Source organism: Ruditapes philippinarum, unplaced genomic scaffold, assembly GCF_026571515.1.
Source record: "Ruditapes philippinarum isolate M1 unplaced genomic scaffold, ASM2657151v2 ctg2316_1_1_1_1, whole genome shotgun sequence".
NCBI classification, from domain to species: domain Eukaryota; kingdom Metazoa; phylum Mollusca; class Bivalvia; order Venerida; family Veneridae; genus Ruditapes; species Ruditapes philippinarum.
The window spans coordinates 26,740-98,828 of NW_026857430.1; the positions used below are offsets into that span (position 1 = coordinate 26,740).

The 72,089-nt window shown below is 31.7% G+C and overlaps 2 protein-coding genes and 1 long non-coding RNA gene across 3 annotated transcripts; all 3 read right to left on the reverse strand.

The window, feature by feature from the left end:
- Nucleotides 1-11,114: 11,114 nt before the first annotated feature.
- On the reverse strand, nt 11,115-12,125 carry LOC132749732 (uncharacterized). Its single transcript, XM_060739629.1, has 3 exons — nt 11,960-12,125; nt 11,530-11,679; nt 11,115-11,291 (listed from the first exon to the last, which is right to left on the reverse strand). The coding sequence occupies exons 1-3, from the start codon at nt 12,089-12,091 to the stop codon at nt 11,115-11,117; spliced, it is 459 nt and encodes a 152-aa protein (XP_060595612.1). The 5' UTR covers nt 12,092-12,125.
- A 2,789-nt stretch (nt 12,126-14,914) lies between these two features.
- LOC132749731 (uncharacterized) lies at nt 14,915-17,566 on the reverse strand. Its single transcript, XR_009628460.1, has 3 exons — nt 17,443-17,566; nt 16,718-16,849; nt 14,915-15,106 (listed from the first exon to the last, which is right to left on the reverse strand). It is a non-coding gene; the product is annotated as an uncharacterized LOC132749731 (long non-coding RNA).
- Nucleotides 17,567-33,215: 15,649 nt separating this feature from the next.
- Nucleotides 33,216-59,080, reverse strand: LOC132749733 (uncharacterized). Its single transcript, XM_060739630.1, has 13 exons — nt 58,862-59,080; nt 52,840-53,166; nt 51,875-52,156; nt 50,012-50,347; nt 48,799-49,086; nt 47,072-47,274; nt 44,139-44,253; nt 43,731-43,865; nt 42,974-43,105; nt 42,487-42,676; nt 41,363-41,385; nt 34,985-35,124; nt 33,216-34,611 (listed from the first exon to the last, which is right to left on the reverse strand). The coding sequence occupies exons 1-13, from the start codon at nt 58,926-58,928 to the stop codon at nt 34,441-34,443; spliced, it is 2,409 nt and encodes an 802-aa protein (XP_060595613.1). The 5' UTR covers nt 58,929-59,080; the 3' UTR covers nt 33,216-34,440.
- Nucleotides 59,081-72,089: the final 13,009 nt, after the last annotated feature.

Genomic DNA, 72,089 nt, shown 5'->3' on the forward strand with positions numbered 1-72,089 from the left:
CCATCTTAACAGATCGGAAATAGATCAGTTAGTAAAGGATGTTTATTAAGTGGTATATTGTAATGGTTGAGATTTAACAAATAAGTATATACATGTCAGATTTTTTTGTTTTTGTTTTACGTCACACCAATACAGTTTAGGTCAAATAGCGACGTTCTAACTTTACTGGTTGTAGAAAACCTCATATATCTTTCTGTGCATTATTTTTAAACTTTTAAACTCGGACGGGCCTCAATGACTATGCTACCGTAACGGATGCCTCTATACGTGTCAGATAATACATGATTGAAAGATATATGCCGTGAATGTTTTGAAACACTTCTCATGTGCTTTTTCCTATAAGATACTTCCTGGTTATCTTTGGTGAACGTTAGGATGTGTAGAAACAGTAATGCAACCATTTGTATTACTAAGCGTGTATTGTTTGTAAATGATAACATTTGTATAGACTAGAAATATTCCAGTGATTCGTAAATCAGTTGATAAACGTCATTCTTTAAACAATCTAATTTTTAGATTATAGTTATTTTTTACATATTTTTTTTCTTTAAAGGTCATGACACTAACTGTTAGCATTGCCTTAAAAAGTTAGTAAACGGGATATGTTTCTCCTGCAGGTATGTCAGATACCAAATTGTGTAATTGGAAATCAGTAAATTTAATTTTGATATTCAATTTGTTTTAAAGATTTAATATACTTGCTGTAAGGTAGCGTGGGCAAAGGCTTTCTTTTTCCAGTATCGTTAAACAGGCAAAACCAAACCGAGCCTGCCACAATTTTAGTTTGCCGTTTTGGAAGTTCGTTTGGTTTTCATAATTTCACTATTTTAATTGTAAAGCTAAACAAACTTCATATGCACTTTACTTATGCAATATTCTATTCATCATATATTTCTTTGTTTGGTGCTCTACTGGGTACCTAAATTTTTAAACACATATTTAATTCACTTTACTTAAAATATATTAATCTTTTGTTTTGCATTTTGTGAGTTAAGATTATACAAAAATACAGGATCTCAGAACATTTTCGAAGTTGTTATGCATATCATTATTTGTTTCATGTAGGATAACGCGTTGTTGATTTATACATGTTAACAAATATTAATACTCACACGACGGCTTGATTCCTACCACTATAAAGAAAATAACACCTGTAAATCCCAAACGAAGAGATTCCATTTTGATTTGCTTAAATATAACAGGTTCTTCTTTCTCTAAATCAACGTACACATACTTTTTAAATATGACAGATATTTAATCAACGTTCACATACAGAATATAATCTCGATCTCAAGCATATTTGAACAGAACCTAAGAATATAAATGGTAATTATGAACATTTAAAGTATCTAGATATATCGGAAGTAGGTTAGGAAGAAAAGGATGTTAATTCAGTGTTATCTTGAAACATCAATGAATACGACAAATTAGTATATAAACCATTATAAGGCACTTGAAAATAGTCGTATTTAATTAGATGTGTACAGATATGCCCCGATGAACATTTCATGAGTAAATAATTTATATTACCAATATATTATTTGTACAGTTTAATGATTTTTTTCTGGTATAAATTTGTGCATTTATTTAGATAGAATAGTTAAGGGGGAGAGTTGTATTTAAAAAGCTTAAGTCGCACACTGATTTTTTTTCTCACAAGTATTGTCAAATGAGACCTAGGTTTTTTCTCGGTTATCTAATGAAAAATAAAAAAAAGTTACGAGCTGGCTATTTTAAATTATTTCACGTGTCTGATTATGTGGAGGAAGCCGGTTGTCTATTATTCTACGTGTTTGTTCATGTGGGGGGAGATGGTTGTCGATTATCTCATGTTCTTGATCAGGGGGGAGCTGGTCGTCTGTTGTGTTTGATCAGAAGGTGGGCCCTTGTTGTCGATTATCTGTTCATGAGAAGGAAGTTTGTTGTCGATTATTTCACTTGTCTTATTATGTGGTAGGAGCTGGTTATTCCCGATTATCTCACGTGTCAGGTCATCACACATGAAGTCGAATACTTCTTAATATAATCCATTGAGTTACGATTATGTATTATGTATTATTCATTTAAAGGAAAGACACAACTTTAGATTTTACTCTTTTAGCATCCATAACATTGTTTTTCCTTATGCAGACTGGTAAAAGGGAGATAACTACGACAACAGTTTTGCCCAAACTGTTAATTTGCCACTTAAATTTAATCAACGATTACACCACTTTTTGCGCACTTTTTACGTTATATATATTTGACTTTAAAGAAGTATTTGAATATATTCAATTACATGCATGGACAAATTGTAATTTATTGCAATCGATTACGACCACACGACTACAATTACCCCATGTCTGCTGGTCATGTAATGGCAGCTGGCTGTCGATTATCCAACGTGTCTGATCAGGTAGAAACATGTTATCAGCAATTATATCACAGTTTTGCTTACGGAGGAACTTGTTTTCGATAACTCATTTACATGATCAAGTAGAAACATACTGTTATTGGTCTTCTCACATGTCTAATAAGGTTTCCTTACATGTCTGATCATGTGGGAAAGGGTTGTTATTAGTTTTCTCACATGTCTGATTAGGTGAAAGATGGTTGTAATTAGTTTTCTTACAGGTCTAATTAGGTCTAATAAGATCAGGTGGAATATGGTTGTAACTGGTTATCTCTCAAGTCTGTTCAGGTGGGAAATTGTTGTTATTAGTTTTCTGATCAGATCAGGTGGAAGATGGTGGAAATTGGTTTTCTCTCAAGTCTGATCAGGTGAAAGATGGTTGTAATTAGTTTTCTCACATGTCTGATCAGGCGGAAGATGGTTGTAATTAGTAATCTCACATGTCTGATAAGGTGGAAGATGGTTGTAATTAGTTTTCTCAAATGTCTGATCAGGTTGAAAATGGTTGTATTTAGTTTTCTTACATGTCTGGTCAGGTGAAATCTGGTTGTTTTCTCAAATGTCTGATCAGGTGGAAGATGGTTGTAATTAGTTTTCTTACAGGTCTATTTAGATCAGATGGAAGATGGTTGTAACTTTGGAAATTTGCGTAAAACAAACTGTTCGACAGAAAAAGAAAAGAGATCTAAATGGAATGCAAAAAGTTGTAAAACAGACCTTAACAATCAGAGCAATTTAACTCACGGTGCATATCCATATCGGTACCCTCTTTGCGAAATCTGCTGAAACGGTACCCTCTCTGAACATGCACAGGTCATTCTCTGCTAAAAACAAACCAGCGATGGATAACAATCCAGTAAAATTTCATTGTAATAAGGAAAGGAGGTATGTCACGTAGAAAAGATGTATACCACGGAACACTAGGATGTTTTATTTATGTACTGATTTGTCATGTGCCCGATTTTCATGTACTGCAACTTCACAATAAGCTACAAAAAATCGACATGTCTTGCTTCGCCCATCACCTCGACATATTTTTCGGGCTGAAATGAACCTGTGGCTTGATTATATATGCATCATACATATTTAATATGTTCATATACATATCATCTTCGGACAAATGGCAGTATATTGTAAAAAATAAATGTAAAATTCATAAAAACACCCTACTTTCGGTTTTGCAGCGGCACGGGCTACCTCTCTTCATTTGAATTTTTATATCACGGGTACCCTCTCATTATTGAACACATAGGTACCCTCAAAGCACGACATATGCTTTTATTTGCGTTAATCGTTAAGTGTGTATGTTATACTTTTTACTTTTATGTAAATATTACATACTTAACGATTAACGCAAATAAAAGCATATGTCGTGCTTTGAGGGTACATATGTGTTCAATAATGAGAGGGTACCCGTGATATAAAAAATCAAATGAAGAGAGGTAGCCCGTGCCGCTGCAAAACCGAAAGTAGGGTGTTTTTATGATTTTTACATTTATTTTTTACAATATACTGCCATTTGTCCGAAGATGATATGTATATGAACATATTAAATATGTATGATGCATATATAATCAAGCCACAGGTTCATTTCAGCCCGAAAAATATATCGAGGTGATGGGCGAAGCAAGACATGCCGATTTTTTGTAGCTTATTGTGAAGTTGCAGTAAATGAAAATCGGGCACATGAAAAATCAGTACATAAATAAAACATCCTAGTGTTCCGTGGTATACATCTTTTCTACGTGACATACCCCCTTTCCTTATTACAATGAAATTTTACTGGATTGGTATCCATCGCTGGTTTGTTTTTAGCAGAGAATGACCTGTGCATGTTCAGAGAGGGTACCGTTTCAGCAGATTTCGCAAAGAGGGTACCGATATGGATATGCACCGTGTAACTAGAAAGTTTAAGAACTATCCTGTACATTTTATTCTAGAACTATCTTTTACATTTAAATTAATAATGGCAAGAACAATACTTCACATTTTATTTTAGAATGGCCAATGAATTTCCTAGATTTCAGTTTGTTATTTTAAAATGACCAATAAAAACTCTTCTTATATTCAGTTCTTCTCTGTAAATTTTACAGGAAGTCTTAAACTGAAAAGGCCGGAAAAATAAGTCACACTGTAAAGTTATCATCCGTTAGAATTATGTCAAGTTAAATATGTATGCTAGTAGAACAGATAGATTTTTTTTAAATACTCAAATATTAACACGGAAGTGAAGGCGTGGCCGAGTCGTTAACGTGTCTTACTAGTAATATTAAGACCGCGTTGATTCTAGGAACGGATTCGATAGTGTTTCAATAAGCTTATGGCTTAACACAATCGAGTTAAAATACATAATTAGGATAGCAAATTGTATAATGGTATATAACAGAAATAAATTATGACAAATATCTAGCGATCAAATGTACACAAATGTGTTGTGAGCCTTCTTGGCAGATTATTTAAGATTGTTGACTACTTTAAATCACATTTGAATCCGTGTGTGAATAAAAAAAGACTTTGATTCACGTATTAATTTTTATCGTGGAAATGAACATCTTTTGCCACTTAAACCAAGACTTACTTTAAGACATCTGAAAAAAGATATTCTAGCTTTTCATTCAAAATTTGTTTCGGTGCCAGCGGACAAGGCGGCTAATAATATTTTAATTGTATGACGAATCCACTACATTAACGTTTTGCATAATGAACTAAATAGTACTAATGCGTATTCTAAAACCTCTGCCTCCGAAAAAGACATTGTAAACAATCATATTACAAATATTTCCAATCTTAAAGTACAAATTAATGAAAAAGAACTCAAACTTCCTATTATGTATTGGATTCCTAAATTACATAAAAAACCTTACAAAGCTAGATTCATTGCTAATTCTACATCTTGCACTACAAGTAAACTTTGTATTTTATTGACGTCTTGTTTGACTGCCATTAAAACACATGTAATTAGATATTATGATAAAGTCTATGAAAACACAGGCAAACATCTCTTTTGGTCAATTAAAAATTGTGGTGAAATCTTTGATAAATTCAAAATTAAGAACTTTCAAGCTTCAACTGTCAGTACATACGATTTTTCTACACTTTATACAACTTTGCCACATAAATTAATCAATGATAAACTAATTTCCCTAATTCAGAAAACTTTTGCACGGGAAAAAGTTACCTTTCTTGCATGTAATTCTAACAAAGCTTTTTTTACTAACGGTATTGTTCAACATTATACTATGGGGACCTGTGACGAAGTTTGTAGAGCACTCTCTTTTCTTTTAGACAACATTTATGCCAGGTTTGGTAATACCCTATTTAAACAGATCATAGGAATTCCTATGGTACTAATTGTGCACCCCTGGTCGCCGATTTGTTTTTGTACTGCTATGAAAGAGACTTTATGTTGAGTCTCTCTAAAGATAAACAACAAGATGTTATAGTCGCATTTAATAATACTTCCAGATACCTTGATGATATTTTTAATTTAGATAATCCTTATTTTGATCAAATGGTGTCTGACATTTATCCGCATGAACTACAACTTAATAAAACGAACTCTTCAAATTTTAGTACATCATTTTTGGATCTTCATATTACTATCAACAACAATTCTATTTACACGAAAATCTATGATAAAAGAGATGACTTTGACTTTTGTATAGTTAATTATCCACATTTAGATGGAGACGTACCCCATGCAACAACTTACGGGGTTTATGTTTCTCAGTTAATTAGATTCGCTAGAGCTTGTAGCAACGTAAAGGATTTCAACGAGCGGACTATTTTTATTACCGGCAAGCTTCTAAAATAGGGCTACCGCTATCATAAATTACGGAAATATTTTACTAAATTTTACAATCGTAACTTTGATTTAATTTCTAAATTCAATAGTGATTTAAAAACTCTTCTGCGACAAAGGATTAGCCAGCCTGTTTTTATGGAGATGTGATTTGCGTTCATTGAACGCCGCCTTTCCTTGTTGATCTTGTTTATCATATTTTACAAACTTCGTAAGATTTTGGGTCATGGTAATTTTTCTGCTGTTTTTACTAAAATCATTAAACGTTTTATTAAAAGAGGTTATGACCCTACTATTTTAAGACATACTGCATGTTTAGTGTTCAACCCTTTTACAGTTGGACACTACGCTTTCCTCTTTTGATTGCATCTGACGGACCAAGTGGGAGACTCTATGATGGATAGTTCGTAAAGCCCTTTGGGACTGAATTGTCTTAATGTTCGTCTTCTGCCTTGCTTCGCCGGGCCCTTGTAGGTGATTTTCTTGTTGCTCTGTCTTCCTTTAGGACATTGAGTACTTTTGTTATGGTCATTGGGTTTACTTTTATATGTTTCTACATGATCATTTTAGTGTTTTACTTATTTAACCTTTTGTAACCATGACAACTGTTAGAATTTCACTTGGCGGGGATACATTTCATTTACACTGTCTCGTTAATAGGACATGGTGGGGCTAAGAGCGAGGTTTGGTGCACCATTAACCGGTTTAACTCCACAGCAGTCATTATTATGCTGCTGACCGTTCCAAGGCGGCGCCCCACTGTGTTCCTTAGATGTATGTCTATGTTGTTTCATACTGTTTTGGTGACACTTTTGCTTGTGTCCCTTGTTGTTTTCTCGTCTACGGTAAGTATCTTCCCCATTGCCTCTAGTTTTTATTTCTCTGATTACCCCCCCCCCCTTCCCCCGGTCTCCTGTCCCCTACCCCTTTGTGGGCCTATTATTATTTTCTTTGAATTCCTAATCAGTTACAAATTTATCATTTAATGATTAACATGTCCGTGGTCTGTCTTTGCCCTGTCCTGTTTTTGTTTGGTTCTAGTTGCTGGGTCATATGGGGGTTGCGTTCATTGGACGCCGCCTTTCCTTGTTGATCTTGTTTATCATATTTTTTGAAATAACACATGTTTTTTAACTCTCGAGTAAACTTACTGGATATCAAATGATCTACTTATGTGCCCTCTTATGCACAAAAGAAACACCTAAAATATATCCTCCGCTAGTATACTGAAAAGTCACCATAAGTCCCATGCCGTTGTGACTTAAAACCGAACAAATCTTATTAAATCAAGCACGAAAGAAAGACAAAAGTTGTTTATCAATCAGTAACATTTTTACATTGAATTTTACACAAAATCAGCTATTAAACTATAATATGACCTTTCATACAAAAGAAAATCATATTGTTGAACAAATAACACACCCAATTTATTACAAAAATATACTCTAAATGTGTTTATTTTTGTATTTTTAAGTTGAATGAAAGAAACCTTATTCTCCTAAATTATTTGTTTACTTCATAATCTATTACGGGGAAAAATGGCAGGTAAATAACTGATCCATACATATATGTGAAGTTCCGTCTATAAAATCAGATTGGTAATGAAATCATGAAATAATAACTTTGAAAATGCTACTAACTATTATTTACCTAAATATATTACAGGGATTTAATTCAATATGTACTTGTTGTATGGAGAGATAACTTACGACACATAAATATGCCCGACAATGTGTTCTTTTTTTACTTTTTCTTTTGCTATCAATCACATGGACACCTAGTAATATTTGAGAGAGGGAGGTGGAAGACTTTGATATTCTTTGGAAATTTGGTAACATATTTTAATGTCTTTTTGTTGATCTCTATTATTTGCCTCAAAGCATTCTTTTTATTCCACTGAAGAAGGTAGTTAGAATTGTCTTGATCACTAGCCACTGACTTGCGAAAGTTTTTTTTACAAAAATGGTTAAAATCTCAACAACAACAATAAAACAACATCAATCACAAAAAGGAATAAATAAATAATATGAAAAGTAAAAAGTAAATGAATCAAAATCTTAAAAAAGTACCAGAGTCCATTTTCGTAAATAATTTTGTCGTGTGTCGTTATATCGGTGAACCAAACTTTGTTAAGGTTGGTCAAAATCTTAAATAAACACAAAAATGATTAAGATATTACATAACATAAATAATTCAGTGTCGGAATAATCTCTCTAACCAGAACAACTTCTATATACGTGTTGAAATCAAATATTTACAAAACAAAGAAATTGTAACCCTAAAGCACTTGGTTAAAACATGCCAGCTCTATCGTATCACTGAAGTGATTTCTATTCACTAAAATGGTATATGAAGCCATTCATAAATATATAAATATTGTCATTAAATGGAGTCATTTTAATCATTTTCATCAGTTGCATAAATGTTCATGGCACGATATTCTTTTGTGACGGAATTTGGCTTTCGTTGTTAATGTTCGTTTTACAATAATATTAGCCGCTTTTAATTGACATGCTTTAGTTTTGTCTCCATAGCTGCCTGCAATCGCTGCTACACCGTTTTTATTGAAATCTATTGAGACGATTTCGAGACGTTTCGGCCCCAAGACGTATCGGCCCCAAACTACCCAAGACGTTTCGGCCCCGGACGTTTCGGCCCTTTACCAAATTGGCCTCAGAATATGTACTGTATTTTAAACCGATATATTAATAGCATTTAAATGATGAAATGAATCAATTAATATATATATTTAATCATTTTGTATAAAAACTAGATTATAATAGTAGTAGGGGAAAAGTAATCAATACAAACAGAACAGAACATAAACTTTATTTGAAAAAATATAATACACAAACAAACAATTATTTACAACATATATAGATAATATTTTATTAATACAAACAGAACAGAACATAAACTTTATTTACAACATATATAGATAATATTTTATTAATAGAAACAGAACAGAACATAAACTTTATTTAAAAAAAATATAATACACAAACAAACAGTTATTTACAACATATATAGATAATATTTTATTAATACAAACAGAACAGAACATAAACTTTATTTACAACATATATAGATAATATTTTATTAATACAAACAGAACAGAACATAAACTTTATTTAAAAAAAATATAATACACAAACAAACAATTATTTACAACATATATAGATAATATTTTATTAATACAAACAGAACAGAACATAAACTTTATTTACAACATATATAGATTATATTTTATTAATACAAACAGAACAGAACATAAACTTTATTTGAAAAAATATAATACACAAACAAACAATTATTTACAACATATATAGATAATATTTTATTAATACAAACAGAACAGAACATAAACTTTATTTGAAAAAATATAATACACAAACAATCAATTAAGAAACAGTTAAACAATTTTACTTGAACCGAAACAAATGTGAACAGACACTTTTTATAAATAACATTTTTGCAATTTTACAATTAAACAACTTTACTTAGTCTTAGTCTTAGTCTGTAGTATAGTGTCTATAGCTTTCCTTTTCAGTACATGAGCACAGTACATGAGCATACTTATATCATTTACATGTACACTTAAGCAACCTCTGTGAGGAAATCCGAGGTTATCAACTCCCGAGTGTCATAGGCGTCCCAAAGCTTCTCTAGTTTTTCATGCAGCCTTCGATACTTGGGACGTCTGTACCTCGTAAGTAAGTGTTCATTGACTTGTTGTGCTTGAATGGATACCAGTTCACTTTCCGCGTACAAATGGGAATTAGTACATACATCTGGACATTCCCTCTACCGGCCTTTCCATTATTTCTACGGTGGTAGCCTGTAACAATTCAAAATAATTGTATAATCACGTATATGGTAATATAACAATTAATTTAATCCTTTATGTTATAGTTGATTTATTGAATTGTTTTTTATGTTTATCGTTTTTGCTTATCAAAAGATATTCACATGTTTTATAGCCGTAAATTAAGACCCGCTGCATATGTTGATTTAAGTGAACAGTGTCTTTTTGTTGTCTGTTTTTGTTGTAGTTGTTTTTTCTTTTTCTTTCAATGTGTAACGATCGTTATAATTTTACAGCATATTCATATTTACGTATTTAATTAAATCTGATGTGTTCAGCTGGCAGGAACGGTAACGCCAGTAATCTCGTAATATACCAATGTATGGCCTGTCTTCCCTCGTACGTCTGCTTCAGCCCAATGTTTCCTATTTTCCTCATGACTGCCTGCGACCAATGAAAGATGCACCCTTTTATGGAAACGTTTGGGAAAAAGTCCTTGACGGCCTGCCACATTGCTGTAAAGTTAAAATTAGTATAAATGCACAGGAAATGAATACATTGGACAGATTATTACATTCGTTTTTAATAGATGAACATGTACGTTTCTATTTGCCGGAACTCGGTTTCGTTCCACATGCCTAAGAAGAACTAGGGTATGTCGTGTCAGATAGAAATAGTACAATACAGTACCAATTCAAATATCAATAAGGGTTTATATAATAAAGTGTTGTGTTTTTTTTTCAAGGATTACGATTCCTCATATTAATTTACAAATCATATTAATTTACGGAATGAATTTATGTATTCACAAGTATTCGCTTCCCTACCTGTTTCAAAGTCCATTACAAAGCCTTGAACATCGCATTCACCACCAAGAACATCTAAAACCTTCTCTAAAACAGCTTTGTAATCCTCAGTACGTCTACGGGTCATGAGGGCAAACATAAATGGAACTTGTTTCATGCAGTCACCACTTTTCAAAAAACCATGGATCGAAAATAACTGAGAAAAGGGCTCATTCACTATCTTAAAAGTACCATCCAAGAACCAGCGCCGACATGATTTCATGAGTTGAAGCTGTCTGTCAGTGGCAAAGAGAAGATGGCGAGCGCCGTTTACATGTAGGTCCCCGATGAGGAAATCTGGATTTTCGCTCTGGTGCGGTTAACAACTCTAGCAAATGATGTTGTGTTGACCAAATTGAAATCTTGACCACTGAAAGTTCTTGGTAACTCCAGGTCAACTACCTTTGTGGCGGAAGTGAATATGTTCTCTTTGCCAGCTTGTTTCACCTATGTAGAAAGATCGTGTTAAAAATGTTTCAAGACAATTAAACTAAAGAAAAATAATGTAAAGTAAAGATATTAATATTCAAGAAGGCTGTTTGTAATGTGTTCGTTTCAAAATATTTCCCTTTGACATTTATTTTTGATTATATATTTGGTTTATATCTATAATATAAAAAAATAAATATCTTTCCATTTGCGCATTACTATAATATAAATATTTTGGCATACACTTGGTACTTACATTTTTCCGTAATTTAACTTTCTTCGTTAGGCTGCTGTCAGCTGGGTGACAATGTTCAAATTTCCCCGCTATAAATAGTTCGTCCCTCTGGGAGACTGTGGCTTTACAAGTCATATTCTTGTTCCTTCGAGATTCTTGATCTTTCCTACTCTGTTTACAAAAAGATAATGAAATAATTACGGAAACAAAAGGCATGATTATATCGAGGTACAGTTATAGTGATTGAGTATTTTGTATGTAACTTAAAATATTACTTTGCTTACATTTTGCTAATTTTGTCGCAAGTTATAACACAATTAGCGCTAACATGCTTAAATATTATATGTTCAGACAAAATTGAACTAATTTGTATGTTACATGTTTATGTCGAACGGGTCTCAATTTTGAACAGAATATTATTGTTGTTTAACATTTCATAATAGAAACTTACTTTAACACAAAAGGAAAATCCATCGGAGGACACCAATTTCTTACAACCTCGGTTACTACCAGACTCGACAACCTCGTATGTTACTTCACCGCTGTCCTCAATTATAATGTCGGTTATTCGTGCACCCTCCATATCACTACAAATAAAATTTCATCTTAAATTGACATTCGAGACATTCATATTTTGCCTGTTTCCAGTATTTTGTATGATTATCAAAATATTTATAATTATCCAAATGCTAGCACGCTGATGTACCTTTATCTAATAAAATAAATGTTACGTTTTGAATAATTTTATTTTTCACAAAAGTTCCTTAATAATTATAAATTCATGTTTATAAAAGTTGATTATATTTATACACACCTTTCTGGGATGTAAGTTGCATCAGCATGATATCCTCGTGAGATCTCAATATCCATTTGGTTTGGGGCCAAAACGTCCTGTTTCCATTGAGACATACTTTGTCGCATGGTAACAAGAGGTCGCCTAGCTACCAGGTCAGGATAGTCGGCTAGATCTAGGTCAGCATTCACCAGATTGTCGTCCCTTTCGTTCTGTAAAATTTTAATGTAATCATACACACATACCCTTGATTTTGCTTCGTTCTTCCCAAATAACAAGAGATTTGCATGCGAAATGCGAAAATTTGCATGAACCTAAATATATTACAATAAACAATATACATTACAGTTATAAATTTTAAAAAAGTAAAATTAAGTTAAAAATTAAAATAAGGAGAATCTTACAGGGTTAAAGAAAATTGCAGGCTTACTCGGGTCCGTTGATGAAAGACAATAAAGAATGAAACAATTCTAAAGTCCACTATCACAGACTGAAATTATGACCCTATTGTGCAAAAAATACCGTATGAGATTTTTTAACTTTGCTTTGCACAATAAGAGAGAAACACTATATGCCTTGTATTAGGTTCAATACATCAAATATCAGAAAATAAATATAACAAAGTTTTTCAATGATTACATTTTTGTTAGTTGCATCATTTCCAGTCGCATTATTAGCATGGGATTTCCCTCTGTCTTTCTTTGGAATGACGCATGCGTATACTGGCGGTTCTGCTGCGTTTCCAGACTCTGACAAGCTGTTGTTTATGGGCACTTAAAAGTAAAAAAATGACATGACAAAACGGAGTTTCTTTTAATATCGTTTTTATATTTCTTGACGCCAATTTTAACATGTTGGTCATATAACTGGAAAAAGTGATCCCTCGGAAGCATTTAAACAGCAAAATTGCATGAAAATTTCAGACTCTGGTTGATTGAGTCTGTACATGAGGGATATTGAAAGAAGCACAACATCTTTCATGTCCCCTAGCACCGGCTTGAGCGGTACTCAATTTTCACCACTTAAAAGTGCCAGAATCAATGATTAAGAAGAACAAGTAAAATATAACAAATAAAAGTTAAGTACGAGACATATCACTCGAAATTCAAATAAATATAGTTTAAACTGATATACTTGTAACAGAATTGTTCGTGTTTAATTATAGCGACATACTAAATGTGCATGTATTTCACAAAATGTTGAGCCTTTTAATAACAAACCTGATTAAAAAATAGGTTGATAAGAAAAAGTCTTAATTGTGGTCTTATAAGCCTATTCTGACAAAGTTCTTGAATTTAATCGGTTACAAAACGTAACAAAAGTCATTCTCAACATTGAAAAACACTCAATTTTAAAGAAAACGATATAAGATAAAATAATGAAAAGAAAGGTGTTGAATAATAGCATCAGTTTTTGTATCCTAGTTTGGATACTTTTCTGTTGAAAATGTGTCAAGAGGAGTTAAATCGTTTACACATACATGAACAGTGCGTTTACTGGAGTGCAGGTACGTATAAGTTACCCGCCCTCCAGACCATGCTCATTGATTGGCTCAATATTTCTGGGGTTAACATAATGTGACGACAGAGAAAGGGATTAAGATAGAAATATCATAATATTATTCAATTCAGATGCTCGTTCTTTGGTTCCTTATTTCAGGGGTTTCATATTGTGATAGCAGGAAATGTGTTTTATACTGACCTATGGTGCTAAAGAGGAAGAGGCTTTGTCCCCTTGTACTAATCACATAGCCTCGTATTTCGATGCTATTTATTTTACTTGTAACAAAGTTCAACCCAATATTAATTTGTTTGTTGCCAAAACAAAAAATGACAAAATTGTAACTGTTATAGCCGACCTACTATATATTTTGCAGAAACGGGACAGACAATCAATCTATGAAAATCATAGGGATATTGGCATAACAAAGCTTATATGATATCCTGTATTTACATCATGCAGAGGAATTAGTTAAGGATTGAAAGTTTAGTTGTCATTAAAATTTCTCTATGCACATATTAAACACCTGCAAACGCAAAAATGTTCAAGTTCGCTTACCGTTTCCAGAAGGATGTAATTCTCTGAAAATATAGCATGGTAAGGACATATTATTTGCATATAACTTCCGTGGTAGGAAAACAAAGAACACATCCCGTATACACTGCATTGTGAGAAATTGCCAAGGTTTCTCACTCAAATTCATCAAAACACTTGCGTATTTGAATTCAGCTGGCTTAAAGAACGTCGGTAGTTATACGCAGGTGACTTATCGTGCCCTCATGCACGGAGAGTTTCCTGAGGCCCCACACCAGTAAAGCTAGAAAATCGCCTTAGGCCCTTCGTTGTGTTGGCGACAAAAATGCTTATTAAGATTTAAGCCTTATCGACTACATAGAACATAAAAATAAAATGATAAATAATTATATTCATGTCCTTCTCATTATTTGGTCTTATATGCTTTTGACTTATCATGATATTGCCCACTTACATAAGTGCACACAAGGGATAAAGTAGACAAATAAGGACTCAAGTGTGCATGTTAAGACAAAGTGATACAATGGACAATGCTGAATCGAGATTCTATGTACATGTATACGATATACATACGCTTTCCTTTCTTCAGCTTCAATTTGATGAATGTTCGTCCTGTCTGTGCATTCTGTCGTCTCCCATGGATGACTACAGCCACAATAACCGCAAACAGAATTACAAAACTTATACAACCTATAATCGGTACCACGATACAGGCAATGTTTGACTCGGCCGATGGGTTTATTGCCTCGGATATTACAATTTCTGATGGATCTGAGGGAGAAAAGAAAAGCAATCAAGCGTTATTGAAACTGATCATTATAGAATTCCTCATTAGAGTCTTTCTTTTGTGTCTATAATTTATATATATGTTCATCAGGACACAATTTACTTTCCAAATCTATGACGAAATATGACTTTTCAGAGCAATCTCAGTCCTGTTTTGTAGATAAAAATCGAAAAAGATTAACGTATATATTTACTGCGTAACCTATCAGTCGGCCAGACATAGTAGTAGATGTAGTTCAAACATAATCAAATATGCTCAAAGAAATCTTGATTGCCAATAACAAATGTACTGTCCAGATACAAGAATATTCTAAAACAATTGATGAGAACTAGATCGCATTCTTGGCCTTATAATTAGAAACAAATATTTGAAATGATGTGTTACAATGTTTTGATCCTAATTCATCGTTTCCTTATACATTACATATACATTGAATTTTGAATAAAAATGAAATATTGCTTGTCTCTAATTTGTTTCTTGATTTTTTGTTGACGAATTATTCCGCAGATGTAAACATTTTCCGAGGATGATTTGATAGTGTTGTTTTTAGTGAACATTTATATACTTGTACTTTTGAGATAAAGTAACAATGATCACACAATTGCGTAATTTTTTAGCACTAAATTACACTTGATAATGCTATGTGGTTTGAACGATCCAAGAAAACATTAATTAATTTTCTTAGTTGATAGATATGGAATATTGCATGAGTTTATAATTATGGTAACTTCATTTTGCGAGTTTGGATTTCTACAGATTCATATAATGTAGATATGAAATGATTTTCATGTCAATAATTTGGTTATGGCCAAAATATAAGAGTATATAGTATATTTGATAAAACTTATTTTTGAAATTGAACACCTCTCAACTAAGTATACAGGGATTCTGGAACTTAATAACCTAGTTTCCTTTTTTGTTATATATGAGTAATTATAAGAACGTATGTTTAGCTGAAAACAACGTATTGTGATAATGTTTTGCAAAACATATGGCAGGATTATTTCTTAAATGACTTATATTATTATCACATTTAGATAGACTAACAAACCTAAACTTCGAAGACCAATCAAGAAGTGGTATTAAAAAGTCAGTTTCAAGAAACTTTCATATTTTTGTATCAGGAAAAGTAAAAGGCTGTTGCATGGAATGTTTGAAACAACAAGGAAAATATGCTTTTTAACCTATGATTTGATGTCTTAACAGTTAAATGTTACAGTGTTGTGATTTTAATGTTAATAGATTCAATACAAACAGAAACGTGTGCCATAACACAAGGGTTTAAAGACACTCGAGAAATCGTTTGGAATATTTGTTTGTTTTAAATGTTCTAATTTGTAATGTATCTAGATATGGTAACACTATGTTGTTAAACTACACATGTCCAGGTGATAAAACTCATTTTCAAAATATTATAACTTATTGATAATTGTTGTTTTATAGTATTGAACACCCAGAGACGTGATTCCCTTGAGGGTTTCCATATTTTCTACCAATAACAATGTATCAGAAAGCGCACTGCTTTAAGTTTATTTCATTTCTAGATCACTTTTACATCAACAATTACATCAAAGAATGTGGTGAACAAATAATACCTTTCACAATAAGCGTTATATTTTTTGTTACAATTCCACCAATTCCGTTATGTGCCTTGCAACTATACGTCTGGAAATGGTCAGTCGAAACGTTTGTTAAACGAAGCTCAATTCTGTTTGCTCCAAATTTCTCTAAAGAAGTGAATAAACTTTATTTGAAATGTTGATCGATCTATTGCGTTAATTATGTTTTTATTACATGATCATAGTGGCACTGTGGACAAATGGTAAAAATCGCTGAATTCAAACGATTTCTTTTGTACCGCTATGTATTAACATTCCATCTTTTGTACTATGAATCATTTAATTTTGGAAACTATACAACACAATTTTGGTGGTTCAAGTTGGTTGTCTGCTCTAAAATAATGCACTACGACGCACATGTGGTTTTCCCAGTAAAGCTGAACAATAGTGACATCATATGACATTTACGTACAGCACAAGCGTTATTTTTAATGCAACAAAACTAACATACAAGCATAATACCAACATATACGTAGAATCAAACATTATTTTCTTGACAATATAAGAGTCAGAAGTGACCTACATATTAAGGTGTTGAAATGGCTTTCAAATGTGATTTAAATAGTAAGTAAAATGACAGGTGTATGATATCAAACTAATTTTTTAATTAATTAAATTATTTGAAGTCAGGTTCTTAACATAGATCGGTCTTGTGTACATGGCAATATCGACATTAGAACAATAAATTTTTTGCATGAAACCTTCAATAATGCCGGTTTGGTTGTGCCACGAGAGATTTGAAAGGGGATTGCTGTCCACACTACAGACCAAATCAACATCTTCACCAAGGCAAACGAGTTTTTGTTCTCTATCTGATTAAGTAACGGGATAGTCTGAAATAAGGAAAAATACCATACAAAACAACATAAGAATGATAATTTGTTTAATTATTAGGTCAAAATACGCATGGGTTTCAAAGAAATATAGTTTTATTGAAACTTTCAACTTAGCATTTAAAGAAATTCCGTTCGAATATGCTATACAATATTAAAATATGACTTAGACATAAAATTCATAGCGTAAATATTTGCTAACTAACTTTCTAATATATTTTAAGTTAAGAACATAGATACTCAAAAGCAAAAGGAGTAATTAAGCAAACAACATACAGCTTATATTAAGTTTGTATCTATAGCTTAAATCAAGATGAGGAAAATCATCATTTTTCACTTCACATATAATCTCCCTCAAATTATCATCTTTAGTGAAATTGAAGCTCCAGATCTGAAAAGAAATATTAAAAATTGTTTAAGTTAAGTAATATTTTGCTAGACAATTAATTTTGAAACAGATATTTTGCCACAAAGCATACAATATTATTCTAACAAAATGAGAACTTGTTTTTCATTGCTGCACAGTATAGACAATTCAGATCAACAAACATGGGAAAACATGAGCAAGAAACTAAGTCTGTTGAGATTTGTCACAATTATTATATTTGTAAGCAGATTAGCATGAGCCGAGTGCCTACGCATTTATTTTCAGAAACGATTTTTCTTAATTCTATTTAGTTTTCACTCAAACTGTTTTTTCTTATATTAATCCCGTATTCATAAAAGTCAAATTTATTCATTAAAATATTAATTCTTAGAACCAAAAGATCAGGTGTATTTAATAAATGAAGCAAAGCAACACGTTTTATGTTTGAACTACATTTACCGCTGTATATGTCCATCCATATGTTTCATTGTTTCGCTCATTCTGTTTATTGACCAACTTACGTTGAACATTTTTAATTCCTCTCAAGACAATGTTACTTCTTGGATTTGATTCTGCGACGGAGATCTTCAATGTTATCATGGTGTCGCCATTTTCTTTATTTTGTTTGGAAATTTCCTCGACACTAATATTTTCTGGTGGAACTGTATAGGTAAAGATTTATATGATCAATGGAAATATTTTATGCATTTTTGGCATTATAATAATAGAAAACATTTGTACCAACCATCAAAATATCAAGCCAGATGGTAAATTGAACAAAAACACGTTATTTCTACATTTCTAAAAAAATCTATTTAAAAATCGAAATTATGCCAACACGATGACGATTTATTTTTCTGCAACATGTGTTCTTTTTTCTATATAAATTCAGTAAAACACAAACACCTACGCATGATTTTCCAAGAGTTAATTAAGGATGTATTTAATGTCATGATCATTTCTATCAGCATTAATGTTTACAGATGCTCAGTTTTCTAATAAGACGGTTGAATTTTAGGCATAATGTAACTTTCGTTAGAGAATGTTCTGAAATAATTGCTTGATCAAAATCTTGCTTCAATTATGTCTTTTGTAACAGAGCATGGGCTTAAAACAACTACATAGCCAGTTCTTATTTAATTTCTAGCTACAACTACAACCCAGGTCTTTAAACCACGAAGTTTTGTTTTTGATAAATTTTTAAGCTCATCTGAGCACAACGTACACATGGTGAGCTTTTGCGATCCCGCTACGTCAATCGTCATTCGTCGTGATTCATGCGGCGTCAACAATTACTTTAAACAACATCTTTGAAACTAATGACTGCACACTAGCAAAACTGTATAGGAATGATCCTGCGGACTCCTTAAAAAGTTGTTCAAACGGTTTCGGTCTGTTTCATAAATAGGGCACATGGCCAGAAAATAACTTTCAGAAATGCAAATTTAAAATCCCTTCTTGTCTAAAAGTACAAGGCCTAGAACCTTGATATTTGGTACATGAATAATATATTATCTATAGTCCTTAACCAAAGTTGTTAAAATGTTGCCTCTAGTGACACTCTTTGCCCTACGACTGGGAAAATCATAAACTTTCCTTCTAAAACTGAAATAAAATGACAAAGGCAAGAGTTTAGATATTTGCCATGAATCGTCCAATGGAGGACCTCTACCAATGTTTGTTCAATATATAGCCCTGGGGTCCAAATATTTGCTGTCCCAGGGTTCATTGTTTTTCATTATGTACATAATTTATGGTAAAACTATAAAATCTCATTTTCTGAAATATCATACGATAGAGCTTATATATTTAGCGTGAAACATTGTTTGGTATACCTCTATCGAAGTTGTTTAGATTATGCCTCTAGTATCAAAATTGGCCCTGGCCCTAGGGTCACGGGTATTGCTTATGTATGTAGTAAAAACGTTTTAAAAAAATGCACCTTTGAAATGACAAAGGCTAGACCTAAATTATTTGTCATGAAACATTATAAAGTTGACGTCTACCGAGTTTGTTCAAAATATAATTGCACTTGGGTCAAAATTGGATTTGCCCCGAGGGCAAAACATTTTTCTTATATACTTTAAGTAAAATCTTAAATAAAAACTCTTTTCCTCTGAAATGAAAAGGTAAGAGCTAAGATGTTTGGCATGGGAAATTGTGTAGTGGATCTCCAAAAGGTTAAAACAATTATAGCGCTTGGGTTAAAATTGGCCCTGCCACGAGACTTTTATTTTTATTATGTACTTGTAGTAAAATCTTACAGAAATATTATCTTCTGAAGCTTCAAAGACTAGAACTTTAGATGTTTTGCATAAAACATTGTGAACCTATACTATGATTGTTCAAATTATGACCCGAAAATCAAATAATTCCCACCCTGGGTTTAATGAAACGGAACAAACTAGAGCTTAGATATCTGAGACGAAACATTGTTTGCTTGACCTGTATCAAGACTATTTACATTATAGTTTTAGGGCCAAAATTGCATGTCATATTTTGATTATTTTCTATAAAGCTCAGTTTATATCAAATGAAAAAAACTTAATTTAACATATAATTCACATAAAAATAAACAAAATGTTTATATCAGGAAATATACCTCACATAATCAGCGTAGCAGAATAAGACGAAAGAGACGAAAGAGACTAGAATTGATATTTTAAATTTAAGAAAGATCTTCATCCGTTTTAGGTGATGATTTTAACAAACAATATAAATAATAACTCACACAACACATTGATTTTTGTCTTTCCGCAAATACTGCCATCAACAGTGCTACAACACAATATTTTTTCCTGTTTATTAAGCCGTTTAAATAGCATTGTTGTCGACGTGTTGTAAGTGTACAAATTTCCAGCTATTGTTTTTACTTGTGTCGTTATGTTAGTAACATTTTGGCTATCTATAAAAAGTTCCGGCCTTGACTGTAGTGTGCTGTTCTTAGCAATACATTGAACCTTACCATGTTTTCCTTCCAGAACATCACTTACATTAACGTCAATGTTTTCTGGTGAAACTAAAAAGCAAAATACTTTTATATTGTTATCTAGTTAACAAAATCTATTATTATTCCATTCTGTTTTATTCTATCTTATACACTTCAATAGCATTGGTCTTTTTCTACTTACAATTTGTACAAACGTTGAAAAACTGATGTCCAAGACGAATGCTTTGTGAAATAAAATGATAGGAATAAAACAAAAAATACTGAAATTAAGAATTTTAAGTTACTTGATGTATTTTTCCACCATTCGTAAGTATATTTTCGTTCTGTTACAAATAAAGGCATAATGGCTTTGATCCACCTTTACCGAAACATTCTACCGTTTCTAATGTTTTTAAAATGCCAATTTTAGTAAAGCATCTCTTCGGTTTGCAACAATCTGCGGATTCATCGGTGGGAAATGACGGTACTGATGGTGAACGAAATGGAAAATTATTAAATGCATACCAAAAATGTTCATTTGCATGAGATACTGTAGTTTATGAAATTGTTAACTATGTATTAAGAGTATTTGAAGAAAACGTGTTACTAAAACTGTTTACATTGCTTTAAAAGCAAATACTTCATCAATGAAAATACTCACTCAGATAAATTTAACGATACAGGACAGAACAAAAAATAGCAACATTTGTACAGTTCTCTCATGAAAATGTCTTGAATGACTAATTGGCAACATTGTAAAATTAAAATACGTGGAATAAGGTAAATACGAAAGAAGTTCAATATATATATATTTTTATCTAAGTATGTATAATTCCTTCATCTTTTGTAAATCATTCAAACAAACAATTTTTAATAAATGATATAAATGATATAAGTCCTGGAACTGAATTTGGTTATTTTAACAGATAAATACAATTAATTTTGTGCAACCATATTAGAGTAATACGTGCATTTTTATGCATATTTTGCCTTAACAATTGCACAGACATTGAACAAATGAGGTAATACTTCATGATGGAATTAAGCTTGATTTTGGTGATTTTATAACAAAAAACATTTGACCATTTCCAATTTTATTTATTAAACCAAATGTTAACCTGTGATCATGACCTGGAACGATTCCTTAGATTTTAACTTTATAGCATGATTTTGTTGCACTCATCATTACGTTTCATAACAATTTTCGATTAAAGGGAATAATATGTGCTTATTGCATGTATTGTGTACATTTTCAAATGTCATTTATATAGATAAGTAAGAATTTTCTGTGAATACTCCTTTTTATAGTCGTATCATATATGTCAAATACATAGTTTTAAATGTCTAAACAATCATGTGACTGTAACTGCGTGTAAATAAACTAAGAAGATTATGTTTAATTGAAATATGTTTTTGCTTTTGATTGTTTTAAGAATTTGATAATTATAGAGTAGTCGGTATATGTTTAGGAATTTGGCATTTTCCGACAATAAAAAAGAATTGTATCATAGTTTAGAGGACCTTTCTGTTGAAATGTGTTAAATCGTATACATTATACATGCACAGTGCGTTAACTGGAGTGCAAGTATTAGTTACCCGCACTCAAAAGCATGCATATTGATTGGTTCATTTTTGCTGTGGTTTACTCATTGTGACGACATAGAAAGAGAAAGCGATAGAAATATCATATTCAGATGCTCTTTGATTGGTTCCTTTTTTCTGGGGTTTCATATTGTGACAAAAGGCACGTGCTTTACTGGTTGATACAAAAGAGAAAGAACATCAAAACACTCGTCAATCTGATTAATACTCGGGGGCTACGCCTCGTACAAATCAGATAGCATCGTGTTTCGATGCTCTTTCTATTACTAAATGTACATTAGATTTGCAAATAAATGATTTGATTTGAGATACAGGTACTTAGAATATATACTATTTACCAATTTTCAGATGTATGGAATTCGTCAATATGTTCCCGCAATTTACTCTGTGTTCGTCTCTGTCACTATAGTCTGTTTCTAAAATATATAGGCTATTCATCTTTTCCTCTGCAAACTCTGTAATATTGTATTTTTCACCTTTTATTTGTTCAAAGGTGAATGCTTGTTTCTTTTCTTTACCAGGAGAAACAGTCAATTTAAATGTAACTGAATCTTCTTCTGTAATGTTATTTGTCATTAAAAGTTCGCCACATTTCTCTTGACAACCTAAACAAATCATAAATTTTATTCATCATTCTAAATGATTGTCAGTTTGTTTTTGTCAGTAAAAATACATGTTTTTGTTAATCAGATATTATGTGCCTATAATTTCAACAAAAAATATTTTGTACAAAAGAATACCATAAAATATTAAATTTAAATACTGTACAGTAATAGCTATTACAAAAAGTTATTAAAAACACTGTAACCAATTCGTCCAGCTAATATTGATTATATTTTAGTTTGATTCCTGAAATTAGTAAGTAATGATATCATATGAGCCAATAATTGATAAAGAGACAGAATTCCTAACTATAAGCTAAGTCGATGCTTCATCTAGATATTATATTATAGAGAAATACATACTATGGTTATAAAGAGGCATGCATTTATGTTTAAACATATTTCAAATTTATAAACTAGTCAACTTCCTGCTATAACAAGAAAAGTACAAGTTAAACTATACAGGCTCCAAAGAAAGGTACCGGGATCTGAACATTCATAACAAACTAATCTGACACGACTGATATGACTTGTTGAAAAAGGATTGGGTCGGAGGCCCTTCTCCTCATGAACTTACAAAATGCATCGAATGCGGTCATAAGTATTTAGATTTGTGATTTGCTTGAAATCAATTTGATTTTATTCATTTCTTAAAATCTACGTAAGAATATTATTACACTTAAAGGTGTATGCTTGGGCAGCATATAGCAAAAGAAGCGGTCTAATAGAATAAATTTCTACTTAACATGATCTTAGAATATGAAAAGTTACTAATTTTGCATGATTTTCAGCTCTCCACCCATCTATACTAAAAATGTATAAATATATTTATATTGCACACCACCACCAATTGTTTCAGAAGAAAATAAAAGAATCTACTCAAAATCAAAATTTGTTTTATTTTCTGTGTGATATTAAATGTATCAACAAACACAGCGTAGGTGCTTAATGTCACTAATTTAACAAAGCAACTGGAATATGTAAAGAGTAAAAAGGAATTATTAACGACGATTGTAAAATGTATTCAGATTACAAACATGAGTTGATTATTTATTAAATGGAGCACAATATGAAAACAAATATGAGATAATTATCGGTTGATGAGTACAAAACTAAATGTCATTTAACGAGTTTACAGCTGTAAATCCTAAAGTGGTAAATAACATGAATCTTCCATTGATTTTTGGACTCTTAAGTTAGCTATTTTGGACTTAAGGGGCGCCTTATAAATTTTCTACATTATAAAATATTTAAATGTGTTGATGAATGATGAGCAAGTCGGCACTTTGATATTATTTTAGGAAATCAGTACTAAGTGGTAATAAGCACACCTTTTGACATCAATAGAATTAGTAAATTAGTAAAAGTATTTTAGAATCTAAAATATGTTTCATATCGTTTAAAATTGTCCAGAAAAAGAAAAGACAATTCAAAAACTCACCATTATTGTTTACAGTAACTTTTAGGTTTGACCGGTCAGTATCACCTGATTTTCCACAGGTTACTAGATAATCCCCAATGTCTGTTGCGTTTACTGCTGATATAGATAAGACGAAACTGTCATCCTCTATTGATTCAAAGTATTTGCTCTCGTTATGTATTTTCTTGTGATCATAAATCATTACTGCTTCATTGTTCATTTCCCGGACCCATTTGCGTGTTTCGTGTACCTTGTTTGGTTTATAAATTAAGCGTGCGGACTTGCATTCCATCACCGTGTCATTTTCAAATTTTAAAGTCCCGCAATTGTTCGAATCTAAATCAGAATGAATTAAAAATACAGTATAGCCTTTGCAGTGCCTTTTGTGGAGCTGTAACATTTATACAGCAACAAAATTTGTTCTTCCCAAAGTAAAGATTTTATTCACTTGAATGTGCAGAATAACACCTTTTAGCAGCGACAAAAGTATTTGTATTCAAACGCGTTTTCCTCTTAAAGTTTGATGAATTTCTATTGTTTTAGATTAACTTTAAATAATCATCTATACAATAAGAAAAACTTTTGTAAACGTGCTTTATATATTAGATTTTAGCACTAGTTTGTATTTAAAAACTATCAATGCTATCAGAAAATGAGTATTTTTTTAAATGAATCCATGTTAAATGGGTTTGACATTAAAGATGATTTTGATTTGTTTCATTGTTGTTGTTGTTGTTTTTAATCGATCTTATTTTTTTACATGGCGATCTACCACTATAATGTAGATTAATTTAAGAAAAAAAGTATGACATGTCTTTATCTTTCTCTCAAATAAAGGATGTTGATAAACTGATTTTCTTTAGAAACTCTGTGTTATTTTATTAATGCTATTTCATAAAAGAAATGACTATAATTGAAAAAAATACCACACATTTTGTATTTCATAAGGCTCCCGGGCAGTACACTGCTTATTCAAGAACCTTGTCAGTAATTTGCAGATTGTGATTAGTCAAATAATAAAGAAGTTGGTTAGCAACGCGTCCATACCAATGGCAGTTCATATCCGAAATTTACTACGTCGAAACAGAATCGGACAATACAATTTAGTGTTGAAAATATTATCAGAGAAGTAGTGTATTATCACTTGTTATAAATAAGTCACACCTGACTTTTGGGTCATCATCCTTTCTTCAATAATCGTGCAAAAGAATCTTAGCAAGACTTGATTCATAGCTTTTTGTTTACTTACACAAACTTCTTATTATTGAATGTTACACATTTTTTCAACGAATCACATTTTTATGCTTCAGAGATTAGCTATATTAGTCTTTTTTTTCGTGTTTCCTTTACAGTTTTTTAATAGATATGTCTTTTTGACAGAGGATATGTTTATCAAGATTAAGTCATTAATAAAATCCTTGTTATAGAGATTCAGCTTCCTTAAAGGATATACAAAAATTGCTTGGTAAACTTATTTTTATAGGAGCTTGTGTTAGGTTCCGGTTGTGTTTCTGTTGAAAGACTACTCATTAGGGTCACGGGATTGTTATAATAGTGATAATGACATAGTCATTTCTATCCCTTTTGGGATTAATACAGATTTATTCTGGTTGGACATAATTTACCGCTGTAAATGGTATCTTCTGATTATTGGGAATGTTCAAAGACACATCATGTTTTTAGTTCTGATAATCCAACGCTCAAATGTTGTGCTGTGAAATTTAACACGTTCTTTGCGTTTTAAAGTAAGGTTTGGCTACTTATTGACAATGTCCATACTCATTTTAACTCAATTTTTATCCATTTAAACGTACAACGCGTTCTCTGAGCTGCAATACAGTGGCGTTACCATGGTTTATTAAGACCTGCTAAAATTTAATTTGAATACTAGATGAAACAATATTCTAGTTTTTAATATAAATTGTTTGGGGTAATCTCTCAATATTATACAATAATCTTGAAACAAACTTTTTCTTATTCTACTACTCACAAAATAACGTTCTTAAATTTTTTTTTTCATTTTTTTAATTAATTATATATCTGATTTGCTTTTAATTTTGTATTATTTCTAACATATTATGTGTATATTTTATAAGTACATAATGTGTGGAAAGAAATTTACATAAGTCACATCTGACTTGATTTTAAATCCACGAAATCTATCATTGCCATTGTATATGCTTACTGTTTATATACTTCTCAACTTTCGCTAAGCATCATATATTTGAGTGTGAATATTTTGGGGATAATTTTATTAACGCCATGCGAAAGGTTTTTCATGTTAATATATTGTTTTATCAATTCAGCTGAAGGACGAATTTAACCACATAAATGAGTTTTAAACGATTCTGTTCTAAAGAAGAGAATGACCCCCCTCTTTGAAGATTTCATAACATGCAGCGTGATTTTCAAATTTGTTAAATTGCTTTTTTGTTACTGTTTTACTAATTAAGACTAATACCGTGTGATCCGTGACTACCAGCAGCGCCTTCTCATGCTCCCTTTAGGTTTCATTAGGACTGATGGTTCTAACGGGCAAAGCTTTCTATTCTTGGACCAACATGACTCAAAGCTCCTGGATGGTTCTGGGTTGCAGCTGACGAGGTGAAATTCTAACCCTGCAGCTCATTCCACGTGTCTTCTGTGGGATTTAAGTCAGGTGAGCGAGCTGGCAAGTCCATGTCCTCAATAGACTTCCCCTCTAGGAAGTCCTGGACCACCCAGGACTTATGTGAGCGAGCATTATAGTACATTAATCTAAAAGTGAACTGATTGCCTACTGCTTCGGCACACAACCTAACCTGGTTGCCCAAGATATCGTCTATGTATCACTGACCTGTCAATGTGGCTTTTTGAGCACAACGAGGTCGCTCGTTCATCCAAGCTTATGCCTCACCACATCATAACTGACCCACCTCCATAGCGGTTATGTTCAGCAATATTTGCAGCCTGAAACCGTTCTCCTCGTCTTCTCCTGGACTCATCAGTGAACAGAACGTGTCTCCGGTGTTGCATGGTCCACCGTGCATGATTTATGGTCCATTCAAAACGGACCTGGCGATGTCGACGCGTCAAGGGGATACGGATGCAAGGTCTTCTCGACCGCGAATTACCTTCATGCAGCCTTCACTGTACCGTCTACGTTAAAAGAAGGGAAGTTGCTCTTGAAAACCTTGAACAACGTGCTGAATGACCAAAAACCGATCCAGAGCTTGTGTTGTGGCCGTTTTCCGACCTCTAGCATGCCTCCTGGCGGGTGTATCATTTACCCTGTTTCTCTCCTAGGCTCCTGTGATGACAGTGGTGTACCATAAGTGCACCATCCTTACAGCCCTCTATAGCTCTATTTCTTTTAATATGTAAGAAAAATAAGCCGTAAAACACAAGACATGGGATTGTACACCACATCAAGACATGTAAATATTGGAGTGCGTGCTTTCCATGCTACCTAGACGAGTTGTAACGGATTAGTAAACACGGATTCATGTCAGATGATCTCAAAACTTTGCTGAATAAAATTTTTCTAAAATCGGAATGAAATCTGTTGTATACTTGTGATAATATAAAACAAATACTCATGGTGCTTAGCAAAAATTGAGTAGTATATTTATGTTGTATATATTGAAATTGATATTGTTTAAACTAAACTAAGACCTGCTGAAACGGTACCGGACGACATGAAATAAGAAATAGTTTACTATTAAAAAGATAAAATCACACAAGCAAAACTTAAAGGTTGATAACATGATTAATATCAGAGTATATTTAAATTACATTTGAATGAACAGCATTTACATAGCCGTTAAACGTTTGACATAACCTTATTCAAGTAAGTCCTGCACTTCAATAAAAAGAGTGGAAATTACTGTTTTGCTTTCCCGCAAAAGCTTGACTTTTTCGTGATTTCTTTACAATTTTAAGCTATTTGAATTGTGGAACAATAATGACTCATGGCGGTCGTGATTAAAAACTTAATGAAAACAATAATCTTCTGGCGATGCTATCGAATACAAAGTTAAAATTAAAAGGAAAAATAGTATCTCCATAGCTTTTTATTTTAATTATCTTGATTCTTCATAGTTTTAACTAAAGGGGCTTAGAACGTGACTAATTTGGCTTATGTGTGAGATTTTCTAAGCGTATGAAGAGTACAGGTTTGGCCAAACTTATTTAAAATTTTAATCATCATTTTATAAATATGTGAACCAAGTTTGCTGTCAGTCTAAAAAAATCTTTAAGTTTCATTAATTTCTTTTAAATTAATGATTGTTGTAGATCTAATATGCAAACGGAGAAAAACATTAAGTTGTGTATCCGCACATGCAGTTGAAATGTCACATCGTTAAACTTTATAAAAACAATTATTTTTGTTATCCAGAACACAGGAAATGCGGGATGATTTTCTTTCTATATTGCCTTTGCAAACATTTTTTTCCCGTTATATTACCCCTGTGGAACTATAATACGAGTATATAGGCCCTATATTCATAATAGAGTAATCAATAAATAAAAAATGATATAATTCGCATGAACTGATCAGAAATAAACCGTTTAATTAAAGTCATGTTTGTTGATTTTCTCTTGGTCTTCGACTGACTCAAACGTTTCTCATGCAAACATAAAATGTTCTTTCAATATCGTTGTCAGGAAACTGCACATATTTGCACAATTTTGATTAGTCTTATGGACACCAAACTAAGAACAAGAGCCGGAAGAAAACCCATTTTATTTACTGAATGTACATGTTTTACATATTTATAACGTTTAGCTCTAAAATAATATTTGATTTTAAATATTCATTAGAATTACATATTTGCAGGGAAATTGTTTTGCCTGACATTTTACACATGATTTTGCTGAAAAAATACACCTACCCCTTTATTCAATGTGGCCATACCACGTGACTTTTCGGGTACGGAGCACGCCGATTTTTCACCCGATTCAGGTATGTTTTTTTTTTAATAATGATACATTGCAAAACAGGTCCCAGGGTCTCGTCTAAATTAATAAAATATATAACTATGGAAAAAAAAATCATTTCACATTACAATTAAAAAATTAAAGTTTCCTATATTTTACTTTAGAATTATTTCAGAGACAGAATTGTGTGTGTACCGTATCTTTTGAAAAATAAGGTTGTTCCGTACCATTGCAACATAACTTTATGAAAATGTGCTAAAACAACACTGCTTTCACTCGATACATTGGAAATAATGAATTTAACAGTTTTAACATGTATTTTTCTATGAAATAGTGACAAAAACATATGACCTGCTAGAATCGCTTGTTGTGACAAATGCGTGTGTACCGTTCCCCTCGGCCCAGGCTTTTTAAGAAAACTGTACTCGAATGTTCTCAAGAATTTTGATATATTGTGGAAAGCTGATAAAATTACGGGTACTCTGCGCCATATCTGATGAAAATCGGTTGCGAAATTAATAAGTTATAAATAAAAAAATACCTGAATCGGATGAAACATCGGCGTGCTCCGTACCCGAAAAGTCACGTGGTATGGCCACATTGTTATTAAAAAATGAGCATTTGTCTGCATGCAAGCTATATAACTAATTATGCTATCTGAGACATTTGCAGTCATTTCATGATGATAAAATACTGAAACGATAAAATGATATCCAAGGTTGTTAGACAAATGAGGCATTGTTATAACTTCGACCTTCATAATGACATTGACTTTGACATCCAGATGCTTTTTAACATTTAATTTTCAAGGTAAGTGTTCTGTCTTATAAATATATATGTTATTTACAGTTTTGTAACATTATCATAAGAATGCATTATTTGTGTAATGATATTGGTCAATTTATCCTTCAGCGGCGGCCATATGGAACACCATTTTGATTGATCAGCCACCACCAACATCAGAAAACAATTATTTGCATAATCATAAACTAAAAGCGGTACTGATAATTTTGATATACGACAACCTTTGTTATATTTTGTGAACAGCTGTATTTCATTTTAGCCTACTACTTACAGGTGAAATTTGATTTATGAAATTCAATGAATAACAAAATTGCCTTATATGAGCGAAACGGTTACAATTTTACTCTTACGACGGTAAATATCACCAATGGTCTTCTCAATCTTTCAATTTGGACAAAACGGAAATTATGCGGAAAATTTCAAAATATGCACTGACTGTTAAGCGAACAATGCAAACCATGATCAGACAGAATTGATGTGCCGGCTGATAGTAGTCTTCACAAATCGCACGTGTAAAAACAATTGCCACCAGCAGGCTAAGAGTTAAAAGCTCTTTTATTTTTGTTCCAAAATTTAATGAAAGGATTTACATACGGCATTTTTCTTTATAATTAGCGCCTTCTTTCTAAAGTTTTAAGTGGGTCAGTCTTTTCTTGTAGGATAAGAGTTTCAGTCATATACTGAGGTTAAACGATAGTTAAATCTATTATTATTTAATATGTAATTGTATGGCATGTAGTGTGGTAGACGATGTTATAATTATAGAAAAATAGTTATCAATAAAAGAATTGTTAAAACATATTTAGATTATAGCCTGCTATCAATATTGGAAAAACAGATAAAAAAGAGTCATTATTTCATTGTCACCGTTGTGAGATGTTTTGAATAATATGAATAATATATATCTTCAATAATAATGATGTCTTTATATGTACATCTAGCATATAGGGCTATACAATCTAATAAACTAAATGCCAGAAAGAATGAAGAGTAAAAAAACTAAAGTCCGCTTTGACTTAAGTGTATTTCCTGACTTAAGTTTATAAAGAATAGTGTTATCTTCAGTTTCCCCACAACTTGTAGTTAAAATGGATATAGTAATTCTATTTATAACTCGATCTATCCATGATTTTACTTGAGACGTTTTGTGATGGAAAAATTGGTATATATTATTTTTTTAAATTTTTTGTTTGTTTGATCTTTGTATTTAAATTACGAAGAAAACGATGTTTCAAAATCAAGATGTAAGTGCGACTTATTACGATTTGTTACATATATATAATTACCACAGGCATTTCTATCAGAATATACCTTTAAATGAAACCTTTAGATTATAACATAGTAGTTTACATGAACTGAAGTTTGAATCATGAAGTATCCAAAGCAAGAATCGATGACTTCTAATCCAGTTACCTCTCTGGCGTGGGTTTGATCCCCGGGAGATGCTTTGGAATTTTAGCGCGGAGGAAGGTAGTCTAGTACTGGTGTAACTCTCCATGAACGATGGTTAGGAAACTACCCGCCTATATAACTGAACTACTGTTTGGCAAAGGCGTAAAATGAAACAAACAAATAAACATATAATTGTACTTTTTTCTAATCGTCAAGTGGTTTTCTTAAATTGTAAGGCATTTTAAACAACTATAGTATTTACAAACGAAAATGAACTTCAAAAAATAGGTTCAATTGCATTTTACTTTGAAACGAAAATGGTATATATGTTAAATAACTACAGTTGACTCTCGATAACTCGAAATCCAAGGGACTGGGCATTTTACTTCGAGAGAAACGGAATTCGAGTAACGTGGATCTGCCGCCATTACGTTGGCATTCGTACATGTATATACATGTACCTGATTGAATATGCAAAGAAGTAGGGTTGTTATTGTTGATAGCGGCAATGCTGCAATATTTAACCGTTGAAATGACTGTAAATCACTTACAAATACAAATTATAAATGAACAAAAATATATTATTCAAAATTTAATACATGTATATTAATAGTGACATATAAACACAAGCATTCGTAGCAATGACGTAGTAAATTGATCATCGGACGAAAACGAAAGTAGCAACTATCGTGAACCGGAAGTACATATTAATGTATGCAATATGACGGAAAATTAATTATAAAAATGTCATTTACGTTGAAAACACACATCAATACATAGGCTGGCACAATTAAATTAATCAAATCTTAATTTACTTATCTAACTGTTAAAACCAATTAAGTCCTGAAACCGATTAAAGCCACTTTCACGACGTGCTTATAATACATGATGACCGGCAATTAAAATTACTATGAAACGTGTGAATCACGAGTGACAACATCTCAACTTGATGTCGCCGACCTTTGATCAGTCGGCTGTTTTCGCACTTCGACTAATTGAGATGAAAATATGTTGGACTTTATTTGACGGGACCACATTTTCTATTCGACTCAGCAGGAGTCTCGCTAAGTCAAAATTTGACCTAAGCGGAGTTAAAACACAAAGATAAAGAAGGAAATTTGACGGGACTTTAGAAATTCTTCGACTAACGCGGAATTTTGAGTAAAGCGATTTTGACTTATTGAGAGTCAACTGTATATATAAACAAATGGATACATGTAGATACATGATTAATTGCACACGTAGAATAATAATGTAAAACATTTAAAGAACAGATTCGATTTTCATTTTTTAAATATCTTATCTCTTGAATAGTGTAATATAAAATGTTTCCATTCATAAACATATATACAAGGAAATTACAAGCAACTGTTTTAAGAAACAATTTTTTGAAATAATTTGTACATGTACTAAAACATGTTATGTTTCAATTTTCACATTTACTACAGTGAGTACAGCCCCATTTTAAAAGCTATATTCTCGATGTTTTGTTTTTGAAGAATTACCCGTTTTTACCCCCTTTTGTACACGGCATATTAACATGATATCTATTCTGTTTTATATAAATACCGTCTGGAATATTCAACTTGCAATAATTAAGAAAGAACACTTACACGTTGGTCTTGTCACTATGACAATTAAGAAAATGCATGTAGCACATATTGTCTTTCCGTTCAAAAGATGATTCATTGTAGCAAAACAAATTTCGGTAATATGTAACATAGGTCTATCTGTTTTATAATGTACTGGCCTTTTATGTCTTTTATATAGACACAAGTTGTTGAATTGTTGTTTATGTTTTAATTTTGATCACGACTTAAAATCAAGGAATCGTGTCCTTATTAAGAGAGCCATCTTAAAAGCTCGGTTGTTAAATGATGTTAAATAAGTGGCCTCTTGTAATTATTTAGTATCACAAATTAGTAAACATTTCAGATGGACATGGTTTAAAGATGTTAATCGTGAAAGTTTTTTAACATTAATCACGTGTAAAAATTATTATTTTTGCTTCCTTCCTCAAGACAATGTCATGTTATTTTACAGTGTATAATGGAACAGTAAGTAGTGAAGAGAGTATTGATTGTGTACTACAAAGAATGGTTTATTTATAAATGATGACATGCATATACACTAGGAAAGCTTGAATGAATGGTGAAAAGCTTTGGTATAACGGTTTAATTTCCCCTTAAAATATTCGCCTTGTTTATGATAACTGCAATTAATCACTGCGTTAACCGACCAAGCAGCTGTTATGCGTATGCCTACCAAATCCCACTCATTCGTTTCCCATTATGCATGCATTATATTCCAGTGTAAAATAAATGCATTGAAAGCAATTTACATATCGAATTATCAAAGCGCGTTATAAATTACAAGTTTATTTTTAGATAAAGCTTTGAGCTTTGAATATTGTCTATTTTCCTTACGTTTTATGCACTACGTACTTAGTCTACTTTTTTAGTAAGCAGCTGTAAAGTTACTTTCATTTAGGTAAGTAAACATATCATCAAAAGATAAATGATAGAAAGACTTATCAATAATTATAAAAGAGATAATTTACAAATCAGGCATCGTTCTCCATGTTGTATGTTTGTCTATAATACTATTTTCTATCTTTTTTAGCAAAAAGTTTTTTTATCGTGTACAATGTCTCGCCAAAACGGTTGACCCAGAGGTTTTGATTTAACAGAAGGTGTGGCCATTTTTATTGTTATTTTCATTTGCTTTACAGAGAAGGCCATAACCTCACATTATTTTGTAACGGAATTGGCTCTTTTCTGTCTTTTGATCCTCTAACAATTTTATGGCCCCATATATAGTTAATGTCGCTTTAGTTGTCGTCTCCACAGCTGTCTTCTATCGCTGCTGCGCCGGTCTTACTGAAATCTATCGATACATATTCTGTCTGTTCATGCATAGTTGCAAGTGGCCTTTTAGCTGCCAGGTCTGGATATTCGGCTAGATCTAGGTCAGCATACACCAGATTGTCTCCCCTCTCGTTCTGTAAATACAGACATTGACTTTTAATAAGGTTTTGTTCTTCTTAATTTTAAAGTTTTAAAGCAAGTATCATATGTGCATATCGAGAAGCAAGCAGACACTTTTGCTGGATTTGATATTATGTGTGTAAAGAACTTTGTTTCCATAATTATGTCATGCTTTCTGTTAAAAATTTATTACATTTAAAAAAGCAGTTCAGCATTCAAAATCAATAACACTGTTTATTTTTTCTTAAAATTAAAGAAATAATCTAAAAAAGCATTAAATTTCTGGAATAATTTTAAATAATCATAAGAAAGAAAAAGCACAACAACTTTTATTTATACTTAATCATCAGTAAGAAATTATATCAGAGCATTTTTTTCAAATATTACATTTTTGTTTTCTGCATCATTTGCCTCCTTGTTAGCACGATATGTCCCCCTGTCTTTCTTTGGAATGACGCATGCGTATTCTGGCTGTTCTGCTGCATCAGCGTTTCTAGAAGATGCTGCCATATTGTTATGTGCGAGTTCTGAACAGTTAAAAGACAAAATTGAATAATTGGTCTTTGACGACAGATCTTCCGACAAGACAGTTCCAATGCATGCATTTCAACAAACATTGAAATTGCTGCTAGTATCTATTAATTTTATTTAGCAGTTCTTCAATCACAGACCTGATACATGGTTGTTTAACAATATGTTTTGAAAGAGAAAACTTTAAGTATTTCAATTGTCTTAAACTTTAAAATCAATCATCCTCATAAAGTCATTATTGATATTGGACACAAAACATGTTAACAATAAACAGATAGATATTATATTAAGTGTTAAATCAAAATATAGTTGTATAACGACTTCTTATCACGAAGTACAACTTAATAATGTTATCTGCTGGGTGCCAATGCAATACATCGATACAATGAAATGACAAATGGACGGTGGTACTGCTGCATCAACACGCTCTATTTCAGATCTAAACAGACCTTGCCAGCGTTTCACTAACGTTCCGTAAGTTTGGCGGATCTTTTTATGTAAATTTGAACTTACGAAAATTGTAAGTTTACTTTTGTAAAAACCAAACTAGTTAAAATATTGCTATTATTTCTTCATTATTTGATGAAAAATAATGAAATAGACTTTCAGTTAAAAAATCTATTGAAAATATTTTATTTTAATGATGTTATTAACAAAAATGTAATTATTGAGTTACTTCCCTTTGTTCTAAACAACCCGTTATGTGTTTAGTATTACCGAAATCAGCTGTGAAGTTTAAATTATGAATATAGTAGATAATAGATTAGATAACTCTAGTAGAGCTCTATTTTATAGACATATTTCTGTTTTTAAGTTTCAACCATATCTAAATATTATCAATGTTGAACGGTTTTGTAAAGATCTCGCTAGGTTAAGAGTATCATCTCATAGATTGCACATAGAATCAGGTAGATGAACTTAACCAAATACCGCCATATTAGCATGTTATATATCTGCACGTGATTGTCGTGCATAACAATTTTCTAATCAAATCGTATTTTTAAAAAGCTATGATCGGACAATGATGGAAAAATAAAATACTCTGTAATATGAGTTAAAGATATTTATAAATTTTGTACATGTTTATATTTTATGAAGATACAATATTCAACTTCAACCGGAAGTTTATGATTTTCTATTATAAATTTGAATACAGATATATAATTCGACTGCTCTAAAAATGTTCCCAAAAAATTGTATAATGTATCAGGCAGTAAACTTGGAAATTGGAAAGTTTGTGTCTTTCTTTTATTGAACAGTTAAACTATGTATTAACAAATCGCATACTTTAATCAAATCATAATCATTGGATTTAAATTAAATACTGTGATAATTTCCAATCAACTATTTCTGAAATTCATGCAAATTATTTAGGGGTTGTTCTCATCTTTGAAATGAAATCTGATTTGATTTCGGTAATGCAACACATTAATAACAAGGGAAGTAATCATGATATAATAAACATATCCGTCTACAACATCATCATTTTTATAATTAGATATTATTTTCCTTTATTTATGGTTCAGTTTGAATGACTTTATATTAATTAATTAAACAAGATCTATTAAAATGTTTATTTTAACTTTTCAAGCCGATTTCGGTATGGTAACATATACATATATTTCGGTTCGTGACAAATCAGGGAAGTAATCTTGATATTTAGATATTTGTTTCTAATTTCATTATAAATAATTATTTCGAATTGATTTTTTTTGCATGAAAGTCAAACTAAACCTATTGTAATAGATTATAATGAAAAAATATAATAGAACGCTTAATTATGATTTTACAAGTCGATTTCGGTATTGTAACATATATTTCGGTTCGTGACAAATCAGGGAATAATCTTGATATTTAGTAATATGTTCCTAATTTCATTATTAATAATTATTTCGAACTGATTTTTTGCATGAAAGTCAAACTTAACACATTGTTATATATTATAATGAAAAAAAGATAATAAAACGCTTAATTGTGATTTTATAAGTTGATTTCGGTAATGAAAAGTTGATTTCGGTAACTTTACCGAAATCAAGTTGATTTCGGTATCGTAACGTACCGATAAGCGGCCGCATAATTTACATAAGCGGCCCAGATGTGAAAGGTCACACGCGACTAGTTTTGTTTATCAAATTGTGTGACACTACTTTCTATTTATTCCTTACATTTTTATTAAGTTTCTACTAAAAATATATACATATAATGATAATATATAAATGTTACTCCATCTTTACATCAAAACATATACACGACAATACGTATTGCAATATATTGCAATACGCTTCAGCAAAATGGCAATATATTGCAATTTGGTTTTTGCTGTATTGTTACACCCCTATATTCTAATAATTCGGAATAAATCTTGGATGAAATAATTATGCTTTTTTTTGCTTTTTATAATAGATAAAAAATGTCATTTTCTTAAGAGAGTTTTCATTAGATAAGAAGAACCTCACATAAGTATCAATGTCTACGTTCTTTATGTTTTAAGTACTATGTATAGAGAATGGCCTATTTATAATCTATCAACCGTTTAATATATATGTAAAAGGTCTATTATGAATGATATACTTAACTTCTATACACTTTTAAACAGTTTACAGGTTAACACTAGGTAAAAGGGTAAACAGTTGATAAACCTTTCCAAACGAATTGAAAATGTCATGTTGAAATCACTGACCATGTAATCTGTTTTTATCCTTAAACCATTTTATTACAAGCTTTCATACTTTCACATTTTGTTATTTTCATTTGTACATAGGACTTTTTTACAACATTAAATTATTACAAAAATTATGGTGACTTTCTCAATAAAACCGGTACAGCTGAATGTGCTACAATATATATTCCCCCTGCACCGCAATATACCGGTGTACCGGTAAACCGTTAAGCCCTAAAATGCCATATTTTGCCATAACATTTATGTAACTATATAACACTTGCATACAACAGATATTACTCGTGTAAGCAATATTCGTAATATTTTGACAATCCTGACGCCCTGGAACAAAGTACGTTCCGGTATAAAGCACCTTGATTGTAGAACATTTGTCACTTTATTTTGTTGTGTTGCAAATTTATCCCAACATGCTTTAAAAGAGTGATATTTGCAGTTTTGCATCCTCCAACCTCTTAGAAAATATTTAAAGGAGGACAATTTGCTATGTACATGATTGTTATATTTATTTTATTGCAGTGTTTTCTTTTACCACTACTGTTTTCTTTATAAATAAATAGTAATGTTCCGCCAAGTTGATTAAACATTATAACTTATTGATATCAGTTGGTATCAGTGATCTTAAACACATGTGTATTTTCCGCACTATTCCTTGTTGATACTATGCAGTTATGTGCATTATTACATGATATATTCATATCATTAGAAAAGAATGCTAACACGTCATATATGACACCAATTAATCAACTGACGTCATGGAAATTATTTCTACACTCAGTGTAGTGCATAATGATTTTATCGATTCTCCTTTTCTAAGAGTATGTAAAAATAGAAGTAGTTATTAATTTTCTTGCACGATAGAATACTTATGCACGGTTTGTGGTTCAAATGTTTTGAACACGAACCGAGCATAATTATACCAGAATACACTCATAATTGATACCTATTGTTCATGGCATAGTTTTTTTCTATACACGAGGGGCATATTTTAATAAGTGGCAACAGCAGCGCGTTTTTATAATTAAGTCAAACAAATTATAAGAAGAGTCCTTCAAAATATACACCAAGCCTCAGGATCCATTCCAAAAAGCATTTCTGAGCTGAACTTTGGGTATATGGTTTATACACTGTTAGAGAGCGTATCCAGAGCACTACGGGTTTCGAACTGGCGACTGCGAAGGAAGGTTATGAAGTATGGATTTAACCTAAAGTCACAAGGACTATAAACGGGTTGTACCTAAACAAGATTATCTGCTCCTCCTTATAAGCTTGAACCAAAGCTGAAATACGCGTAGGTGCATTATCATGGAGTAATTTGATCATGCGCATCACAGACCTTGTGTTCTTTGTAACGTAGTGATTAACTACAGCCGTGAGAACATGGTCACGGTAAATGTTCCAGTGACACTATCCTTCTCAGACACAGTGACAAGGGCTGCATCATTCAATTACTTCACATAAATAGAGCGTAGATATTTCTTTTAACACTCCTGCTATGTCGAGCAACACTCGTGTCATCCACGTCATATCTTGGATCTTCATCTTCATCTGGGAATTGTACGATATAGAAGGGCATTTTCTCCATAAACTAAATCAAGATTTCTGACGCGCATTTACCATTTACCCAAAACCCCACTAACTTTGCAATAAGCTCTTTGCGCTCCTCTCTCAAATCACAACGGAACTCAGCCATGTTTACAACAAGTTAACAAAACCACACATATTTAAATGACCTGCTAATATTTTATTGCACTTGTTAATCGTGCGAAAATAGACTGTTGGTTAGAAAAATCAACAATCTTTCCAACTGTATATAACTTGTATTTCAAATGCAAATCATGATTTAATTAAGTTATTACCAATAATTAAAACATGTCCCTATTGCATGTATCATAATATTCACATGGAGGAAAATTCTAAGTTTCCACTATATAAGGGTCAGACAATTTTAGCTCACATAATTCACTCTTTTTTCATAAGGCATAGTGATAAGTAATTGAAGAAACGCATTGGACCATTTTTTATTGTAACATAAAAAAGTAGTTAAGCATTTTGTTTTAAACATACAGATTACTTATGAATTAATAAATTATGACACTATTTAAGGACAGTTTAATTTTTTATTGTACATTTATTGTACATATATTCAATATTGAATTAATTCATATCATGTTACAAATGTATATGACAGTGAATATTTAACCACTTTATTAACCTTTTACCTACTTGAATCTAGTCATAACCATTTGCCTCCAACACAGAACCTGGCGCCAGTTATCACATATCTTAAGTCTGAACAGGCTCTTTACATTTGGCAGACTGTCTTTATAGTTAAAATTTATATTTTATACCCACAAATAGCGAAGTGAAAGTACTGAAAGTTGAGGTTTGACGTTCATTACAAAAATCCAGCAGGTAAAGAGTTAACAAGGATACTTACTTTATTATAATATATGATCATGTACCAGCACAGCTTTTGCAAGTCAGCAAAATTGATACTACACGGCTGTGTATAACATTCAGTATCAGATGCTATGATTTATGGTCATTTGCAAACAAGTAAATATTTCAAAACGTGACAGGATAAGTGCATGTGTATGGAAATAAAGAAATTATTGTTATTTTACGAACAATATTGTTTTCTACAAATTACACTACTTACACTAGGTAGGTACTGGTATGTTCGGAATCGTCCTGGTGCCAATTTAACATGTTCTATAAAAATGATAACTCCTAGACGTAGGAGATAAAAAGCCTAATTATGAGTTTATAACTCCTACGTAGGACCTTGTTACTCTTACGTTGGACTTAAAGACTCCTACTAAGGACTTTTAACTCCTTTGTAGGACTTTATAATTGATGTAAAGTAAATCTAAATTAATTTGTAATGTTGTCAACTTAGAAAAAAAAAGTGGAAAATCAAGCTAGATTTGTCGCTAGATTGCATGTTTTATTATGCTTTTGTACAATTATTGGCATACAATACCTTTGTTCAATGCAGCACAGGAAAAGTTCTATTTGAAAATGAGCTTATTATCTTCTATCAGACAGTACAAATCTAAACTTGCTTTCCGCGAGAAGCGATAACGTTAGACGACATTTCTGTCCCTCAAATTATTTAGCAAGGTTCATGAAAGATTCGTGGCAGGGGTCTGCGTCTGTCATCGCGAACAACAATCGCAGCCATATTTACGTAATGCACGTGCAATTTACGCCAGAAATAACTGAGCGTAACTTGAACGTTAAAACATACGCAGATGCGTAGTTAAAAAGTTCAGTGAAGCGCAACTAAATACGTAAGTTCTTCATAGCAAAAACAAACGATTAACCTTGATTTATGATAACGCAAGTATGTTAGTGAAACGCCCCCACCTCCTCCGCTGATATTGTCAAAATGACAATACATATGGCCCTACCAACACTATCCGAAATACATAGGGCCTGCATTTGGCTTAACAAAGCGGACATACGATGTTATGTTTACATCATGCACGGTAAGTGTCCATTAAATTTTCAAAATCTTCATATGAAATACAGACAAATGCATGCGCGCTTACCGTTTCCAGTTGGATGCAAACTTCTGAAAGTAGAACATTATTGGAAAAGATTCATTATAATTACATAAACGAAAATTAATTCAACAAAATACATACAACATGTAAATATCCCGTTTAGAAAGTATGTATCTATACGGTTTATAAATTTATTTTTAAGTTCGTTCCATAGTTAACATATGTAACATGTTGTCTTTCTTACTGATAAAACGAAATTTAATTGGCTTCCCACTTTAAATGTATGCTTAGTCAATGTTTTATATGTTTCTACTATATACGTAAGCGTGCAATTTCACACGATACACGGTAACGTGATGATACAATAAGCTGGGATGTACATGTCCATCATCCTTAGGAAACCCACGGATAAAGCCCTTGAACACTTCATTGTATCATAGTTTGGAGACCTTTCTGTTGAAAATGTGTCAGGGTTAAATCGTATACATATACATGCACAGTGCGGTAACTGGAGTGCGGGTATTAGTTACCCGCACTCCACAGCATGCCCATTGATTGGATCATTTTTGCTGGGGTTTACATATTGTGACGGCAGAGAAAGGGAAAGCGACAGAAATGTCACATTCAGATATTCGTTCATTGGTTCATTTTTGCCGGGGTTTTATATTGTGACAACAGGGAACGTGCTTTTATGTTTGACTATGATACAAAAGAGAAAGAACACCAAAACACTCGGCAATCTAATTAATACTCGGGGGCTACGCCCCCTCGTACAAATCAGATAGCCTCGTGTTTCGGTGCTCTTTCTATTACTTATAATATATAGCATAGTTTTCCGAGGACGATGTCAGTAAAATTCATAACTCTTAATGTAGAGCATTTAAAGGCCCAAGTTTAAACGACTCCGTAAAACAAAGGAAGAAATAAGTGATCGATAATATTCTTTTTTTAAGTTTTGTACATTATTCGTTTCTATGTGCATTCGATTTCACGTGATAGAACCCACTTGTATAGTTTTTGACACTTTTTGTTCTGGGAATTCTTAAATACCAAACAAAATATTAGAAGAATGAGTGGCATTACCAGACAAAAGCGTGAAGTATTCAGTTAAAACTAAAGTATGAAATGAAAAGCACGTATTCAATATCATAGGTATATGTTATACATACGCGTTATTTTCTTCAATGTTAATTTCACGAATGTTCCCGCCGTCAGATTGTGCATTCTGTCGTCTCTTACGTAAAATAAAAGCAACATAAATTGCTATAAGGATAACAAAGGTACAGCCAATTATTGGCCCCAAGACGGATGCAAAGTTTGATTCAGTAAATGTTTTAACCTCTGGTCTTTCAAATGGATCTAAAGTAGAAAAAGAAAGCAAAAAAAACAAAAACAAAAAAACAACAACAACAAAAAACAAATGTTATTATTAAACAAAATTGTGATTTTCATAATTGTTCGTTATTTGTAATATACCTGTATATTTTATTGCGTTTATTGTTAAACTTAACATCTCCAGGTGATGAAAGTTATTTTCAAAATATAACTTATTGGTAAAAGTATTTGCTATGTCTGCTTTAACTTTATTTCTGTAATTGTATTGCTTGAACTTTTATATACACGACTACATCAAAGTTTGCAGTGAACAAATAATACCTTTCACAATAACTGTTATATCTCTTGATACTGTTCCACCAATTCCATTATTGGCTTTGCAACTATATGTCTGGGAATGGTCGGATGAAACGTTTGTAAAATGAAGGTCGATAGCATCTGCTTCAAATACCTCTATAGAAATAATTTACCTATATATAAGCTATCAATCAATGTACATTTGTATCATGAATGCTTTATCACACATAATACAAACGGAGAAAGTGAGAGAGCTTCGTAATCTAATGGCTAAGATCACTGACTTCAACACTTTCACCTCAATGCCTTTGATTTGAAGTCCATTATGGACATTCGATTCTGAAATGTGAGGAAGCTATTAAACTTCCTTGTAGTTTGTCGATTAGTGCCTACAGGTTGACACCTTCAGTCCTATTAATAAAGCTGATCAATGCGAATTAGCATTGGCAGTATCGGCACGGCTTGGAACAAACAAATAGAAAACAAATAAAAGGAATACAAATGTACCAACATATGAATACGCTCGTAAACAGTTTTCTAGCAAGATAAGAGGCCAGAAGTAATCTAAGATCAAGAAAGACTTCAAAATGACCCTCAATACAATGATTGGTAAGTGATAGCTGAATGATGTAAACAAAATCGATCAAAATATATTTTGAAATCAGTCACTTCATTCAGATTATATCTTCGCACACGATAACTGGCCCTGCTTTCAAAAATAGTAAAGAGATATATTGAGTGACATTTTATTTCAAGACAATTAAATACTATGCTAGATCACCTTTAATTATGCCTGCATGATTGTGCCACGACAGCGTTGATTTGGGATTACTGTCGACGCTACAGACCAAATCAATATCATCACCAACGTAAACAGTTTTCTGTTCTCTCTCTGATATAGTAACAATGGGATAATCTGAAATAATGAAATACTGTAAAGGGTATTACAGAATAAAAACTACAAGTATCATATGGAATACTCATTTGTCAAAATATGACATCAAATTAGTTTCAAAGGAATTATGTCATACTGAATTGACGCAAACAATTTCAAAATAAAAATCAATGTAAGCGATTGGAATGCCAGAGAGGGCAAATCTTAATTATAAAAAGAAATACGCATATGTTAAAACAGAATAGCTTATCCTAAGATAAAATAAATGTTTTAAAATGATGAACAAAAACACACATGTTATATTCAATTTGTATATATAACTTAATTCAAGATCGGGGAATCCGTCATTTTGCACTTCACATGTTAGCTCCTTCTTATTATAATGTCTAGTGAAATTGAAGGTCCAAATCTGGAAATAAAGGAAAAAATATATTGTACTATAAGCATTATCCTCCAATATTGTTCGTTTTGTATTCACTTAGTTCTCTAATAGACCACAAATACTTTCAACGCGATTAATAGTATTAAGAATGGCTTCTACCGATAACATTGGGAAAAACACGTGAAGACTTCATGAATGACCTTAAGTCATCATGTATCGCTTATCATGTATCTATTGCTCTAATGTTACATATGAGATAACAGTACATTTTTATCTAGATTACTAGTATAAGTTAAGGCCCTGTCACACTAGACTGCGCTTTTACTGCGTTTGCACGGCGTTGTTAAATTAAACAAAGCGACGCAAGATCGCAAGAAAAATCTGATATTTTTTATGACATTGAGACTTCACGGCGTCTTCACGGCGATCATGGCGTTGCTACGGAGCTCCACGGCGCTAAAACGCGTTCCAATGGCGTTTTGGTTGGCGATTGTCTGCGTTCGGACTGCGCTTCTACTGCGTTCTTTGCGCTTCCACTGCGCTTTCACGGAGCTTACACGGAGCTCTCGCGGCGTTCACACTGCGTATATATCGTGTTTCATATAACAGATATAACTGATTCTGAAAAGTCGTGTACCTGCTGCAACTGCATGCAAGCTAGCAATATTCCAGCTTGTCGTTCATCAACCATTGTTAAAAGGACATTTACTTGCAAACACGTTTTATACATATACAGTGGAAACCCACTGTTAGGACTTCCAAAAGGACTAGACTAAAGTCACAGTGATCTTAATTGCGGATGGTCTTAATTAATTATGGCTATTATTATCAAGGCATATATATTTCAAGACCACTCTATTTGATTTTTTTATGTGTAAACATGTTTTTAAATTATTATATTATAACCTTCAAAATAAATTTGCAGAAAATAACATTAAACCACTCTGAAGTTTATTTTCTCACCTTTACACAATTTTCTAATCATAACAGTTGCAAGACCTGTTTCATCAAGTGTCATGCTTTAGAGAATTCAAGCTGATGAATAACAATAAGCTTGTGATCTGAATAGGTATTGACTAGAATATCAGTGGTCTCAATAGTGGGGTTAGATAAAAAAAACCAATGAATGGAACTGAAACTGAAGGTCTTAAAAGTGGATAAGATGTGTGGTCTTAACTGTGGACCATGCTACCATTAACATAAATAACAGGAAATCTCGTTCTTTTGAAAATTGGTCTTAATAAAGGGGTGATCTTAATTCCGGAGTGGTCTTAAGTAGGGATTCTACTGTACTGTATTCTGCAATATCAGATGAACGCCGTAGAATCGCCTTGAAAGCGCAGTGGTCGCCGTGACAGTGCCGTATAGTCGTTGTAAGAGCTTTTGAGAAAAAATACAGCGTCGTATAAGCGCCGTACACACGCAGTATAGGCGCAATAGAGAACGCCGCAATATCTCCGTACAAGTGCCATGGCTAACAAAGGCGTTCATTCGGCGATCGTTCTGCGCTTTCACGGCGCTCCTGTTGCGTTGTAGGAGATGCTATTGAGTTGCTACGGCGTCCTTACTGCGATCCCACTGCGCTATTATCAGAACACCGAGTGACGGCGTTTGTTTTGAGCATGCTCAAAATGCGCGCCGTCGGTCGGCGTTCTATGCGATGCCACTGCGATGCTGTGGCGATGCTACGGCGATGTTTGCGATCTTACTGCGCTCACCTCGGCGTTCTGAAATTTCTTTGGACGCCGATAAAACGCCGTCCTAGTGTGACAGGGGTTTTAGAATATAAATGTGTCATAAAAGATGAAATCTTTAACACATCCTTTATTATTATTATTATTATTATTATTATTATTATTATTGTTCTCTTGCATAAATGTACCCGTATCTAATTATCTTATACGATAGAAAGACCGCATTTAATTGTTTGCAATGTATGGTGACTTTTAAAATGTCTCTATCTTATATATATCATGCGCAAAAATATGAGATAAATATTTGTATTAATTAACGTGACATAATTATGTTAGTATTTACAAGTATAAGCAACGTAAAGTCATCATCAACAAAAAAAGAAACAGTGAAAACACTTAATCAAGATCCAATGTCAATAAAAGGAGATTATTGAAAGTATATTGTTTTAAGTAGTTTTTAGCACTGTCACAATTTTCCAACGTTTTCCAGAGTACAGTTATATTATCATACCAAAACCCTCGTACACATAAATATTTGGCCAACACTTGTCAATATATATCTTTGCACAAAAGTACCATCGTACACACAAATATTTAGCCATTATTGGTCAATATATATCTTTGCACAAAAGTATATTAGCTATGCAACTCAATTGTATGTATCTACATAAGTTGTAATTTGAAATACATAAAGCAACAAACATTCACGATATGGCATGGACTTTTCCACCAACACAAAATCAATAAATGTCACTTTGCATCCATTATTATTTTCACTATTTAACCTGAACTTGATTTCGCGAAAATATGTGTAGGTCAGAGCTCCATATGATCCACACAAAATTTGCAATTTCAATGGAAAATGAATATAGCATTTTTATTGAATATACTCACTCATCGTGCGTTTCGGTTTCTAAAATCCGCCAGTAATCCGTATCGTATCATTTCATTTCGATTTAAAGATACCCAACCTCTATACGTTCGACTCCCTGATTAAAGAAGATGTGGTTTTCACGCAAACCTTTCTTTAATCAATCCAAAAAACGATACGTAAGAAATACAGAGAAGCTAATGAAAACAATTTACATTTGTGAAAGAAACAAAACGGTCAAAACCAGTAGTTATCTGAAATAGTTAAGCACATCACTAACCGCTGTAAATCTCAGTCCGTTCGTTTTATTTTCCGGCTCATATTTTTCACTGATCAACTTCGGCTGAACATGTTTAAGTCCATTTATGTCAATGTAACTTCTTGGATTTGACTCCGCGACTGCGAACTTTAATGTTATCATGGTATCGCCATTTTCTTCGTTTTGATTTGAAATTTCTTGAACAGTCACATTTTTTGGTGGAACTATTTAATATGAAAATAAAAGTAACAAAAAATAAATACGATCATGATATTACATGATATAATCTTATCAATCTTTTAAACAGAACTTACATAATGTCTATGAAATTTACATTTAAAGCTTTACAACAAGCAACTACAACGTTCGTGTGTTCAAAATACAGTATTTTCTTTTTCAAATATAACTTGATAATGTATGTAATAAAATTATCATCCTTAAACTCGTATTTTATACAATTGTACAATTTCATATCAGTATAAGCTAAGTACGTTAACTATTTATTATCATCTCTATAATTTTTTTTTAATTTTATAAGCATATACTAATTGTTCCGCAAATCTGATGCAAAGAATAAATAAACTATGTTTCCATTGTCTATCATATTCAATCTTCTGCATGCCATTAGTAATAGTTATAGAATATATACGAGGACTTTACAGGCTGGTATCAGCGCATGGGGCGACAACAAGGGTCAATCATAGGAAATTAATCGAGACGGAACGTCGGGATTAATTTCCTATGATTGACCCTTTGTGACCATCACGACTTCTTTCTTCTCTCGTAATATTTACTTTATTTAAACATGTAAATATTTTAAGAAATACCCACAGAAATACACCCATTAGATGCCGTTGAAGGAACTGGACATAAATAACCATTTCACGAGGTAAGTTGTAATGCATTTTTTCTAAATGCGAGATAATAATCATCTTTCCAGCTCATTTTCAAAATATAATCTAGGACATATTGTCGGTAAGTATCCCGGTGTATATTTCAGAGGTATATCTTGTACGCGTATTTTTTAAATCTAACGACAATGTAGTGATTTTATCTACTTCCATCTATTAATAATTACGCTAGAATATTATGTTCATATACGTGTAGTGATTTACTGAATGGCTTACTGGTCAGAATCTCATGTAAAACGAAGGCATTGTTTAAAGTAAAAAAAGAATAATAATTTGATCATTGTTTCAGATTTGTCCTCGGGGTCAGGATGCAGAAAATGGCGATTACTTTCCATTGGAGTCAACATCTTTATAATGACTGCATTTTCAGGTTTTGAAAAAAAAAAGGATCGAGATGATATATAAATATTTAAAAAAAAGTTCTTTAAGCTGTGTAATGTTTTGTTTTGCTCTTTTTCAGGTATGCTCACTTTATTATTTGAAATAAAATAATAAACTGGGCATGCGCGAGAAAGTGTACTGATACCTCATTTAGAGCACCCCAAAGCGTACTGATACCTCATTTAGAGCACCCCAAAGTTTTCCAATACTGAAATTTAGAGAACGCCTATCTTCAAAGGAAAGTTGTGGCGGTCATGCGATAACTGTTTGTATTATTTTTGTAGTTTAGGGAATATCAAACTGTTGATTTATGTTAATTAATCATTTTACAAAAAGCATGAAAAACGCTACATATGATGTGAAACAAATATATACGCGTAGCACTTTTTTTTAAAAGAAAGATAACATTAAAAGTAAAAAAAATATAAAAAAACACTATGAATAAATGAATCTTACATAGTACATTTATGTTTGTCTCGTTGCATATTGCGTCACCAACAGTGCTACAACACTTTATCTTCACCTGGTTTTGATATCTTGAAAATGCCTTAGTTGCCGATGTGGTTACAGTATGCAAATCACCAGCCACTGTTTCAGAATTCATTGATGTATCATCTTCTTTTAAACTACCTATATACAGGTCTGACTTTAAAGATGGTCTACCATTCATTGAAACGCATTGGATTTCGCTTTGTTTTCCCTCTTTTACCTCATTGAGAATAAAGTCTATCTTGTTTGGGGTCACTAAACATGAATATAAAGGGTGAGCTTTAAGGATCGTTGAATCTCCGTCGTCTTCTGTTACCCGTCGTCTGTCATTTGTCCACATTTAGTTCGTTTACACTCTAGTAGACGTCACATTTTTGCCTCATTTGTAAAAGAATCTTATGCTCGGACGAGTCCAAAAACAACAGTTACTTTTATGATTTCTAACTCAAGTTCGAATGTAGGTCAAGTACTTGAAAATATTGCAGGCTAGGTTTAATTAAGCCTGTTTATGTAAAACCTTTTGATAACGCTCTGGGGCAATATTTTTATCCCAAATTATCCTTGAAATTAGCAGACGGGTTGTTATTCGGACTTGTCTCTTTCTTTGATTACCTTTTTTACTTTTATCTTATCTTTATTTAAAAAGTAACATCTTTAGTGTTAGAGTCCATCGAGTTTTTCATCTCGGATGAAAAACTGGACTTAAGTAGAATGACTAATGAAGTTTTGGTAACTCTCAAGAAGTAACAGTCTAGCCCAAATGTCCTTCAAATTTGTCAAATAGGTCGTCTTGATAGTTTCTATCTCAAATTTGAGTTTTTGTCATCTTTGGAAAACAAAATAGGCCGAACGAAAATAATTGTTCCTTGTCATTGAAAGCCTTAATATTATATATTGATCATGATAGCCCTTTGTTAGTTTTTTTAAAGCTGTACAATCAGTTTTTAAATGAGTGTGTTTACAATGCTAAAGAAAGAATAAACATATGTTTCATAGTTTAAAAATACATTTCATTTTTGTTTTAATACCTCATTTATTAATGAAATATTGAACAATTAGTTTGAGTACGCAAATTATAATAAAGCCTCGCTGTTCTTTATCTATTTCCCTCTTAAATTGCAAATAAATAATACTAGTACTGCTATTACTATGTGATTCTACGTATCTTTATATTACATACCTCTCACATACATCAATACAGATGTTTCTGATGGTACTGTCAGAGCTGGATTCTGCACTCTACAATTAAATATGGCGTCGATATCTGATTTAGTTGGTGTAAAATTGTATTTTACATAGTGAAAGGTTTTTGTACTTTTTTCCTCGGTTTCCTGAGAGGCATTTGCAATTTCCTTTCCGTTCTTCAACATTATTAGTTCTACAGGCTCTGATCCACCTTTCGCAAAACATTCTACTTTTACTGGTTTATCTACAGTAGCCAATATACATCCGTCCGATTTACAATAAAGCTCGGTCTTTACGTCGGAGAATTCTGGGTCAGTTGGTCGACTGTAATCTGAAATCAAATAGTAAATTTAGGCAATCCGACTAAAGATCAAATCGGATGTTTTACATATAACGCAGATTTTTTGAGGAGCTGATTGTTATTAGATTAAAATTAGGAAGATTACAAGAGAACAGACTTCATACTTGAAACAATACGCACATGTAACATAAAATCATAATGTTTTATGTAGTATTTTGTTGCTTAAATTTTCTAATAAAAGCAAATTCTACATAAATGCATAACTAACTCTGAAATTTAAAAAATGTATGTTGTCGAAATAGTCAGGTCTTATGCATACACACGTAAATATAAATGTATTATAGTTTAACGTATATGCTTTTTAAATAGTCCTTGTTTTTAATGGAATAGGATTTTTACTGTTGTTTTGTTGTTTTATTATAATATTGAACTTTGAACATCAAGATACACTACTTGACCGAAGTGTATTGCATAAGGATCATCAGAATATTTATTACTTAAAAAAAATAACTCATCTGTCAATTTTCATAGTAAACTTTATTGGACTTTTTAAACACACAATTTTGATAGACTAATTAAAATGTCTGATAAATTGCAATCAATGAAAACAATACGCTGAAACGGTTAAGGCTATGATAAGAAATTCTGGAGACATGGCACTTAGACTAAAAGGGCTGCCTAAACAGAGGTATATGTAGTTTCAACTACGATGTGATACACCAATCATAACAAAAGCAGAAAACGTTATTTTTTCTGCTAACAGGACATTCTAATATGTCAGTGACCATATTAACAACACCAATACTTGTTCCGACAATCGTTATTAAAACAGGTGTACGGTTGTCAAAGGAAATGTAATAATCATAATGCTCATTGATCACTAAAATGCATGTATTTTGCTTTATAACAATAGATTTCTAAAACATGATTCGAAATACTGGATGTATCCTTTAATACATGTAGATGGAGATGGTTTTTCATAATTAGAACTAAAACAATTAAAACAATAATTTATATCATCTATAATCCCTTAAGACATTTACCTAGCTTAAGAACAGTAATACCAGAGACTTTAAAACAAAGTTTTCTTTTGATTATATTTCGAATCACAATAAATATGTTTAACACCTTACATGTCTCTTTTAATTAATTTACAATCTACTGTAAACTACAGTTCATTGCACTTAATTTACCACCAAATAGCAGTATCTGAAAATAAATTCACCAAAAACTGGTTACAAGCTAATCACTCCGGCATTCTGAATCAGTGGAGAGACAAATAGCCTATAGATACAATGTTTGGGATCATTTGTCACGGAGACATTTTACCTCACTCGGGAGTAGAACCATTGCCCTCTGGGTAACAAGTCCGGTGCTACCCATACTAAGCTACGCATACGGACCACATTCAACACAAATATAATTGTATTTAGTACAAAAAGATTTTAATACAGAAGAATGGATACCTGCATATAGTCTAAAGAGTCAAAAATGAGTCATTACTTAAGTGATCTTTACCATTTATTTTATCAAAGTGTTATAGTATATATTTGTTACCAATATTCAGATACACAGAATTCGACACTGTGTCACCGCAATTTACTCTGTACTCGCCGTTATCGCTATACTGTGTCTTATAAATATTGAGTCTGTGGCCCCTATATCCTGGAATCACTGACTTTTTATACTTTTCACCTTTAAGTTGGTTAAAGGAAGTCGAATCTTTCTTTTCCCATATCATGGCTTTTTCGTCTCCAACATAAAAGTTAAATGTAACTGGATCTCCTTCTATGATGTTGCTGTTCAGAACAGAAAGTATGCCACATTTCTCTTTGCAACCTAGATAATAATAACCTTTTTTAAAGGGTATAAATCTATATCTTTTGAAATATTTCTTATCAAATTTATCAACAGTATATTTATCACAGTATATTGGTTCCATTATTGTATGGTTTATTCCCGAAAAGGTTGTAACATAGAATGTCTCTGTTATTTAATTCACAAGAATAATGTACGTAAACAGAATAAAATGTTCCGGAACAAAATATTATTTTGCTATTTTAAGTAGGATTTTATTCGTTCAGCAATACCTTTTTGCATGCGCCACTCGCTTTAAGGCAATTTGTTAACATTTTTATTTCGTATAAATATTTAAGAAGTATTCTTTTTTTAAAAAAATTCAAACAATAATTTTGGCCTCAGATAAATATACACTCTAGATCAATCTTGAAATATCTTTAAAAGTACTTGGCTAAACTAAATACTGTCTGCGCGTTTTTATCTGACACATTTTATTGTCTTTGTAGCATTTCTATTGACAGTTTGATCGTGGAAAAGCTACCAATCTGACAGCATAAGATGCAATATGGTTGACAGTCACATGTTTGAGATGTAAACACTTTAACCGTTTTTGTTATGCTCCGTTTAATTTATCATAAATATGTATTTTGTAGGTTGTAAAGACACATATGTATATCAACGATGTTTACGATGTAAAAACAATTTTGTTAATTAACACATACCAGATCCAGTAGGGTGTGCAGTTACTTTAAGAGATGAACGCAATGTAAATCGTTGTTCTGTACATTTAATTATATATGCCGCAACGTCTGTTGAATTTACTGCTAATATAGATAATATGACATTGCCATCTTTTTCTGATTCAATGTATTTGCTGTTGGTGTGTATTGCTGTGTGGTCATAAATCACTTCCGCTTTACCGTCCTGTTCTTTCAACCATATGCGCACTGCATATTGAGCGTTTGGTTTGTATATTAAGCGTGCGGTCTTGCATTTTGTAACATTTTCCTTTTCAAATTTCAAAGTCCCACAGGTGCTTGGCTCTGAATCTGAATGAAATGTGCATGAATAACTTTACAAAATAAAGTATTTATACAAAAAAATGAACATTTCAGACAACTGTTATGAATACAAAACTCATCGGAAACGGTCAACCTTATTGAAAATAAAAGGTTAAATGGAATGAATCTTAACTCGTTGCAAAAATCATAAAAAAGATATCATGACTATATTCAATGGATTTCAATTTATCATATATTTACACATTAAATGTAACTATTTAGGAAAGGATATTTTTTGATATTTTAGAAATTTGTATTAACATTTTGTTTTGTTTGGTAAACAGGTACTTGACATATGAATAATGATGTTTATATAATAAAAAATGAATTCATGAGATTAGATCGAGCTCTGAATCAAAAGGAGAAAACAAAACAAAACAAACAAAACAAACAAAAAACTTTTAAAGCTACTCTCTCACACAAAACAGGTCTGAAAATCATCAACATTTTTGTTTACATTAAATATTCTTAGAAATCAAATTTTCAGTTTCCATGAGATCACTGTAACCTAACAGTTGATATGTTTCACTTGGCACAGATATAAGAACCCCTTTAATCACACTTTACAAATACAGTAGGATAAACAATGCAAACACCTTTACTTAGATTCCGTTTCAGCGGACAAGACATGTATTAATGATCTAGTTAAATATAAATATACGAGCCTCTGGTAAAATTCTATCTTTTGTAGACGTATTATCTAAAAACTTGCTCAAACTACAATGTGTGGGATAGTATTTCTAGATACACTGGCAAGTTAAACAATTTTAATTTTATCTACGTTTACTTAACCATATAAAATCAATTTACATAAGCGAGTGTAGATGTGTTGCAAAGGTTTATCGATTAAAATGTTTCGTATTTTATGACTTAATCAGACGCAAAACAAAATACATGTATTTATAAAGATAAAAGTCCTTTGAACGGAACAACTGTATCATACCGTTGAAAAAAAATGAGACAAATTATCATTCTGACATGCTGATAAAAAGAGAATAGGTACAATGATATTATTATGATTACACACTTTGAGAGGAGAAATTAATTTTCACGACATCATTTTGTTCATTGACGTCACGTCTTACTTCATTATAGAGTATAAACATTCCTTTCCTTATTATTGTTTAAAAGAAGCACACAATTGATCAGTCTGATTCTTAGAAAAAGAAGGGTGTTTGAACATATAAATTAGCACAGTGATTTAATTTTTTAGCCACAATTTACATGGATTAAATTCATATTGTTAAAAGACAAATAAAACGAACACTTTCAAATCGAGGACATAATTATTAAAAGAAAACACGTTCTTATTCTCCATAAATAAATCAGTTTGTGTTATTTTTTAATCACCCACAATTTTCTTACAAAATTGTAATAACACCCTTTCAAATGATAAGTCATTAACAAAAACGTCGCTGCAGTAATTCAAAATTTGATACACGATCTAATCCAATAATGCTTATTCAAGATTCAATTGTAAATATGTCAATTTGTACATATATGAACTTCAAACAAAAATGGTACACCAAATAAATGAAAACATCATAATCATTAAAAGACAAAGAACAAATGAAACAAGAAAATCTCATCTTTTCTCAGTGCTGCATAGTTATATAAAAGCAACATTATTACGAAATTATATAAAGTTACTGATCAAATACAAATGAGTATAGCACAATTAATAATAAGTGTTGTAAATAAAGCAAAATGAGTAGATTTGTAATCAAAATGAGTAGGTAGTTTATCCTCTGCATCTGTTTGGCAGCAGTCATAGTACTAACAGTGTTCCGCCCGTCAGTCCTTCTGCCAAGCAATTTGTTCGGAGAATATCTTTAACGCTTATTTTTGTCCGGATCATATCTTTAAAAGTGTTTGATTTGGTAAACCTTAATATGATAGATATATCTCATTGAGTAGGAATGCAGTGCATAGATATGATTACTCTACCGATCCTAATTTTTTTAATTATTGCCCTTCGTTATTTCGCTGGCTTTATTTTTATTAGAGCTCAGTTCGAAAAGAAAAAAAATGTAACAATTTGATACTTCAAAGATAGATATATCCGACTCTCTTTGTTTAAGTTATTGCCCTTTGTTGTTTTGCTTAATTTTGTCCGGGACATGTCTCGAATAAAGACTGTGACTGCTTATTGTTTCTTATGATATTCACCTACTTGTTTCGAGTGTCTTTTTAATAGAATTTCTTTATTATCATGGTAATAAAACCAGCATAAATATGTAAGCGGTGAAGGTGTAGGTAATCATAATATAGTTTCTTCCTTAGTTTTACAAAGATTGAATGATTAATTTCCAAATCTGGAACTCAAGATTATTAAAGAACTTTGTTTTTCAGAAGCATTTAATCCTTAAGTTACCAACCATATCTTAACTGTTTTATTGTTAATTAATTTGTTCAGTCGCTAGCGCGTTTGAGAGTTCCCTCCCATAGAATAGAAATATACGCTGGTAGGGATATCCTAAGATGATAGAAACTACAAAATATGCAATCCTATTGAAGATGAAGACCATTTTGTTATAGAATGATCATTGTATACAGAATTACGAATCACATCCATACACAAGCTGTATGGGAACAACATATGCATATACATGCACAGTGCGTTAACTGAAGTGCAGGTATAAGTTAGTCGCACTCAAAAGCATGCCCATTGATTGGCTTATTGTTTTTCTGGGTTTACTTAATTGACGACGGAGAAAGAGATAGCGATAGAAATAATATATTGAGATGCTAGTTCATTGGTTACATTTATCTGTGATTTCATATTGTGACAAGACTCGTACAACTCAGATAGCCTCGTGTTTCGATATTCTTTCTATTGCTTATTTCTAGGTGGAAAGAAATATGGCATATGAATAAATGTAAAACTAAATTGTGTGTAAGCATATTTATATCTTTGTATACAGTGAGCTTTTTTTGTTGAAATATTTCTACTTTTAATTAGATATGCATGAAAAAAGGAGGTATTACTAGTAAGTAATTTTGAACATGACTGTAAATTTGCCATAGTCTTACAGTTTCGTTTACGAATGGGCCGCTTTATTTTTGAAATTATCATTACAAATCAATTGAACATTCATCAATTATAATCTATAATTCGTGTTTTAAATGTTGCAAGAAATGTGAATATGTTTTTATCTTCCTCAATTACGTTCTTAAGAAAATAAAACAATTATTTGCTTTACTTTAAAAGGAAAAACAAAAACTATATCGGGTAAGAAGGCGGTTGGCCTTTTGATATTCTTTTACAGTTGTCAAGCATTTTCTCATAACAATACATGAGTAATAAAATATTTTATCATGTCATGAAGACAAAAAAACACTCAAAAGACAAATTTTCAATCAACATAATGATAAAAATACTTGAGATATATTACAGTTTTGTTTCTACATTGAAACAATAATCTCACTTTTTTAAACCTTGAATTTACTAAACCAAAGTAATGCTTGTATTTATAATATGTCTATGTGCGTGATAAAAATACGTTATTTCAAATAGGTTTCAAATTTTCAAGATATATTAAATAAATGTTTTGGTTTTCATTTATATCAAATTGTACGATACATTTTATATGTAAGTTAAACAAAACATTAATGTATTTATACTCGAAGAGTTTGTCGTCACGACATTCACCAATATTTTCTTGTTATGTTAAGTAATCCGAATGTATTTTTTGTATGCCGACATGTGCACTGTTCTATGTCTTGCATTATGCTATTATCATGGGTTTATATGCCTTATATGATTGAAATATAACTAAGCCAATATTTTGTCTCACACATTAACTGTTTAACCGATCTAAATCAATGTGTTTCGATCTACAATGATCATATGACTGAGCAAATAAATGGGGGTTTAACGAATGGATGTCTGAAAAAAATATAGTATACGTCATTTTATCAAGTGAGCCATTTAAGTTGATCGGAAATGGATCGGCTTATTAAGGATGTAAGGTTACTGGTATATCTTAAGGATAAAGGTATAATACTTGATAATGTACGTTCGTAACGTCGTTTTTCAAAATTGTGTGATTTCTTAGAGTATTGACGGCAGCCGTTTATACAAAACTATCTACAAACGTCATGATTTCCCAATGAAAAGAGACGTTAAAACGTGCAGTATTATACAGTTTTTAATATATAAACGACTGCGGTCAATTTGTGAAGAAATTATATTTTTCCACTATAACATAAGTTTGCTGTATTATTAAATTAAATTCGTTTTAAAGATTTTGACAGGTTATATGACCGTTTATAAAATGTTGTTTGCAATATAACCCTCGCCTAGTGGCTCATATTATATATACAAACACAATTTTTATAACTAATTGTATTAATGTTAAATAGACATGATTTTAAGAAGTTTGCCAAGGAAGTTTTTAAGCCGCTAACTATATACAAATAATTGTTTAGCCCCCTTTACAAGTCTAGAAAATGTCATATAATCTAAAACTTGACTTGTGAAGTGAAGAATTAATTAAAATAAATAATATGATTAAACAATATTATATATTGACTTATTAATTGTTCAGTATCCAAACTTGCAAGATTTAAACTTACCCGAAACTACAATACATCTATTCAACAGTGGTAATTGTACTCTTTTCAAAATCTTTTATGTGAGATGACTGTTTTAGATATATTCATACACACACTATTAAATCAGCTTAAAGTTACAAACATACGGGCTTAATTCCTATTAAAATGTGGTAAATTACAAATGCAAATCCTGGCAGAAGATAGTTTTCATTATGATTTTATACAAAGTCCTGTCACATTATTGAAATAACAAATAAGTCAGAAACAATTATCCACATATAGCTTAACTTGACTAGTAGAAATATTGTCTGTTGATTAACACTGTGATCCTTTTATTGAATTATTAGTTTTCCTGATTACTGAGTTGTGCGTTGTCTGTTAAAAAATACATCTTGTAAATCTTGGAATATATAACGGCAAATATTTGGCTTACATTTTTCCTTATTAATGTATGAATATGATGTTTTCATTTTTGTGTGTGTTCCCTACCTTTTCATATAATTTGTCTCATTTGTTCTTTCACTCATTTGAAAATATTTCGACCCTGATCATGTGACTGAGCACATAAATGAGGTTACACAAATTGATGTCTTGAATCAATAAAGGATACGTCATTTTATCAAGTGATCCACCTTAATCGATCTGAAATGGATCGGCTGATAAAGGAGTTAGTGGTATATTGCAATGTTTAAATTATAGCAAATGAGTATAAATGACCGATACACATTATTTGCAGAGGTTTGTCTTGGAGATACACATAATTTGAAGAGGTTTGTCGTGGTCGTTTTTAAGCAGCTTACCATGTGAAAATAATTGTTAAGCCCCCCCCCCCCCACCCCACTTGTAAAAGAAAATATCTTAAAATCTAAACTCAAAATTACAGTTTGAAGAGAAAATTTAGTTAAAATAAATGTAAGAAAAATTAAAATAATTGGATAGTGTCATATTGAATTCATTTTTACTTTAAATATTAAAAATTGCGAGACTCTAGATTGCCCGAATCTATAATGCATCTCTTAAACGGGGATAAATGTGTAGATTTACACATTTATATATATCTTTTATGTGAGATGAACCAATTTTGATATATACATGCACAATTTTCAATAAACTTAAAATTACTTACATACATGTTTAATCCCTATCAAAATATAGAAAATAACAAATGAGAGTCCCGGCAGAAAATATTTCATTGTTATTTGATAACACTTCTTGTCACATTATCGAAAACAACAAATTAGTCAATGAAACATTTCTACATCTATTGAAAATGCTTCTGCCTAATTTGAATCGTGCAAATGTTGACTGTTGCTCATTTATCCTTGTTTGTGTATTAAGATGCGCGTTCTTAAGAGTTTTCTTGTTTTTTCTTTAAATGCATCTTGAAAACCTCTAAAGCTCGTAAAATTTACAACGGAAATTAATTTTAAAAAATACAACAAGTATTCAAAAGTGGCTTATATTATTTTTCCTTGTTCTTGAAACACCTGTGACATTTCAAACACTAAATAACACTTATTAAGTTGTTTAAACAAAATTATTGCTTTACATCATGTATGGTACTTTAGACAAACAATTATGTGATTTTTTTTAATTGGCGTATATTTATTTAATTATTACATGGCGGCAAATAAAATTTTCGAATAGCTTTAAAATTGTACCGTATATATCATAAAAGCCGAAGCAAAAACATTGTTGTGCGATGATGATACACTTCATGGGATCGTAGAATGTCATGCATTGTATAGAAAGATTATTTTATATTATCTATTGATAAACTGCAAGTCATTACAATTACCTTTAATTCGTTACACAAGTTGTTGATGGTCAATATACATGTAGTAAGAGAATATAGTATAACTGAGATAAATATTACAGTTGGCTTGCGCCCCGGTACATATTCATCTCCGTCAGGCCATATTATCCCGTATAATCCCACTAGAAACATACATGTATCATTTATTTTCAAGCCGTGAAAATAAAATAATTTTATATTTCAGTCACTACTTAGTTCACTACTATAAAATTACACTGGAGCTGGTTGTTTTCATTTTTCTTACATGTGGAGGGGAGCTGAAAATTGTTATCGGTTATCTCAAATGTCTGATCGGATAGGAAGTTGCTGTTATCGAATTTTTTAAACGTCTGATTACACGCGAGTTTGCTGTTCTATGTTATTCAAAACGTCTAAGCAAACTATCGGTTATGTCTGATCGGATAGGAGCTAGCTGTTCACAAATGTCATACAGGTCTTACAGATGAGAGCAGATTTGGAGATGTCACACGCCTGATCAGATGTAATTGAATATGTCACTTGTTATAAGGCGAAAGCTTGTCTGATCTGTTATTTGCACAGATGTTCAGACCTTGCTTGTGTTGGTCTTTTCAGACTATTAACACTTCTGTACTGACAACAAATGAGCTTTCCAGACACTGTTTAAAACTATTATAATTTGTCTTTTGATTCTTAGTATGCTAACTTTAATCTCTGTGATTACTGCATTGAATTTGTAAAGTTATCAAAAGTCATTGTGCTTATTTTATTTGTGTCCAGTTACAAACTCAAAATCATTATTATCTTGATATTGATAAAATAAAAATGATTACACACAAGTGATTGTTATCGATTACTCAAAAACGGCATACTCAAAGTGAACAAATAAAAATGAGGTACAGTGCCTTTTGTTGTGTATACATTCTAATCTTACCGAATGGATTTATGACGACGTTGTTTGAGTTCAGCATCTGTTTCAACTAGCCCTATGAATTCATTTGGCTTAAGTTACAATTTTAATTGACCAAGTGTATTCTTATATGTCTAACCCGAGTACATTATTGAATAGAAAAAGTCACAAAAAAGAGGTATCTGATATGGGATGATTGTCATTTGCTATGAACGCTGAATATGATCATGTCTAGACTAATTGCGTCCCTTAAAAAGGGTACTAAAAATCATAATTATCCAGTTACGACAAGCTTAACAGAATCAAATCGTTAAATGATCAGAAAAGAAGTTTTTTAGATATTGATACATATTGATCAAACTATGTAAACCATTACAGATGCAAGAATATGAATGCATTGTCCATCACTACTAATGATCAAACTGTATATTTCCTGCAAACAGAAAATCGGTGCACAAATATTACAAATATAATTTTACTTACAATTTGTGAAAGTTATTTTTAAATACAACATAATTGTCAGGGAAAAAAGAATAGTTTTTATAAAACATGTTATGTCTCAAAATATCATTATTACTATTATTATCAAATATGAAATATTTAGAGGGTGAAAGGTGAAGCAACAATACATTTTATTGTAAACACAAACAACATGAATTTGAAATCTACAAACACCTATTTTTGTACACATAATAATTAAATGTAACAACTGGCTTAACTTAACTCACTGTTAGATTGTGTGTAAATGCTAATATGCCTGCGATATAATGTGAGGAAATGCGCACGGCATTACGGGACAAAACATTATTAATAGCATATTAATTTGGGTAAAATAATACGGATGAAATTACTTTTGGTCGAGCGGTTACAGCGAGCCATTTCTGGGTCAATAGGAACTTGAAAACCGAGACACCGACATAAAATACAATTTGGAAATAATTTATTATTTTGTTTGCTACCAAACGAAAGATGTTAAAATATAGGTTATATTCTTCATAGGTGTTTTACATGTATGATCAAATTAAATATCTCTCATGCTTATTGTTATATCAACTAAATGTAAAAAATATTCACTATATGCTTGCATTTATGAGTTAGTATATGAATTGGTCTACAATGGACACATTTTTCATAAGCTTTTCTAATATATACGAGGTATGTTCAAAAAGTTCGTGGATTTTTGCTGTCATTTTTTACTTCGTTCTTCAAAACACCCTTAGTGGAAATGAATCGAAAGAGTGTCTTTATTTTCAAAAGTAAGATTTACTTTTATTGTTAACTTTTATTTCCTTTACGAGTTTTGTGCACTTTAATAACCATGGCAACGCAACATCGGCGCACGCCGAAATTTTCATATAGTGTTTAAATATAAACAAATGTTGAAACAAATTAAATGATTGTTTTATGAAGTTAAACACAAGTAATCATCTATTAATATTTAAATGACATAAATCTGACTTTTGGCGTCGTTTGGACGTTGAATAGCTGAACAAACAAGTTTTGAGCAGCAGTAGACAGACGGGTAAGTTGGGAAGTATAAACCCCGTTTAAAAACTAGAAATTCGCTCTTTCGGAATTTTTTACCAATAAATGTGGTATACTCCTTTATATTTTTATATAAGGTGATTCAATTAACGAAAAACAATGAGTTGTCGAGCAAGTCTCTTGGTTTCAGGTCGCGCAAGCGATTCAAATACGGCAAATACATGCTCACAGACAGAAAGGGCGACGGATAATTTTTAGCGGCAAATTGTTGGGACGTTTGTAACGTCAATTGCAAAAGATCCACAGAAGTTCAGGCATTTTGACAGTTTTGCGAGATGTCCGTCATGTTTAATTTCTGCATCGGGTCTATGCATTCAATTCTGACAAAACAATTTAATTTAATTAAAATAATATTTTATTTCATTCATCAGGATATATGCGTATTTACAATAAATACTTGTAGTTATTATTTGTATTTCCTGTATTTACCATGGTCCGTTTGATAATTAATGCTAGCCGGTGTTCAGTAGATTTACCGCATAGAATAATTGTCAGTTGATAAAATATTTTCTTTATCATCGATAATCATATTGTTTAAAGATCGGACGAGGGCGGTTTCAAATTGATACTATCAATCAACAATTGAATTAACTTAATAACACTGTCCGTTTAGTGTCTAAATTACTCAAAAATCCCGATAAAGAGCGGAAAGTATGCGGCACTCGGACCTTTATATGGAGAATGGAGCGAATAGATGACCACTTTATATCTCGGGTCATCATCGCAAACAGAAAAATGGTTTTGGTATATGATCCATAGATATTGAACACTAAAAAGAGTAATTTCAGAAACAGTGACGCTGGTAAAATGTTTCATTTATATTGCGACGTCACGAACGTCATTTTGTTTCATCATCAGCGTGCGCCGGATTGTGCACCCCTTGTGATTTGTAACTGTCACAGAATTTTTATTTGTAAACATATTGTATTGATTTTTTCACTGTTTATTAAGGACATATTTTCATATATGTTTCTTGTAAAATCATATACGCAAATTAAAAGATGTGAACAGTAGAGCCGCAGTCCACGAACTTTTTGAACAGCCCTCGTACATAGCCATGTGGATGTTTTTAATAATAATTCTTTTGATACTGTAAAGTTCTTGGTGATTTAGTATGAACGTTTATGTGATGAAAAATAATATTCCGTATTAGCTGCTGTATATAGAAGTGTAATATCGGACAATGAATATAACTATCCTGGTTTGTTGCCATATTTTACAATTTATACAGTCAACATAATCATAAATTGTATAAAAAAAACCTTCAATTATGACCCGATTTCACTTACAAATATGTGAAATGAAACCCCTGTTGTCCTGAACAGACGGACGTCCGATTTAATAGTCATAATGCTGACTATATAAACTACACAAATATTTACACAAACCTAGTATGAGACGCTGAAATATTGAACGATGTCACTAATCACAATATAAATTATATCACTTACATGAACACATTTAAAAATGTAATACAATTTTTAAGAACCACGCATTACAAGCATACATCATATTATGAATGTTAAAGAAATATTTAAAAAATAACGCAATGAGAAACAATTAAAAAACGAGTAAACATAAGCAACTATTTTACATAGTAAAAAAAAAAGATACAAGCAATTTAAAGATAAAAAAGTACATAAAAGGTATAAGACATTAAAGATATATAATGCTCAAATTTGTTAATAAAAAAAGAGATAAATACAGTCTCTTTGAAATGTAAAATAAACACTTTCGAAAACACACAGACAAAATATGTTATGTTTTAAACTCTAGACAGCACAGGTAATCACAGAATGATTGCATAGTGTCATTAAAAACCTGGTAGTTTTTTTTAAGAATAGACCAAAAACTTTGACAATTAACTTCCTAAACATAGTTTTGACATTCACTTTTTTAAATTAGATATGTACTCATGAAGAATTATCCGGATTTCAATAAATTTTTGTTATAAAAGTAATTGACCCAAAGATGAGCATAGTATATCATTAAGTATTCAAAACTCTTACGTATTTTGCATGTGAAAAAAATCGTAAGGATCAAAACAGGAAGCTTAAAACTTACTATCATTTAAAGATTCGGAAAACGGGTTTGATACAATAGTTATTTTAGATGTCTCTTTATATATGATACTAACTTTTTAAAACTAATTATTTCTTAATAGTTGATCAAATCTGTCAGGAAAAACAAGGTGTATGTGCAATTATGTTTTATGTTAACCCATAATTTTGTATAAATTGTCAGTAGACAGGTAAAAGTAAAATAACTTGACGTTTTGCAAAATAGTCTTTATATATTTTGGGTAGTTTTTATATTGTACATCATAAGCACCCTTTTATAAATTATTGCTCATTCACCATCATTATAGCCAATCTTTTGAAATATTTTACAGTTTTCTAAGGATATAAATGGTAATTATGAATAGTTTATAGATATCGTAAGTATTTTCAAAAGAAAAGGATGTTAAGTCAGTGTTATTTGAAGGCGGCATGCCTACAGATTCGCAATTATTTTCAGGAAGATTTTTAAAATATATTTTTAAGTAGAATATGTTGAAGTGAAGCAGGCAAGTGATTTACACATTGAAACGGCACTTTAAACTATTGTAATGTTTGAGTATAACAATAATGTTTTAGTATAAACCAAAGTAGTATACGTGTCGAAAACATGGTTTCTTGACATGACGTGACAAGAATCATTTTTCCAAATTTGTGCAGCATTTGATGAAGGTCTTGACCAATAACGTGTGTGCATTTTTTAAAATCATTTCCTTACACATATTTTTCTAGAACAACTATTAAGCCTCCGAAATGCCATTATTTTTATTTTAAAAAAAAAACAAAACAATTTTTAATTCTGGTATCTTGCTACTGTTTCCAAAATATTATCAATAAGCAATATAAATTTATTAATGATGAATATGTCAACTAACTGACCATGGAATTAATCAACGATCTTACTTATCAATATATAATTTAATACCATTTACATGAACGAACAAAATAAATACAATTAGCAGCTCAATAACAAAATGTCATTTGCAATAACTGTTTATAAAAAGAAACGAGAGAAAAAAACATTTACTAATTATATAATACACATGCAAATCAAGGAGAATAAACATCTATTAGGAATAACACATAGACTGTTTGAAATTCTTATGTATTTTGTGTATGAAAATAGTCTATAACCGTTAAACTATGGCGCTAGTTTATAACTTATATTATTTAAAGATACGGATAACGTTATGCTTATAAGATATAATATCATAAAACAATTATTGACTAGTGTGCCATTGAATATGATATGATATTCACCGGCAGAAAGTCATATTGACTTCGGCTATCGCCTCGGTCATTATGTCATCTGCCGGTGATATCACATCATATTCAATGGCACACTAGTCAATAATTATACAGTATTGTATTGTATTGTTTATTGTATCAAGTAATTGAAAAATTTAACTATATCCAAACACTTTTTTAAAACATTGAAAACTAATATTTTATTGTTTTTTCTATCACATTTACAACTGTTCAACTCCTTCAACACATATCATGGCACATGATGTTTATAGATATCATTTTTGCATGTGATATAATTCAATAAAAATGCCGATCATTTTCAAAAAGAAATTTATATGTTGCTCTTATCGCCTATAAAAGAATATAAATACCACTCAATTTTATTTATGATCATTTAGAAACTTTATGATAGATGAAAAATACAAAAAAAATTGTAATTCACTTGAACAAGAGAGTAAATAAATTTTGCATCAGAATGACCGTCTAACGCCGAGTATTATGATAATTTATTATGTCTTATATCTAAAGCTTGTTAACATTTTGTATGCTGTTGTTTCTGCTGTGGCTCTGTTGTTGGTATTAATATATTATGCTTAGCACTACGACCACTACGACCACTACTACCACTACCACTACTATTACTACTACTACTACTACTACTACTACTACTACTACTACTACTACTACTACTACTACTACTACTACCACTACTACTACTACTACTACTACTACTACTACTACTACTACTACTACTACTACTACTACTACTACTACTACTACTACTACTACTACTACTACTACTACTACGACTACGGCTGCTGCTGCTGCTGCTGCTGCTGCTCCTGCTCCTGCTCCTGCTGCTGCTGCTGCTGCTGCTGCTGCTGCTACTGCTACTGCTACTGCTACTGCTACTGCTACTGCTACTGCTACTGCTACTGCTACTGCTACTGCTACTGCTACTGCTACTGCTACTGCTACTGCTACTGCTACTGCTACTGCTACTGCTACTGCTACTACTACTGCTACTGCTACTGCTACTACTACTACTACTACTACTACTACTACTACTACTACTACTACTACTACTACTACTACTACTACTACTACTACTACTACTACTACTACTACTACTACGACTACTACTACTACTACTACCACTACTACAACGACTACTACCACTACCACTACTACCACTACCACTTCCACTACTACCACTACCGATACTACTACTACTACTACTAGCACTACTTCTACTACCACTACCACTACCACTACCACTACTACACTACTACTACTACTACTACTACTACTACTACTACTACTACTACTACTACTGTTACTACTACTATCTTCTACCAATTTGACTACGGTATTTATTATTATTTTTTTTATCATTATCATTTTGATAATGATAATTAAAACTGTTATTATAACTGTTGTTGTTGTTGTTGTTGACGATGGTGCTGATGTTGTTGTTAATGCTGTACCATTATTTATTTTTATTATTATTATTGCTATTGTTGTTGTTGCTGCTGCTGTTGTTGTTATTTTTGTTTGTTGTTGATGCTGCATGTTTTATTATCATTGCTGTATTTCTTCTGGAACTTAATTAGGGATACACATATTTACTAAGAGAGTAATCTAAACGGATCGGAAATAGGTCGCTAGTCAAGGATTAAGTTATTGAGTATAAAAAATTAGTAAAATGTCAGATATGCATTGTTCAAAGACAATAGTCAGGGAAGTTTTATTTAAAGATATAACAGAGCCACTAACAATATAGAAATAATAGGGGTTTTAATTTTCTATATTACTGAGCCACTTATAATATGGAAAGAATGGAGGTTTTCATTTTCTTCTGCAAAACGATGCGCTGAAATTTATGATGAAAGTTTAATTGTATTCAATTTTTTTTTCTTTTTTTGAATGTTATGATTATCATTTTTATTATCATTATTTGTAGTGGTATTATTTTTATTAAACGATATTTTATTACCCCTTTGGAGCCTTTAAGGTTTTACACAAGATGAGAATCTTTAAAGTTATCAAACTTTATTTAATCTCAAAAATGATATGCGCTTTTCGTAAAATGCTTTTATAATAGAAAAAAAGTAAATTAAAAAAATTGGAATAAAAATTTAAAAAATTTAAATAAAAATAATGTCATGAAATACGAAAGGTCTAAATCTTCTTAAATATTTGAAATTAAATAGACGAATAAAAATGATTGTTTCACGAATGCAATCACGTGGAAAAAATACTTTGTAGTATATCGTTTTAGATAAAAGCTTTATAAATTTTATAAAAAATACGACATAAAACAATTCATGTATGCGATGAATGTACATTGTGCACAATGTACTTAAAAGCGTGATATTGGCCTAGTTTCATTTATATTTGAACACACCTCGAAAATAAAATATATACACATATATGTCAAAAGTCACACAAGACTTGAAAATAATTTGTTAATTTAAAAGTTAAGTTAGCCTTACATGTGTATGTGCATATATGTACATGTGCATATACTTTAAGAAAATAATTCATTCCAAGGCAAAACCTGTAAGAAGATAGATATTATTTGGTTTTTTTATACAATTATTGTTCATCATGAAATTCTTTGATGAACGTGTTTTTTTTATTCAAGTAACAAGATACAATCTCCCTTAAAGACTCTTCCGTCCCAAAGAAATAAGAAAAACACAAAAATATTCAATATACTATTTTTTAAAAAGATATTTATACTTTTATAAGGCATTATTAGGTATTTTGACACCTATTACCTACAGGCCCCTGATCTAGTAAAAATTTATTCCAACTGGTATTTATTTCACGTTTCCTTAATTTTTTTTTAGCATTTGCAACACTGTAGAAAAAGTGAAAAATTATTTTATATCTGCCGAGATGAAACGCTTGTTGTTATAAAAGAAAAATAATTACATTGTTTTAAAATAATCAACTAAACTGAGTTTTACTCACACGAGGGCCTTATTCCTATAATTATAACTATTAAGAAAGTAGCACATGAAGATGCTGCCTTTAAAGATTTCATTGTGATTTGTTAAACTGTTTTATTTAAATAACGCAACAATACTGGATATAAAAAAGTCATGCATTTTTAAAACAATCGAAAAACAAGGACATTAATTGTAATTATGAAGTATCTAGATATAAGCAAGAAATCGATTTCAATTAAAGTCATTGAAAACAACAAAGGAGTTCATTATCCATGATTGGGTCTTTTTAAATATCGAGTGAAGATAATTTCATTGTTAAGGGTGGGGGAATTACTCAGATTTACGGAAATTGATTATTTAAATTTTATAATAAGTTGCTAACATTTCTGTCTCCTAAAAAACATTCTGGCACTTCATATGCATAACATTAGACACGCAGGAATTTGGTAGCAAGTATGTAAAACCATGAACTCAAACAAGGTAGTCTTAACTCCGACATTCCCTCGCAATGTCCGCGTCGCTCGGAGTGCAAAGTTCACACCAGATGGATGCCCCAGTAAGTTCATTTTGCTGGTGAAACTAACGGCGAAGAGATGCTTCTGCCTCCCGAAAGAGGTGCCTTTCAACTATTGTCTTTCTTTTTTCTACGATGCGAAGAACGTGTTCCTTGGGAGAAGATCTCTATGACAACAGACAGCTTAAAAAGTCCTCCTCTACGGTCAGTGCGTCACAAAGGCCGATAGTCTGGGACATATGGCATAGCTGACGCCCAGTGTAAATAAACTTAAAAAACACAAAATTTAGGTCTTCATTTATTAATGACGTGTATCTCAATATGTCTGATGAGATAGGAACTGGTTGTAATTAAGTATCTGATATGTCTGATGATACTGAAGCTGGTTGTTATTGTAACGTTTTTAGGCACACAAGGACCAGAAAAATATTACAGCACTGAAGTGAAGTGCGTCAAAATACTGATAATGAGCATAATATATGCAAACACTATGTTTTTTGTCGTTTAATTTGGTGGCCTATGGGGGGGGATTGTGGGGAAAATGGGGGGCCCCTTTTGATTGGCCCGTATCCAATGTTTTTCCCGGGCCCAAAGGGGGACAAAAACTTCTCGGGGGGAGGGAAATAAATGTCACGACTTTGGTGGAACATATAAAACTGACATTGAGCATAATATATATAGGGCGTCGGTTAAAAACTGGCTGACTTCCAATAGTAGTTTGTGTCCTTAAATATGAGAAATATTCCTTTATGTTAATTTACTAACTGTATTTTTTGCATATATTATGCTCAATGTCAGTTTTGACGTACTTCACTTCAGTGTTGTGATATTTTTCTGGTCCTTCGGGATCATTAATGCCAGCAATATTAAGTGTTGAGAATTGAGTACCGCTCAAGCTTTGGGGGTGCTTTGGGCGTGAGGGATGTTGCACGTATTCATTTTCCCTCATGTACAGAGTCTAACAAACCTAGTCTGCAATTCTGTTGTAATTTTGTTGTGATTAATGCTTCAGAGGGATCACTTTGATACCAGATTTTTTTTCTACCAACATCGTTACATTATCAACTATCTCATAATGTCCGACATGACTGATCTCGTTATTTGACCATTTCAGGCTGTAAAGATATTTTCTAAGCTTAAACTCAGATCTCATATATTTTGTTTAGAAAATGGGACAGAATAGTCACTCACTAATATAAGTCCAGATATTTCAGGCAAATATTATTAAACAATATTTAACAATTCCGGCGCGAGGATGGAGCTGACTGTTACCATTTTAGCAATATTACCATCAAAATACAAGAAAGGAGCTCCATACAGTAAAGCGCCTCGTTAGACTGCACGGATATACACACTGTCAATTGCGCATGGTGTAAGACTGCATGGATGTACAGACTTGCAATTGTGCATGATGTAAGACTGTACGGATGTACAGACTGGCAATTGCGTATGATGTCACATTACATGGATGTCCCGACTGACGATTGTAAATGATGTAAGATTGCACAGATGTACAGACTGGCGATTGTGATTGATGTAAGACTGCACCGATGTACAGATTGGAAATTGCGATTGTTGTTAAACTGCACGGATAAACAGACTGGCGATTGCACATGGTGTAAGACTGCATGGATGTACCGACTGACGGTTGTAAATGATGAAAGACTGCACCGATGTGCAGATTGGAAATTGCGATTGGTGTTTAACTGCACGGATGTAAGTTTGTCAATTGCGAATGATGTTCGACTGCACGGATTTACAGACTGGCAATTGCATATGGTGTAAAACGGCACGGATAAACAGGCGATTGTGAATGAAGTAAGACTGCACGAATGTACATACTGGCAGTTGTGGTAAAACGATAGTTTAAATCTATTATAATTTATGGAAATGTATGACATGTTGTGTGTTATATAATTTTATAAAAGAAAGAATTTATTAATAAGAGATTGTTAAAACATGATAAGATTATGGCCTGAATGTTCAGATAACGAAATAAATGAACGGTAATTACAAATATTTACACTTAATCATGAAAAACCAATTTTATAAAGAGGTCCACTCGCCATTCGCTTGAACTTAGTATGTTCTATTACTTAAAAAAATATGCTATAAATATTTGTAAGACAAATAAATACTTATAAGAATCATCATTTTATTGTTAAGGTTGCGAGATGTTTTGAAAATTAAATTTCAAATATTACTGATGTTTTTATATGTACATCTTGCATCTAGAGCTTTAAAATCTAAAAAACTAAATGCCAGGAAAGAAAACTAAAGTCCCTTTTCACTATATTGTCCTTCCTGACTTTAAGTTTATAAAATCTAATGTTAACTTCAGTATCTCTACAACATGTAGTAAAAATGGATACAGTAATTCTATTTATAACTCGATTTATCCATGATTTTACTGGATAGGTTTTGTGCTTGTAAAATTGATATATATTATTTTCTTTTTATTTGACATTAGTGTTTTAATTACGGAGGTATTGATCTTTTAAAGTCAAGATAAAAGTGCGAAAAATTACCATTTGTTTATTATAAATAATTACTACGTGTATTTCTAGTCAGAATAAATTTTTCGAATAAACTTTTAGGTAATTATATAACTAGTAAGATGAACTGAAGTTTGAATCATGAAGTATCCAGGGCAATATAAGTATGTGGTTATGCATAGCTTTCATATTTGGTAGTATTTAAGTTATGATTGTACTTTTATTCTTATCGTAACTATGTCAAATGGTATTATAAAATTGCAAAGCATCCTTTCAAACCGTAGCATTATTAAAATATTTTAACAAATAAAAATGAATATTGAAGAATGTTTGTATTGCATTGGAAATTACAAGCAAACATTTCAAGAAATATTGTCTTAAAATTATATGTTCATGTACCTAAAACATATTATGCTTCAGGTTTCACATTTACCGAAATGAATAGAATCCCACTTTTCAATGCTGTCGTCGATGCTATTTTATAGGAATTGCCCAATTGTCCACCATCTTTTTTTGTACATGTCAAAATATTTATTCTTTATGTTTTATTATAAAAACATTCTGAATTAGTCAGCTAGTAATAAAAAAGAACACTTACACGTTGGTGTCATCACTATGACAATAAGGAATATAACACATATCGTATTTCCGTTTAAAAGATGCTTCATGGTCAGAAAAACAAATGAGTAGATAAGATTGGCAATTGCACACATTTAAATTACAGTGATGGTAACATATACCAATCTGTTTATACTTTTTAAATATTGAAAAACGTTGTTGAATCGTTTTTTGTTGTTTTCATTTTATCATGACCTAATATCAAGTATTCATTTTTTTATAATGAGAGCCATCGG

Excerpts from the sequence above, each read along its gene's own strand:
- LOC132749732 (XM_060739629.1), bottom strand. The coding sequence starts at position 12,091 with ATGGAGGGTGCACGAATAACCGACATTATAATTGAGGACAGCGGTGAA. Across the intron at positions 11,680-11,959 it reads GATTTTCCTTTTGTGTTAAA|AGTAGGAAAGATCAAGAATC; the intron begins GTAAGTTTCTAT and ends TTTTGTAAACAG. Across the intron at positions 11,292-11,529 it reads AAGTTAAATTACGGAAAAAT|GTGAAACAAGCTGGCAAAGA; the intron begins GTAAGTACCAAG and ends CTTTCTACATAG.
- LOC132749733 (XM_060739630.1), bottom strand. The coding sequence starts at position 58,928 with ATGAAATATTTTCTGCCGGGACTCTCATTTGTTATTTTCTATATTTTG. Across the intron at positions 47,275-48,798 it reads GACAAACATAAATGTACTAT|TTCCACCAAAAAATGTGACT; the intron begins GTAAGATTCATT and ends CATATTAAATAG. Across the intron at positions 43,866-44,138 it reads ATACAAATTGAATATAACAT|ATTATCCCATTGTTACTATA; the intron begins GTGTGTTTTTGT and ends TCATTATTTCAG.